The sequence below is a fragment of the Salvelinus alpinus genome, chromosome 9 (genome assembly GCF_045679555.1).
Source record: "Salvelinus alpinus chromosome 9, SLU_Salpinus.1, whole genome shotgun sequence".
In the NCBI taxonomy this organism is placed as follows: Eukaryota; Metazoa; Chordata; class Actinopteri; order Salmoniformes; family Salmonidae; genus Salvelinus; species Salvelinus alpinus.
This window is the reverse complement of record NC_092094.1, coordinates 57,920,238-57,992,326: the sequence shown is the minus strand read 5'-3', so window position 1 is coordinate 57,992,326 and position 72,089 is coordinate 57,920,238. Positions and strand designations below refer to the sequence as shown.

Here is a 72,089-nt window from a genome sequence, read left to right as displayed (position 1 = left end):
AGGGGCAGGATTTGGCAGCACACTGCACAACGCTGTCTCTGATGTTGCGACCCCTCCTAAAGCATACCAGGGGAGCGAAGACTTTATAATTTGTTGCCCTTTCTACCACGATACGGTTGTCCATATTTCAGAAAGCCCACCAGATATACCCTAGCATTCTGTGGCTGAGGAGAGGAGAAACTGAACGTTTTTTTTGTCCATTGTGGATTTCCATTAGCAGAATTTTTTGATAAAGAATAAAAGAAAATGGGCGAGGTCTAACTAAATTAAACAAATATTTAGCTTCGGATATATAGCAAAGGACACATAGTGTCTTCTGAAAGTATTCAGACCCCTTGACTTTTCCTACATTTTGTTACGTTACAGCCTTATTCTGAAATTGATTATTGTTTTTTCCCTTCGTCGATCCACACACTAACCCATAATGACAAAGCAAAAACAGGGTTTTCGATTTTTTAGCAAAAAAAGCTAAGTATTCAGACCCTTTACTCAGTATTTTGTTATTAAGTGACTTGCCTAGTGAAATAACATTTCAAATTAAAAATACATCCCAACAGCATAATGCTGCCACAACCATGCTTCACCGTAGGGAGAGTGCCAGGGTTCCTCCAGATGTGATGTTTGGCATTCAGGACAAAGAGTTCAATCTCGGCTTCATCAGACCAGAAAATCTTGTTTTTCATGATCTGAGAGTCCTTTGGGTGCCTTTTGGCAAACTCCAAGCTGGCTGTTGTGCTTTTTACTGAGTGTTTTCCATCTGGCCACTCTACCATAAAGGCCTGATTGGTGGAGCGTTGCATAGATGGTTGTCCTTCTGGAAGGTTCTCCCATCTCAACAGAGGAACTCTAGAGCTCTGTACGAGTGACCATCGGTTTCTTGGTCACCTCCCTGATCAAGGCCCTTAATTCCCCGATTTGTTCAGGTTGGCCGGGCGGCCAGCTCTAGGAAGAGTCTTAGTGGTTCCAAACTTCTTCCATTTAAGAATAATAGAGGCCGCTGTGTTCTTGGGGACATTCAATGCTGCAGACATTTTTGGTACCCTTCCCCAAAGCTGTGCCTCGACACAATCCTGTCTCGGAGCTTCTCGGAAAATTCCTTCGACCTCATGGCTTGTTTTTTTCTCTGACATGCACTGTCAACTGTGGGACCTTATATAGACAGGTGTGTGCCTTTCCAAATCATGTCCAATCAATTAAATTGACCACAAGTGAACTCCAATCATGTTGTAGAAACATCAAGGATAATCAATGGAAACAGGATGCACCTGAGCTCAATTTCGAGTTTCATAGCAAAGGGTCTGAATGCTTATGTAAATAAGGCATTGCTGTTTATTTTTAATACATTCATAAACATTTCTAAAAACCTGTTTTCACTTTGTCATTATGGGGTATTGTGTGTAGATTGCTGAGAATAAATACATATTTAATCAATTTTAGAATAAGGCTGTAACATAAAAAAGGTCAAGGGGTCTGAATACTTTCCGTATGCACTGCATGTACATTATATAGATTCTGTGTAGGCCTGTCTCACACTTGAATCTTCTCTTTGTGCCAGACTGGTTTGAAAAAAAAATAATTAACCTTTATTAAACCACAAGTTCTCATGTACAACTGTGACCTGGCCAAGATAAAGCAAAGCAGTGCGACACAAATAACAACAAAGAGTTACACATGGAATAAACAAACGTACAGTCAATAACACAATATAAATAATCTATATACTGTGTGTGCAAATGAGGTAAGGCAATAAATAGGCTGTTGGCGAAGTAATTACAATGGAGCATTTTCAACACCTTCCATAAACATTTTCTGTATGTATTTATTTGTATTGTTGTTACTGCTCTAGGGTTATTATTATTGCTTGGATAACCTTATTTACTATTATATATGGATTTACTTTAAAAAATGAATTAAGAATTATCACTGAATTATCACATTTGTTTTTGGTGTCAATTAATCCTGTAAGGGATGGGTTGCAAACTGGCGATTTGCCAAGAAATAAAAAAATGACATTCATTCACAGGAAACCCTGACACCGTTCATATCGTCCACCGCACATCACACTAATTGAGGCCCTGATGAAGTAGCGCATGCCCAGCATATCTCAAGATGAGAGAAGTCAAAAGGGTGGCTGTGGATATCGCTTGTAACCTACAAACCACGACAGAAGAAAGTTATCTCCATACATGAATAAGCCCCACAGATACAGTCTCGCTACATCCCCCATTCCACACCTCCAAAGGAGCCTCTGCCACTCCACCCACATATTGTCTTCAGGCACCTATACGGACAACACGAAGGGGGCCTAATTAAGGGTCCTCTCTGTAGGGACCGAGGTAGACTGGCTGCATGGACTGCATAGTCCATATTTCTCATATTTTTATATGCCTGAAGCATACTCTAGCCCCAATTCCGTTTCTCTGGCTTAAGTGGGGTGGACAGAGGGCAGTATAAACATCCAGGAAACCTTTCAAACCATCTGATGGCTGGAGGTGGAGCTTTTAGGCTTGTAGTCTAAGTGTAGTAGTCATTTACCTTTGTAGTCATTTATCTTCACACTGAATGATATATTTAGTTTAAACACTTGATCGATGTATATATCATAGAAGAGTGTAATTGTTTTTAGGCCAGCTGTTTTTAGTCAAGATGTTTGTTTTTTATGTAATTGTTGTACTGTATGTGTGTTTAATAGGTTTGTTTAATGTTGTGTTAGTGTATCTAAGTTGTTTTGTCTGAAACATTGTTCCCCCTGCTGCTATTGGACCAGGTCTCTCTTGGAAAATACATATTATCTCAATGAGAAAAAACCTGTATAAATAAAGGTTAAAATAAATATATATATAAAAAATCCTAAGTAAGAGAAAATAACAGCACAAAGATAATTTTAGTGGCTCCAACGGGGCTGCATCGCTTTTATCTTTTTCCTTCTATACTGTGTGGGCCCGATTTATGAACAATACCCTCTTGTTATTTACAAAGGGGAACAGCACCTAAAATTCAAAAGAATGAAAAGATAAATAAGGGTTAAGAATAAGAAATTCAGCGTAAGTAGACCTATAAATAACTATTTAATTTGTGCTCCCATCTAGAAATAACAATACATTTGGGGCCAATGTGGGACCACTACTTGTTGAGATGAATACAAAACCTACCTTTTGGAGCTTAATCTTCTCAGTTGGTAAAGTGAGAAGGTAAAGAGTAAATTCAGCCACTCTTGGAGGACAGTGGAAGTTGATAGTTGAACGAGTTTTTGCCCTTGGCCTTCATCTTGTTTTTACTTTTAACAATAAAGAAGCTATTTTATCAACTTCCACTGTCCTCCAAGAGTCGTTGAATTTCTTCTTCACTTCTTTCCCCAATTCATTCACCTTTGTTGGAGAGTGAGGGAGTGGCAGTGTTCCCTTCCTTTTACAAGGTACCCAGCTTTAGGCCTTATGAAGAACTAGCTTTGACAATTAACATTACGATGCAACCTCTTCGTTACTACCCATCACAGGAGGTTGGTGGCATCTTAATTGGGGAGGAAGGAATCGTGGTAACGGCTGGAGCGGAATTAATGGAATGGTATCAAACACATGGTTTCCATGTGTTTGATGCCATTCCATTTTCTCCGTTCCAGCCATTATTATGAGGCAGCCTCCACTGCTACCCACACTGCACCAGAGATTAACCTGACTCAACACATCCTCAAATGAACAAATGTAAAAAAATTAATGTACACCGTCTGGAGGGAAAAAAATCCATTATCTTTTAAGTGTGGCATCAACTGTTGAGGAAATAAGAGGCAAACAGAATTTCCAGCCTTGCATTCTCCCCATACTCCATTTTATAAACACAAAGCTAATATGGATCAGGGTTGACAGAGGGCTAGTGCATGAGAATGCATTTACATAAGCCAGTGTATGGGCATTGTGATGATAATAGGCGTTTGATCTCCAGTGTCAAACAGCGTACTAACGAAACATTCCATCCATTAAAATAGGCATGTCACCCGGCGTATTAGCTTAATCTGTAATTGGCCACAGAGTTCACCTCCCAAAGACAAGAGGCGTCATTTACTCTGGCACTAGAATTTGTTGTGCTCGGTCATTCCCCACTGACAGACAAAAACGCCTGTTGAAATGTGGCACTTTGTCCACTCTGTGCCAGCCATGGCTGCCCAGTCTGGAGTCATTTTCTTACATAAAATCCCTTTAATCGGTTCTGTTAAAATTTCTTATGGCTGCGATCCCATTAACGGGATCGATATGACAACAGCCAGTGAATGTGCAGGGCGCCAAATTCAAACAACAGAAATCTCATAATTATAATACCTCAAACATACAAGTATCTTATACCATTTTAAAGGTAATCTTGTTGTTAATCCCACCACAGTGTCCGATTTCAAAAAGGCTTTACACCGAAAGCACCACAAACGATTATGTTAGGTCACCGCCAAATCACAGAAAAACACAGCCATTTTTCCAGCCAAAGACAGGAGTCACAAAAAGCAGATAGAGAAAAAATGAATCACTAACCGTTGATGATCTTCATCAGATGACACTCATAGGACTTCATGTTACACAGTAAAGTTCATATTTATATAGAAAAATCTCAGTATACATTGACGCGTTATGTTCAGCAGTTCCAAAAACAGCCGGTGATTTTGCGGAGAGCCACATCAATTTCCAGAAATGCTCATAATAAACGTTGATCAAAGATACAAGTGTTATACATGGAATTTTAGATCCACTTCTCCTTAATGCAACCGCTGTGTCAGATTTCGAAAAAGCAAACCATGCAATAATCTGAGGTCGGCGATCAGAGCCCAATCAAGAAAAAATGATATCCGCCATATTGTGCAGTCAACAAAAGTCAGAAATACCATTATAAATTGTTCTTACCTTTGATGATCTTCATCAGAATGCACTCCCAGGAATCCCAGTTCCACAATAAATGTTTGATTTGTTCGATAATGTCCATCATTTATGTCCAAATAGCTACTTTTGTTAGCGCGTTTGGTAAACAAATCAAAACTCACGAAGCGCATTCACTAGTTGCAGAAGTAATGTCAAAAAATTCCGTTACAGTCCGTAGAAACATGTCAAACGATGTATAGAATCAATCTTTAGGATGTTTTTAACATAAATCTTCAATGATGTTCCAACCAGAGAATTCCTTTGTCTTCAGAAAAAGCAAATGGAATGGGAGCTACCTCTCATGTGAATGCGCATGACCAGCTCCTGGCACTCTGCCAGACCTCTGACTCAATCCCCTCTCATTCAGCACCCCTTTACAGTAGAAGCCTCAAACAAGTTTCTAAAGTCGGTTGACATCTAATGGAAGCCTTAGGAAGTGCAACATGACCAATATCCCACTGTATCTTCAATAGGGGCTGAGTTGAAAATCGACCAACCTCAAATTTCCCACTTCCTGGTTGGATTTTTTTCTCAGGTTTTTGCCTGCCATATGAGTTCTGTTATACTCACAGACATCATTCAAACTGTTTTAGAAACTTCAGAGTGTTTTCTATCCAAATATACTAATAATATTCATATATTAGCAACTGGGACTGAGGAGCAGGCAGTTTACTCTGGGCACCTTATTCATCCAAGCTACTCAATACTTCCCCCAGCCATAAGAAGTTAATAACTCTCTGTTCCCTTCTCTTAATTAATGGGTTTACTGTTCCCTTATTTGTGTGCTCCTTGAAAAATCATCACCTCAAAGTTCTTAGAACACAACAACTTAACATTGTAGTTCTCAGAATGCTTAGGTCAATGTAACAAGCTGTCTTCCATCCTAGTCCTTAATTGGTGTGGTGTCTACTACTTTATTTATTAATCAAAGCCATTGATTGGCCAGAGTCCATGCACCTGTTGACAATGTATGTAAGTCCCAGTCCTAGATGTGAGGACCTAAGCCAAGTAGAGCAGGGTTCTCCAACTTCTGGAGTTGTACAGCCTATTTAGGATTTTGTTCCAGCACAGCCCTCACACACTTGATTTATGACTAATCAAGGTTAACTTCTCTAGGATAGGGGGCAGCATTTTCACATTTGGATGAAAAGCATACCCAAATTCAACTGCCAGCTACCCATCCCCAGAAGATAAGATATGCATATTGTTAGTAGATTTGGATAGAAAACACTCAGACATGATTCAAACAGTTTTAGGAACTTCAGTGTGTATAACATAACTTATTTAACAGGCGAAACCCAGAGGACAAACAATTCAGATATTTTTTTTTTTTGCGGTCACTCGCTTTTCAATTGATTTTCATTGGGAATCCAGATTTCTAATTGACCTTCTTGCAGTTCCTACCGCTTCCACTGGATGTCAACAGTCTTTAGAAATTGGTTGAGGGTTTTTCCTTTGTGTAATGAAGAAGTACGGCCATTTTGAATCAGGGTCACTTGTTGTGTCCTGTTTGTTAGAGGCGCATGACCAAAAGGCAGTTTGTTTTAATCCTCGATTGAACACAGATCATCCCGTCTTCAATTTTATCGATTATTTACGTTCAAAAATACCTAACGTTGTATTACAAAAGTAGTTTGAAATGTTTTGGCAAAGTTTACAGGTATCTTTTGAGATATTTTGTAGTCACGTTTCACAATTTGGAACCGGTGTTTTTCTGGATCAAACGCGCCAAATAAAGTGACATTTTGGATATATATCGACGGAATTAATCGAACAAAAGGACCATTTGTGATGTTTATGGGACATATTGGAGTGCCAACAACAGAAGCTCGTCAAAGGTAAGGCATGAATTATATTTTTATTTCTGCGTTTTGTGCCGTGCCTGCAGGGTTGAAATATGCTTCTCTCTCTTTGTTTACTATGGTGCTACCCTCAGATAGCAGCATCGTTTGCTTTCGCCGAAAAGCCTATTTGAATTCTGACATGTTGGCTGGATTCACAACCAGTGTAGCTTTAATTTGGTATCTTTCATGTGTGATTTAATGAAAGTTTGATTTTATAGTAATTTATTTGAATATGGTGCTCTGCATTTTCTCTGGCTTTTGGCCAAGTGAGGCAGCCTAAACTCAGATTTTTGGATATAAATATGAACTTTACCGAACAAAACATACATGTATTGTGTAACATGAAGTCCTATGAGTGTCATCTGATGAAGATCATCAAAGGTTAGTGATTAATTTTATCTCTATTTCTGCTTTTTGTTACTCCTCTCTTTGGCTGGAAAAATGGCTGTGTTTTTCTGTGGCTATGTACTGACCTAACATAATCGTTTGGTGTGCTTTCGCTGTAAATCCTTTTTGAAATCAGACATGTTGGCTGGATTCACAACAAGTGTAGATTTAATTTGGTGTCTTTCATGTGTGCTTTCATGAAAGTTTGATTTTTATAGTAATTTATTTGAATTTGGTGCTCTGCATTTTTACTGGTTTTGGCCAAGTGGGACGTTAACTTCCCACATATCCCAGAGAAGTTAAAGAAGTTTTTTGTCTTCAGGAGAACCCGTTGGAGGTAGCATATGAGGTTTCCTTCTATACGGAGGAAAAACACGAGGAGATAATGCAGAAGGCGAGAGAGGTGGAGAAGGAAAGGCCTATGAGTCACTATTTGGTGACAAGTTTGGCGAAGAGGAACTTTAGAGTTGTGACAGTTAACATGTACAACCCACATGTAAAGGACGAGGATGTGAGGGCCTTCTTGGGGAGATTTATGGATAACATCTCCTCAGCAAGGCTCCTCAGGGACTCTCTCGGGTTTTGGACGGGGAGAAGAAGCTACCAGGCGCTCCTTAGGGAAGACCCAAAGGGCGTGGGAGGTTACCTCCATCCTCCAGCGATGTTCTCCCTGGGGGCTGACAGGGGGACGTTGTATTATGCACGTCAGCCCCCGTATTGCAGGCATTGTATGGCCTATGGCCATATCCAAGCCTCGTGCAAAGCTCAGAAATGCAGATACTGTGGATCTGGTGAGCACGAGGCGAGGAGCTGTGTGGGTGTGGCTCAGTAGCACACCTGTGGCGGGACTGCCCCGCTAGGCAGAGGTCATACGCGTCTGCAGCTGGGGGGGGAGCGAGAGCAGGGGATGGGGGTAGAAGAGGAGAGGAGCAGGAAGAAGGTGGTGGCAGAGGGGAAGGAACTGCACCAAAGGAGCCAGAGAGAGAAGAGGGCCGGGACAGAAGGAGAGGTGGCCGGGACAGAAGGACTGCTGGTCGAGATGGAAGGGGAGGTGGTCGGGACAGAGGGAGAGAAGGGGAAGGAAGTAGAAGTGGAGGAATTGGACATGGGACAGAAAAAGGAACTCCTTGGAATGTTGAGGAAGAGGATAGAGGTGAAGGGGCCGGTGGAGGGGGGGGAGAAGTGGCAGGACCTTCGTGGGCTCCCTCTCCTTCTTCTTCTTTCACACCTCTGGAGGAGCTGGAACGCCAGGTGATGGCACTGGGTAGGGCATTAGAGGGAGGTACAGGCTATTTGTTGGGGGACGTGGGGTCCCCGGTCAGTAGTCTGGGTGAGGAGATGGACATGAGTGTGGGGCAGGCGCCGGGAGATGGACTTGTGTGATTTTTTGGGGGAATGGGGTGGTTATGTGTAGTTTGTAGGTGAGATGGGGAGGGAAGATACTCCCCGGATTATTGTTTTTGGTTTTGGATATTGTTTAGTAGGTTGAGGAATTTTTTGTTGATGGTTAGAGAAGATATATAATTTAAAATTATGTAAGATTGGAATTTTTGTTTGGTTTTGAAGGTAATAAATATATTTTATAAAAAAAAGACTGTGGTTTCCTTGTTCCCCTTGTCCCTATCCACCTTATATCTTTAGTTTATCCCCCAAATTGCCTTTTGTCTCATTTCCTTGTTGTTTTGTGTTGTCAACTGGGGGACCTTTGCTGGCCGGCCTGCTAGCTAGTTAGCTTAGCCTGGTCTGCTGGTGAGGCCTGCTGGCTTCTTCGTCCCTCAAGTTTGGCAGGTGTTGTTAGTCAGTGTGTGTTTTCATTTTTCCTTTCCACCCTCATTCCCTTTTACCTTAAGTATTTTGTTTGTTTTTTAGTCTTACCCCCTAGCCTGTCTTCCCTTTTTGGTTTGTGTGCTTTGTTTGTCTTGTGGTAAGGCTTCTTGGCTCGTGGGCCCGCTAGCTGGTAAGCTTAGTCTGGCCTGCTGGCGTAGCCTTCTAGCCTTTGTTTAGTTTGTGTGGTTTACTTTGTCTTTCCCCTCCTTGTGCCCTTCCCTTTGTGAAAAAATAAAAATAAAAATAAGTTTGGTGCTGTGCTAGATAGGTTGTTGTGTGTCCCGTGGTGCTGGTAGGCCCTGGTTAGCATAGCCTAGTAGAGCCTGCTAGTCTCCTTGGTTGTCTCACACCCCTCCCCCCTTCCTCCCAACCCCCTCTCCCTTCCCTCGCCCCCTCTTCCTTCCCCCTCCCCTTTTTCCCCTTCCCCTCCCCCTCTTTTCACTGGTGTTGGGTTTTAAAGGGAGTGGGCCTCCATGTCAGCAGCACAGGCTGGCATGAGGAGGCACCATGCAGTGCGCCTCCTTTTAAAGGAGAAGGGAGGGAAAATAATGGAGTTATCCCGATTGGATTTCTCCAGAAAATTCCTCCAAAAGGAACTCGGTTTCCATCCCGCGCAGGTAAACTGCATCCTAGCCCTCCCTTATGGGAAAGGCTTTGATGTCAGTTTTGCCAGCGGAAGCTTCCTGAGGGAGTTCTGGGGGAAACTCCAGAACGCCCTGAACACCCAGGGGTCCCTCACAGCAATGTTTGAGGTGACCAAGCTGACGGATAATAGCATTAAAACCGTTATTATCCGTATGTACAATGAAACCGTACAGCCGGAGGACGTTGCAGTATGGCTGGGCAGGTACTGCAACGTGAAGGGGCCCCTGGTCCAGGTGAAGGATCCCGATGGGATCTGGAGGGTCACTGTCCAGCAGTGGGAGGACCCTGGGGGCTATGGTGGGTTGAAAGCCATCCCATCCACCATAGTCCTCGGAGAGAACAGGGGCCATGTTCACTACCAGGACCAGCCCAAGCTGTGCCGTAAGTGTGGTGAACATGGTCACCTTGCAGACGCCTGTAAAAAGGTCGTCTGCATGAAGTGCCGGGAGGTGGGCCACCGCTACGAGGAATGCACGAACGGAAGGTCGTGCAACCTCTGTGGCGAGCGGTCCCACCTCATCCGCGGCTGCCCCTTCTCCTGGGCCAACAAGGTCAGGGCCGAAAGGAGGGAGGTGGCGGCCGCGGACCGGGCTTCCGAGCGTCAGGTGGTGGTCACCGAGGCAGTTGCCGAGGAGGTGGTTGCTGAGCAGGTGGTGGTGGTAGAGGAGACAGTGGTGGAGGCGGTGGCCGTAGTAGAGGGCGCGGGAGGTGCAGTGGTGGAAGAAGTGGGAGGAGAGGACAAAACCCTCCCCACCCCAATCCCCCTGCCCCAGACTAATGTGACCCCTGAAGGAGAAAGGGCCGAGAGAGACGGCTCTGGAGAGATTTTTAGTAAAAGCTCCCCAAGCGGGTCAGACATTATAGGGACGGTGTCAGAAAGCACCATGGAGACGGTGTCAGGAGACATGGGAGAAGGGGGGGAGATTCTGGAGGAACACCTCCCCCCACGTAAAAGAAACGCTGAGGAGCTCTCCGATCCCGAACAGGGGGATGAGAAAAAGGGAAAGGTGGAGTGGGAGAGCTCCCAGGGGGAGGAAGAACCCAGAACCTTCCCCTCCAACTCCCCCAATCAAGTCTCCTTTTTAAGTCCTGTTTTAACCTCCTCTCCCTTCCAACCCCCTTTACCCCGGAGGGAGAGAGAGAAATCACAAGAAAAGTAACCCTCTTTTAACTGTTCAATGCCTTTTCTTTTAGCACTGTTTTTACTCACCCCTTTTATGGCTTTTAAAATCACCACTATAAACGTTAGGAGTGTAAAAACAGCAACAAGAGCACAGTTGGTTTAATCCTTTTTAGAAAGGTTTAACTCTGATGTGTTTTTATTACAGGAGTGTGGTCTACCCTTTTTATCTTCTTACAGGAAATGGGAGGAAAAGTGGCAGCACGGACCCTCCATTTGGAGTGGTTCCAATTTTAACAAGAATGACGGTGTTGCCATTTTAATCAAGACCCCACAGGTGGTGGTGAGGGGGAGCACGGTGGTGGTAGGCGGGCGTGCTCTTTTAGCCAATTGTACTTTTATGGGGAGGGATTTTAATGTGCTAAATGTGTATGGTTTTAATGATAAACATGACCGGTGCGCACTTTTAGAAGACCTGCAGTCCCACATGCTAGGGAGGGATCCTCTAGTGGTGGGTGGGGATTTTAATTGTGTTTTAAGTAGAGCAGACAGGAGAGGGGCAGGAGAGGATTTTAAGGTAGACAGGTCAAGTGTTTTATTGCAAGGGCTGTGCAGGGATTTTAAATTGACTGACTGTTTTAAAACCCTGCATCCAAGAGAGGAGGGCTTCACCTGGACCAGTGGTGACGGCACCAGAGCCTCTCGCATTGATTATCTGTTTACCCGGGACTGTCCCCCAACTGATGCTAGAATAACCCCTGCTTTCTTCTCAGATCACGTAATGCTGACGTGCACCCTTTCACTAACTTCGGGTGTGACTGTGGGAAGAGGGCCCTGGAAATTGAACACCTTTTAGAAGATGATAGAGTAGTTAGTCAGTACCGGGAGCAGTTCAGCCAGTGGCAGACGCTACAGGACTTCTTTGACACACGAGCACAGTGGTGGGAAATGGTGAAGGGAAAGACAAAGACCTTCTTTAGAGAGATAGGAAAGAAAAAAATTAGAAAAAGATCGACGCATGGTGGGACTGCAAAAGCGACTGGAAATGTATTTTAATTTATGCCAACAGGGCCTTGATTTTAACCAAGAAATAAAAGAAGTAAAGAAGGAAATGGTATTTTTAGCAGAACAGAAAAGCAAGGGGGTTATTTTAAGAAGTAAAGAAAGGGAATTAGAAGAGGGGGAGAAGTGCACTAGGTACTTTTTTAAGAAAATAGTTAGTAAGGGTAGGATAATGACGGGTTTAAAAGATAAAGATGGGGTTTTAAAAACAGATAGAGGGAATAAAATAAGTAGTCGGATTTTTATGGGGAACTGTTTGGGGTAAAAGAGGTATGCGAAGAGACGATGGGGGACATTTTAACCTACATCGACAAGACCCTACCCAACACAGACGACCTGACAAAAGACCTGACGAGAACAGAAATCGACAAAGGACTGAATCATTTTAAGAGGGGTAAATCACCGGGGGAGGACGGCCTCCCTTTGGAGTTTTATCTGACCTTTTGGGATGTTTTAGCCGACGAACTTCTGACTGTTTTTACGGACTTTGAACACCTTGACAGACTACCTGACAGTTTTAGAGTGGGGATTGTGACTCTTTTATATAAGAAAAACGACAGGACGGACCTGAAGAATTGGAGACCGATTACCCTTTTAAACTTTGATTGTAAACTTTTTACCAAGGTTTTAACACTCAGAATGTCTTCTGTTTTAGGGGAGGTGATCCACCCGGACCAAACCTGTGCCGTTCCCGGAAGGAAGATCACGGACAGCCTGATACTGATCCGAGATGCCATCTGTTATGCGAGAGACAGAAACATGCGGCTTGTAGTCCTAAATTTAGATTTTGAAAAAGCCTTTGATCGGGTCTCGCACCAGTAACTCTTTAAGGTACTGCAAAAAATGGGTTTCCCGGACAGGTTTTTAGCTTGGGTGGGACTGCTGTACGGGGACATCACCAGCAAAATCCTCGTAAATGGACATCTGTCAAAAGCAGTGGGAGTACACTGCGGCGTCCGTCAGGGCTGTCCATTATCTCCCCTTCTGTTCGTGGCCTGCATTGAACCACTGGCACAGGTCTTGAGAAGGGACCAACGGATCAGTGGGGTGGGTATCCCGGGGAGTGGGGGGATGACCGCCAAGTCCGTTTTTTACATGGACGACGTCAACATTTTATGTACCGACCTTTTATCCGTCGACAGGACCCTGGACAGGACCGACTGGTACGGACGAGCCTCTGGGGCGAGACTGAACAGAGACAAGACCGAGGCCCAATTTCTCGGACCGTGGTTAGACCCAGACTTGACCAGACTACCTCTGACAGTCAAAACGACGGACATAAGGGTACTGGGGGTAAAGTTTGACAGGGAGGGAGGAGGGAGCGTTAACTGGAGCGGGATCCTGGGGACAGTAAGAAAGAGAATGGGTTTTTGGGGACTACGACAGCTGACTTTTGAGGGCAAGGTTTTAATCATTAAAGCTGTGATTTTACCTGTGCTTTTATTAATCAGTTCTGTTTTTATCCCCCCACGGAGGAGTATTTTAGCCCTGGAGCGAATGCTCTTTTACTTCCTGTGGGGTAGCAAGTGGGAGAGGCTGAGGAGGGAGGTGGTCAAGAGGCCCAGGTCCAAGGGGGGGGAAAGGCTTGCCTGACCTCTACTTGTTCCTGGGCAGCCGCTATACAGCGTTACATCTCACTCTTGCCACCTCCCCGGTCAACAACAAGACTCAGGCCCTCGCAAGGTTCTGGCTGGGATCTTACCTCAGGACCCTGAGGTTGATCCCAGTAGACCTGCGAGCCCCAGTCTCTTTCCTGCTACCCACGCACTACGTCCAGCTCCAGAAGTTTTTAAGACATTTTAAACTGGAAAAAGATGGTCTCGCTGTTTTCCTCAGCCCCTAATAATTTTGGTGGAGGGTATTTCACAGGGTGAGGATCGGGGTTGTCTATCTGGGGGGGATCTCAACTCCTGTTTGGGGAGATGGGGTCCCCTATTCTCAGCCCAGAGGCCTACAGGGAGGGAGGGTTGGAGGGTGTTGGTGGGGAACCCAGGATGCAGGGCACTCCAATGCCTAACACCATGCCTGCATCCTGGATTGGAGTCATGGAGGACGGGGGGACGTCAGGAGAGGAGAGGACGTCCCTGCCGGATGAAATGGAGCAGGGGAGCATCGGGTGAGTCTCCTGTTTTTTGTTGGTTTGGGTTTATTTGTTGAGGGTTTGTTTTTTAATTATTAATGAATATTTCTGTTAAGTTGTTTAGTTTAAATGTAAGGGGTTTGAGGGATTATGTTAAGAGGGCGGTTTTTTGTTTTTTGGAGGGAGTGGGTTTTGATGTTTGTTTTTTACAGGAGGTTCACCTGAGGGATGGTGGGGATGTGTGTAGATTTAGGAGGGAGTGGGACAAGGGGGAGTCATTTGAGTATAGGGGGGGTGCAATCGACAGGGGTAGGGATTTTGTTTCGGAATAGGGAGGTGAAGGTAGAGAGCACTTTTGTTGTAATGCAGGGGAGGGTTTTGGGGGTAGACGTCACTTTGAGGGATATTAGATATACAGTGGGGAGAACAAGTATTTGATACACTGCCGATTTTGCAGGTTTTCCTACTTACAAAGCATGTAGAGGTCTGTAATTTTTATCATAGGTACACTTCAACTGTGAGAGACGGAATCTAAAACAAAAATCCAGAAAATCACATTGTATGATTTTTAAATAATTAATTTGCATTTTATTGCATGACATAAGTATTTGATCACCTACCAACCAGTAAGAATTCCGGCTCTCACAGACCTGTTAGTTTTTCTTTAAGAAGCCCTCCTGTTCTCCACTCATTACCTGTATTAACTGCACCTGTTTGAACTCGTTACCTGTATAAAAGACACCTGTCCACACACTCAATCAAACAGATTCCAACCTCTCCACAATGGCCAAGACCAGAGAGCTGTGTAAGGACATCAGGGATAAAATTGTAGACCTGCACAAGGCTGGGATGGGCTACAGGACAATAGGCAAGCAGCTTGGTGAGAAGGAAACAACTGTTGGCGCAATTATTAGAAAAAGGAAGAAGTTCAAGATGACGGTCAATCACCCTCGGTCTGGGGCTCCATGCAAGATTTCACCTCGTGGGGCATCAATGATCATGAGGAAGGTGAGGGATCAGCCCAGAACTACACGGCAGGACCTGGTCAATGACCTGAAGAGAGCTGGGACCACAGTCTCAAAGAAAACCATTAGTAACACACTACGCCGTCATGGATTAAAATCCTGCAGCGCACGCAAGGTCCCCCTGCTTAAGCCAGTGCATGTCCAGGCCTGTCTGAAGTTTGCCAATGACCATCTGGATGATCCAGAGGAGGAATGGGAGAAGGTCATGTGGTCTGATGAGACAAAAATAGAGCTTTTTGGTCTAACTCCACTCGCCGTGTTTGGAGGAAGAAGAAGTATGAGTACAACCCCAAGAACACCATCCCAACCGTGAAGCATGGAGGTGGAAACATCATTCTTTGGGGATGCTTTTCTGCAAAGGGGACAGGACGACTGCACCGTATTGAGGGGAGGATGGATGGGGCCATGTATCGCGAGATCTTGGCCAACAACCTCCTTCCCTCAGTAAGAGCATTGAAGATGGGTCGTGGCTGGGTCTTCCAGCATGACAACGACACGAAGCACACAGCCATGGCAACTAAGGAGTGGCTCCGTAAGAAGCATCTCAAGGTCCTGGAGTGGCCTAGCCAGTCTCCAGACCTGAACCCAATAGAAAATCTTTGGAGGGAGCTGAAAGTCCGTATTGCCCAGCGACAGCCCCGAAACCTGAAGGATCTGGAGAAGATCTGTAGGGAGGAGTGGGCCAAAATCCCTGCTGCAGTGTGTGCAAACCTAGTCAAGAACTACAGGAAACGTATGATCTCTGTAATTGCAAACAAAGGTTTCTGTACCAAATATTAAGTTCTGCTTTTCTTATGTATCAAATACTTATGTCATGCAATAAAATGCAAATTAATTACTTAAAAATCATACAATGTGATTTTCTGGATTTTTGTTTTAGATTCCGTCACTCATAGTTGAAGTGTACCTATGATAAAAATTACAGACCTCTACATGCTTTGTAAGTAGGAAAACCTGCAAAATCGGCAGTGTATCAAATACTTGTTCTCCCCACTGTAGGTTATTTGGGGTGTATGGGCCACAGATGGCGGCAGATGGTGGACTGTCTGGCGCCCGTGTGTGTTACAAATAGGCACTTGGTGATAGGTGATTTTAATATAGATTTAGGGGTAGGAGGGGATAGCAGTGCAGGGGCCATCACCGGGCTAATGGCTTGCCATGGTTGAAGATAGAGGTCTGCCTGTCTCTCGGACATTCGTTTTCCGTTTGATAAAATGTAAAAATGTTGGTAATTTTTCCGCTGTCCCGGTAAATTCCACCAGATGGCTAATGGGATCTTATTGCAAATATACAAAACATCAATCACAACATGGCCATTTCTCCTAAACGGAAAAGACTTCGAAGATGAAACTTGGTGAGCATAGGATTGGACTAATGGGCTGTTAGCCCAGAAACAAGATGGCGTCGAGAACTCATCGCGGTTTTGGGCGGCCAGTTTTCTGGGATCAAAGGTCAAAAATGAAAATAGAGCGCTAATTTGACCGCTTCACGTCAAAGTACATGAACCTACGGTGTCAGGAAAAAAAGAACCAGCCCTTTATTTATCGTAATTTAAGATAAATCGTACAATTGGTGATGCTCAAAGAAATGTGTTTTTTCCCCAAAAAAGTTAGATCCAATTGCGGCGTGTTCTGACGAATCCGTTAAGGTGGGTTTCAGAGCTCTGCGAGATTTCTGTGATTTTCTGAAATAACACACACTCATTCAACCCTCTGTAAATCAGTAATTTCGTCACAAAGACTTAACTCAATATTCTGTAAGAATCTACCCCAAGGAGGATATGTATTCACTTTCAGCTTCCTGTGTCAACCGGAAGTGCCTTACATTGAGGTCATAGGGGCTGTTTCGAAGGGTTAGTCTAAAATGTTTTTTTTTTTTGATAAGGTGTGTTTATCGGGGGATCAGGAAGACCTGTGAGGGCCCCAATTCAAATTATAAGCTGAGGGAAAATTGTGCCTCAAAGGTCAAGAGGGTGATGCAATTTTTGAACTCCATGGCGAAGAATGAGACCTACCAGTCCTCTCTCATTTTTCTGACAGACCATGACAAAATAAGGAAGTAAGCAGAGTTCTTTCTTTCTCTTTAGTCTCACGAGCATTAATTAACAATACAGTATTTGATTGTGTGTGTGTTTTAGATGGGTTCAATTCCATCACCACAGTCAACCACTACACCTTGACTATTGGCGCATTTCTTAAATATACCGAGGAGACCCCTCCACCTGCCTGCCGGCTGACCGTAAACCAATGGAAGGGGATCAACCGGTTTATGAAGGGCATTAAACAACCAGTTTCCCTTCACCAGGTAAAGGTGAAAGACAACAAGGAAGGCAAGGTGGTGTCCAAAAAGAGCCTGCTGGAGTGCCAGTCTCTTGCCAAGGCAAAAATACCTCAAGTGCTGAGTAAGTTTTTCTCAATCTGTGATGTCACTGTTTATACACACTTATAGATGTCAGAGATGTATAGAGTGCATTATGGAGTGGGATTATGAAGCTGCCTTTTTATATTTTCATGTTCCCACAGAAACATTGGAAAAAAACAAGGACACAGGAATCAGTAATGGTTTTATGGGTACCTGTGTGCCTACATATACGGCCACAGACTAGGCCTGTATAAAAACATGTTGGTGAAAGAGGCGGAGGAGGCAAAACGTGACCAGTCTGGGGTGTATCTGATCAATGTCAGTCTATAAAATACAGCTGGCTGTGTTTATTGGTTGGTTATTTTTGGAAACAATTGCAGTCGCCGGAGCGTAATGTGTATTTTTGTGTTTTTTTTTCTGTTCAATTTCTATTAGGTGGGGGAACACACAACTAATCGAGAGTATGGCATGGTCCAGATGTCGCTGACGAAGGAGGAGTACAGTTGGTTTTCAGACTTCCTGAAATTCAAGCACTGTCTCTCAGGGGGAAAGAAGGCCCAGCACTTGTTTTTCAATTCCACAAACACTCAGCTGAAGAACCTGCCTGCCTACCTGAGGGAGGTGTGGAAGGAGATGGGTCTGTCCGAAAGTCCTTCCTTCACTGACCTGCGGACCTCCATTGTCACTCATGTAGGTCAGATTAGATAGGAATCTAATTATTGTAAGGTCCTATTCTACTGTTGTCTGAAGTAATATCAATAAAATGATATGTGTGTGTGTGTGTGTGGGTCTTACAGGTAAAAAAACATGCTCCCGAAGATTGACAGGGAAAGGGTGGCCGACTTCATGTGCTACAACATCCAGACGGCAGACTAATTTTATGCCATCAATTTAAATCCATCCTAAGCCAATGAAACCAGGGCACTCTGAGGCTGCACTGAATGGGTAAGACACCACAGTCGCCGCAGAGAACCAGCCCTCCACCTCAGGAAAAAGAAAGCGGAAGGTGAGAGGACGCCTCCCTCTCCGAGGGGAGCACCACCCCTGAAGAGACCAAGGTGATGTACCAGGAGCCTGGCACGTCCGCCGGGGACTCGGAGGAGGAAGGTGAGGAACAGACGGCCAGACAACCTCCAGTAAGATCAGCTATTCTGACAGGACACATTCAATTATCAAAATGTACTTGTAAACTATGTAACAGTCAAGTGTGAATTTTGAGATATCTAATTTCTTGTTTGCTCTGTCAGAAGACACCCTCCAAGGTGACCAATCCTCAGGTGGAGATGGAACTTGCCCCAAAGAGGAAGCAGACGATCTTCAGGCACCGCATGGTGGTCGCCATCAGCCCCATGCTAGTCTCACCCCTCAAAGTGAAGATCAAGTCGCACCACCACTCCCCCATTGAAAGGTATGCACCAACTTAACTCAAATATAGTCAGACTAAAAAATGCCATTGCCTCAAGGAGGTTAAAGCTGCAGGAGAAGGTGCAAAAGCAAGGAGGGTAGCCCTGATGCAGCTCGAAGGAAGGGGAGCCGACCAACAACAGGACTTCCTCGTCTGAATTCTCACATTTACGCTGTTCTGATTTTTTAGATTTTTGTTAAATTTTCTATTTTGGTGTTCTTGTTCAGATTTTAGAAGAGTAACGTGTTCAATTTTCTATTTTGCTGTGATTCTTTATAATGTAAAGGTTTGTTCTGTTTTATTAAATAACTATTTGAGTAATTATTTGTGTTGTGCTTTTTTAAGGTTTGTATTTAGTTTGTCACTTAATTTGTAAGTGTTGAACTTTCACTGCCTTGTGTTATTGTCTGTGAAGGTTGGAAAAAATATTTTGGCTTTATTGGCATGGGAATCATATGTTAACATTGCCAAAGCAAATGAAGTAGATAATAAACAAAAGTGAAATAAACAATAAAGTCCTGCTGTAGACTGTACTACTGCTGTTCAGGAAGCACAATTTGTACTAGAAACTTAGACACACTGAAAAATAACTAATGGCATCACCGTAATCTCTAGGCCGTGCAGAGTTCAACAAGACGCCCCTCTTGACCGTAGCTTGCTCTGAGCGCAGCGACCGTGAAAAAAAGCAGGGCCAAAATGAAGCCTGTCCCTAATTTCAGGTGCTTTTGGGGGACAGCGGTGTAACCGTTAGAGTTAGAAGGACAATTCAACCACAGGAATGTTCCTAAGGTCCTCCCGATTTGCAAGCCTAACCTTGACCGTGTGGCATTAACCCTTAACAGTGAAAACAGGGTTTTTTCATCTCACAATGACATCTCTCCCCCTAAATTCAACCTGAAGCCTTTGTGGGTTATGAATGCCATATCAAACTGTCTTCGATGACAATCCATCCGGCCACCTGTGTTGATTCTAAGCTTCCGGGAGCAACCGGAAGTAGTTAAAATCACCCTAAAAGTGTTTTGCCATACTCAACCTGCAGTTTGTGAGAAAGAGTGCATTCAACCCTGTGTAAATAAGTCAGTTAAGGTAAAGACTTAAAACTCAGGATTCTGTAAAATCCTTCCCCAATGAGGATATGTGTTTACTTTCAACTTCCTGTGCCAACCGGAAGTGCCTTAAATTGGGGTCATAGGGGCTGTTTCGAAGGGTTAAAAAGGTCAGATCTTTCCAAAACTTCATGTGTGTGATTAGGAAACCCTCATGAACTGTAAATCAGTAATTTCTCCCCCAAAAATGTAAAAGAATAAAGTTACACAGTGCAGGGCTTAAAACCTTTTCTCAATATAGGGGGTGCTGTTTCAACATTAGCATTTATCGTCTCCAAATTAAACTGCCTCATACTCAATTCTTGCTCGTACAATATGCATATTATAGTTATTATTGGATAGAAAACACTCTCTAGTTTCTATAGCCGTTTGAATTATGTCTCTGAGTGAAACAGAACTGATTCTACAGCACTTTTCCTGATATGGAGTGAGATTTCAGACATTTTGGCCTCTGGTCCCAGGTCAGTTTTAAAGTCCCTGTAAATCCTATGAGGATACAAACACTGTCCATGCCTTCCTCTAGATGTCAGTAAGAGGTGACAATTTGAATGGAGTCGATTGCGCAATCAGGGCCAGTATAAAACAGAAAAGACCGGATGCACCGTTCTTTTCCTGCTGCGCCTCACGCAAGATGGACGTCGGACTCTCTCTCTTTCCAAGCGTTGGTTTAGCCACTTATATATCGCCGGTCATGTTTTTACTCGTTATAGGTGTTAAAAACATCATAAGGTAGTTAATTTTAACCGTTTTATAGCAATTTATATCCGTTTAGTGCGATTTTGAGGCATTGCTTTGTGATGCACATTGAAGCACCGGGCACGTTTCGGGGTCCCGGTCGAACGTTAGTGGGCATTTTGACGGACAAGAGGACAGCTTTCGACCAAAAGAAGATTAGACCCAAGAAAGGATACATTGCCCAAGATACTGATGGAAGAACAGCTCACAGTAAGAACTATTTATGATGATAAATCGTTGTTCTGTCGAAAAATGTTATACGCATATTCCGCCATTTTTTTTGGTATAGCTTCGCTTGGCGAACCCTGTATTGCACAGTAAGGATATTTTTAGAAATGTAATTCAGCGATTGCATTAAGAACTAATTTGTCTTTCGATTGCTGTCCACCCTATATTTTTTAGTCAAGTTTACGATTAGTTATTCATTACGCCAGATCACTGTCCAAAATGGAGCCCGACATTTTCAGGCTAGTTTTGCTAGTATTGTCATGTTATAACCACGTTTTTTTGTGGCTAAATATGCACATTTTCGAACAAACTATATATGTATGTTGTAATATGATGTTACAGGGGTGTCATCGGAAGAATTCTGAGAAGGTTAGTGAAAAAATTTATACATTTTGGCGATGATTACGTTATCTCTCTCTTTGGCTTGTATCAATGCTCGGGTAACGTTTGCACATGTGGTATGCTAATATAACGATTTATTGTGTTTTCGCTGTAAAACACTTAGAACATCTGAAATATTGTCTGAATTCACAAGATCTGTGTCTTTCCAATGCTATGCTTTGTCTATTTTTAAGAAATGTTTTATGATGAGTAAATTGGTAATACACGTTGCTCTCTGTATTTATTCTAGTCGAGTTGTGATGGTGGGTGCAATTGTAAACTATGATTTCTACCTGAAATATGCACATTTTTCTAACAAAAACTATCCTATACAATAAATATGTTATCAGACTGTCATCTGATGAGGTTTTTTCTTGGTTAGTGGCTATCAATATCTTTATTTGGCCGAATTGGTGATAGCTACTGGTGGAGAGAGAAAATGGTGTCTTTTGCTAACGTGGTTAGCTAATAGATTTACATATTGTGTCTTCCCTGTAAAACATTTTAAAAATCAGAAATGATTGCTGGATTCACAAGAAGTGGATCTTTCATCTGGTATCTTGGACTTGTGATTGAATGATATTTAGATGCTACTTTTACTTGTGACGCTATGCTAGCTATGCTATTCAGCTTTTTTACTGGTCCCCCTGCTCCCGGATCCGGGTTTCTGACTCGTTAGAAGTTAAAGACACACAGAGCCTGCAATGGAATTACCATCATCTCAAGGCCGTGCTGAGTTCAACGAGATGCCCCGTTTGACCGTAGCTCGCCCGTAAAAAAAGTAGGCCCAAAATTAAGCCTGGCCCTAAATTTCTGGTTCTTTTGGGTGACAGCGGGGGAACCATTAAGGTTAGAAGCACAATTCAACCTCAGGAACGTTCCTGAGGTCCTCCCGATCTGTGCAAGCCTAACCTTGACTGTGTGGCATTAACCCTTAACAGTTAAAATAAGGTGTTTACATCAAACAGTTTTCAATGACTTCTCTCCCCATAGGAATACATTGCCTTCTCCCCTAAATTCAACCTGAAGCCTATGTGGGTTATGAATGCCTTATGAACCTGTCTTCAATGACAATCCATCAGGCCACTATGGGGTCTACCTGTGTCGATTCTAAGCTTCTCGGAGCAACCGGAAGTGGTTAAATATAACCAACCTGCAGTTTGTGAAAATCACTGCATTCAACCATGTGTAAATCAGTAAGTTCTTAACGTAAAGACGTTAAGAACTGGATTCTGTAAAAGCCTACCCCAATGAGGATATGTGTTTACTTTAAGCTTCCTGTGCTAACCGGAAGTGCCTTTAAAATTGGGGTCACAGGGCCTGTTTTGAAGGGTAAAAAAGTCACATCTTTCCAAAACGGTGAGTTATGTAGCTCTAGAAGGTTCTCAGAACGAGAAACAGCCTCGTACATTTGCAATAACTAGAATTCATTTTGACCATAACGAAAATTATGACATTTAGAAAAGTCCCAGAGTCACAAGACTAGGTGCATTGAAACCGCCTCCGCCCATAGAGACGGACCCCAACTTTTGCCCCTGTTTTTTTTAGACGTTTAAAAACTTTTTTTAAATAAAAACAACCGTCCCACTTCTCCCTCATCATACATGACAAATAGACAATCTAGGTTGATTCATGGCTTAACATAGTGATATATTTAATTTGAGCAGTATAAATGCCATTTGGACATGGTTCACTGACTTTTGGGTTCGGAAACCAACTTCCTATGATCGTACATGGTAAATGGACATAACATCCTGAATTGGGCACTTTCAATACTTTCATATTGCATTTGGCAATGGTTCACTGACTTTTGACTTCCTTTGAAATCATATTGCAAATGGGCAAAACATATGCCTTATGGACAAGTTAAAAAAAATATGACAAAAGTATGTTCATACAGTTCTTATACATGTATAATTGACGAAATAATTTTGAAAAACGGTCCAGAAAGCACTTTAACTTCTTTGGGGTAGGGGGCAGTATTTTCTCGTCCGGATGAAAAGCATGCCCAGAGTAAACGTCCTGCTACAAACCCATAAAAGCTAGAAAATGCATATTATTAGTAGATTTGGATAGAAAACACTGAAGTTTCTAAAACTGTTTGAATGATATCTGAGTATAACAGAACTCATCAGGCAGACAAAAACCTGTGAAAAAAATCCAACCAGGAAGTGGGAAATCTGAGGTTGGTCGAATGTCAACTCAGCTCCTATTGAAGATACAGTGGGATATTGGTGATGTTGCACTTCCTAAGGCTTCCACTAGATGTCAACAGTCGTTAGAACCTTGTCTGATGCCTCGACTGTTTAGTGGGGCCGAAGGAGAGAGGAATGAGTAAGGTCTATCATGACCTGAACATGCCCTGACCATGCGCGTTCACGTGAGAGCGAGCTCTGTTCCATCGCACTTCTGAAGACACAGGAATACTCCGGTTGGAACATTATTGAAGAATTATGTTAAAAACATCCTAAAGATTGATTCAATACTTCGTTTGTCATGTTTTTACGGACTGTATATAACTTTTTAAACTTTTCGTCCGTACTTTCCGCTGGACCTGCCCGCGCGACGTGAGTTTGGAAAGTGTACTGAATGCTAGAACAACAAGGAGGAATTTGGACATAAATGATGGACATTATCGAACAAAACAAACATTTATTGTGGAACTGGGATTCCTGGGAGTGCATTCTGATGAAGATCATCAAAGGTAAGTGAATGTTTATAATGTTACTTCTGACTTCTGTTAACTGCATAATTTGGCGGCTATATTTGTGTCTTGATTGGGCTCTGAGCGCCGACCTCAAGATTATTGCACGGTTTGCTTTTTTGAATTCTTACACAGTGGTTGCAGTAAGGAGAAGTGCATCAAATTCCATGTATAACACTTGTATTTTTTAGCAATGTTTATTATGAGTATTTCTGGAAATTCATGTGGCTCTCTGCAAAATCACCGGATGTTTTGTAACTACTGAACATAACGCGCCAATGTAAACTCAGATTTTTGGATATATATATGAACTTTACCGAACAAAACATACATGTATTGTGTAACATGAAGTCCTATGAGTGTCATCTGATGGAGTTCATCAAAGGTTAGTGATTAACTTCTTATGGCTGCAGCCCGACACCGGTACAGTATCCGGTGAAATTTCATAATGACTAACTTATATACAACGTCGTAACATGAAACATTTTTCAAAATGCAAGTGTCTTACATGCTTCAAAAGATTAGAATCTTGGTAATCAAACTACGTTTTCCGATTTAAAATAGCTATTACAGAGAACAAATGCCATGCTTTTGTTTGAGAAGAGCGATCAACAACAACAACCATTTTCCGCCATGACACGTTTGACAAATTCACTTCTGAAGGTAAAATTATGACTTACATTCTGATATCTTGCTCTTCTTTTTCTTCCCGAGTGTCCCTGTGATCAAACAAAGTGCCGTTTTCTTTGATAAAATCAATTTTTGTAGCCTAAAACGAAACATTTAGGATAACGTTTGCGTAGCGATTTCCATCTCTATCAACTTTTTACGGCGCATTCGAAGCAATTACATACAGTAAACAATCATTTATCTACTCATGGTTGGTTTCATTGTAATCTTCTGGATGTTTGCGACACAGTCAGACGTAACTGTTTTTTTTGCGGTGAGTATTGACCGAAGTGAGCTGATTTGACGACAACAAGGAATGACATGTTTGCGCACCTATAATACTGGCGAAGCGTCGTTGATTGACTGTATTTCTGCCCAATGACCACAGATCTTCTTGAAATCTAGCTGGATCGATAGCCAATGAGTAGAGCTAAATGCCAGTATGTGATGTTATGGGTTGGACCACCATTCTTTGTTCGTGAAGGCATGCGCAACAGGCGTTCTTTCGCCATCGACCACCATCGTAGTAGCACCACATCTTATTACGCACGGAATTGTTTTGAAAGTAGTTTTTGTAGTGTTATTTGTAAGATTTCATTGTAGGCATCATGGCCAACAAATCTGGAAAAGTGAAGTCGAAGTCTCGATATACAGATTTGCACAACATTCTTGATGAGCTTGATAGAGAAAGTGACACGGAATATTTATTTGAAGAATCGATGAGTGAACACAGTTATGATTCCAACATCGAGGAGCTTTTTCTGCAAGGACAGGACGCAATTCTCGATCGGTGAGTGCTAATGCCGTTGTAAATGTTTTAAATATAAATATTATTAATTATTTCGTTATTTTTTGCAAAAAAAAAAAAATATATATTTTTTTTTTTGCAATTTGCAATGAAATGTGTGATGAAATGGGTAAAGTACACATTGGCTATACATAGTGTATGTATGTATGCATATATATATATATATATATATTTTCCATTTTTTATTCAACTGGAATAAAAGACACACACATGGGCACATAAGCCACGTGTGTTTGTTTGTTTGGGTGTGGGTGTGTGTGTATATGTATGTGTATCTGTATGTGATGTATGTATGTATGTATTTATGGATGTATATATATACACTGCTCAAAAAAATAAAGGGAACACTTAAACAACACAATGTAACTCCAAGTCAATCACACTTCTATGAAATCAAACTGTCCCCTTAGGAAGCAACACTGATTGACAATAAATTGCACATGCTGTTGTGCAAATGGAATAGACAAAAGGTGGAAATTATAGGCAATTAGCAAGACACCCCCAAAAAAGGAGTGATTCTGCAGGTGGTGACCACATACCACTTCTCAGTTCCTATGCTTCCTGGCTGATGTTTTGGTCACTTTTGAATGCTGGCGGTGCTCTCACTCTAGTGGTAGCATGAGACGGAGTCTACAACCCACACAAGTGGCTCAGGTAGTGCAGTTCATCCAGGATGGCACATCAATGCGAGCTGTGGCAAGAAGGTTTGCTGTGTCTGTCAGCGTAGTGTCCAGAGCATGGAGGCGCTACCAGGAGACAGGCCAGTACATCAGGAGACGTGGAGGAGGCCGTAGGAGGGCAACAACCCAGCAGCAGGACCGCTACCTCCGCCTTTGAGCAGGAGGAGCACTGCCAGAGCCCTGCAAAATGACCTCCAGCAGGCCACAAATGTGCATGTGTCTGCTCAAACGGTCAGAAACAGACTCCATGAGGGTGGTATGAGGGCCTAAGTGGACAGTTTGATTTCACAGAAGTGTGATTGACTTGGAGTTACATTGTGTTGTTTAAGTGTTCCCTTTATTTTTTTGAGCAGTGTATATATATATGCCATGTCAGATATATATATTTTCCATTTTTTATTCAACTGGAATAAAAGACACACACATGGGCACATAAGCCACGTGTGTTTGTTTGTTTGGGTGTGGGTGTGTGTGTATATGTATGTGTATCTGTATGTGATGTATGTATGTATGTATGTATGTATGTATGTATGTATGTATGTATGTATGTATGTATGTATGTATGTATGTATCTATGTATGTATGTATGTATATATGGATGTATATATATATATATATATATATATATATATATATATATATGCCATGTCAGATATATATATTTTCCATTTTTTATTCAACTGGAATAAAAGACACACACATGGGCACATAAGCCACGTGTGTGTGTTTGTTTGGGTGTGGGTGTGTGTGTGTGATGTATGTATGTATGTATGTATGTATGTATGTATGTATGTATGGATGTATATATATATATATGGTATGGAATACAACAGAAAACACATGGCTACTCCTCTCCATTTCCATATGAAATAGCAATTGGGTGCTGTTGGGAGGAGGGCAGGCCCAAAACAATGGCCGCAGTTGAATGGAACAGCACTTCACCATAGTGAAGTATTCTATACAATACATGTCTGTTTATTTCATGTGATGATAAAAGGCTCATACAATACAAATAATTGTTTTATGTTTTCTTTCACAGTGATAGCGACTCCGACTGCCTCCGGTGCCAAGGTGCCCATCCCCCACTGAAGCGGGTTCATCCAGCCGGACTCCTGCTGTCTCTGGCTCCACACCTACCCCCGCCCGGCCATCTAAAGGTGGGAAGAGGGTACCAAAGAAGCGGAGGAAGGGAAATATGGAACCTGCTGGAAGAGAGGTAGAGGGGCAATGGCACTCTGTGCTGGAGGAAGATGTGGAGCCCCGTGCTCCAGTTTTCCGACCTAAACGGCAACCGGGACCCCAACTGGATATGACTTCGAAGTATAGCCCGATGCAACTTTTCCAACTGTTTTTCACCCCGGCAGTTGTTGATTCCCTTGTTTGTAATACTAACAAGTATGGGGCTCGGAAGCAAGCAGGAAAGAAACAGGCATGGAAGCCCATTTCCATGTCTGACATTTTCTGCTACCTTTCACTGGTAATTTACATGGGGCTGGTGAAGTTCAAAACCCTAAAGGATTACTGGAAAACATCCGAACTCTATCAACTGCCTTTCCCCCCCACTGTCATGTCCTCTACCAGGTTTTTAAATATCTCACGGGCGCTGCACATCAGTGACCCAGAAGATGATGAGGAGAATGACAGGAGGAGAGGCACCGCACGGTTTGACAGGCTCTGCAAAGTCAAACCTCTCTACCAGAGCATGGTTGAGGCTTGTAAAGTCAATTTTCAGCCCGCACAGAACTTGTCCATAGATGAAAGGATGGTAGCCTCAAAGGCCAGAATTGGCCTAAAACAATACATGCGTAACAAGCCAACTAAGTGGGGTTACAAGCTGTTTGTTTTGGCTGATTCTGTGTGTGCATACACATGCAATTTTTTTGTCTATGAGGGGAAGAACACTTGTGCGACTGGTAAGGGACTTAGCTATGACTCTGTGATGGCATTATTGGATTTCCAACTGCTGGGAAAGGGCTACAAACTCTTTGTGGACAACTTTTACACAAGCCCTACCCTGTTTGCAGACCTGAGGAAGCGGGATGTGTGGGCTTGTGGCACTATTCGGACCAACAGAGTGGGATTTCCAAAGACAAAGGTAAATGACCGGGTTGAGCGGGGTACCATGCGATGGATCCGTGAAGATGGCCTGCTGTTTGTGAAGTGGATGGACACTCGGGAGGTGGTGATGTGTTCGACTATTCACAAGTCATTCAATGGCGACCATGTCAGTAGGCGTGTAAAAGATGCTTTGGGTGCATGGAACAACAAAAATGTCCCCATTCCTGCAGCCATCAAGGACTACAACAAGAGCATGGGAGGTGTAGACCTATCAGACGCACTGATAGGGTACTATAATGTTCTTCATAAAACCAAGAGGTGGTACAAAACATTGTTTTACCACTTCATTGACATTGCTGTGGTGAATTCCTTCATCCTGCAGAAGGAAATGGCGAAGAGCTGTGGACAGCCCCCCATCGCACAGCTAGCCTTCAGGGAGCTGCTCATCAAGGAGCTTGCTGCCTATCGCACAAAGCCCACTGCATCACGCTCTGCCCCCTCTACCTCTGCCCCCTCTACCTCTGCCCCCTCTACTCCTGCCTCCAGTGGTGTTCATATGCCACAGTTCATTACTGCAGGCATGACTGTGCCTCATGGACAAAAGGCCACAGCATGGAGGCGGCGTTGTGTTCTGTGTCACATGAAGTCCCCCATCATCTGCACCACGTGTTCAGTTTGTCTCTGCTTTACCTCAGAAAGAGACTGCTATGGGACATGGCACAGGCAGAAAAATATTGTGTAGAGGACTTCTAAAGGCTCTACCCCTGTTTTTATTTTTATTTCTAATATTTCTATTTTTTTTTGTGTGTGTTTAGAATTGCTTTTTGATATGTTGTATATAGTTATTTGCACTGTTATATATAGTTATAGGTCATTTCACCAATTCGGCCACTTGGGCACATTTGGGCAACTTGTGTGGGACACCTGGGTGACTTCATGCTAAATGTCATGTAGCTCACCCATTCCTGAAGTTATCAGTCTAAAACTTTGCACAACTACAGTTGCCCTCTTGTGTTGTCCATCTAAATTGTCCCCAGCATCCTATCTAACTGTTTGGCTATTCCAGTACATGTGAAAGATGATGCTACAACAATAAAAAACAAAAACGTATGTTTATTTCCTTGTATTTTCTTCTACCAGATCTATTGTGTTATATTCTCCTACATTCAATTAACATTTCCACAAACTTCAGAATGTTTCCTTTCAAATGATAACAAGAATATACATATCCTTGCTTCTGGAGCTGAGCTACAGGCAGTTATACCCTAATCTGTCTTCAGGCAGAAATTGAGAACAAAGGTTGCAGCCATAACAGGTTAATTTTATCTATATTTCTGCTTTTTGTGACTCCTCTCTTTGGCTGAAAAATGGCTTACTTTTTCTGTGACTTGGCTCTGACTTAACAATCGCTTGGTTTGATTTCGTCGTAAAGCCTTTTTGAAATCGGACACTGTGGCTGGATTTACAACAAGTGTATCTTTAAAATGGTGTAAAATACATGTATGTTTGAGGAATTTTAATTATGGGATTTCTGTTGTTTTGAATTTGGCGCCCTACAGTTTCACTGGCTGTTGACGAGGTGGGACGCTACCGCCCCACATACCCTAGTGAGGTTAAAGTGTGCCGAATTTGTATTCAGCCTGTGGGTGACGTGTCCTTGGATGAAGTCCAAAGGTCGAGAAAAGAAGCGAAGGAAAGGAGGCAGGTCAAGAAGAAGAAAAAGACTGGGTCTTGATGATGGAAATAATAAACATCATACTCCTACTCATGGTGAGTCATATGTCTGTCAATATTAATGGACTAAGACATATGGAAAAGTTAGACCAGACAGGAAGCCTACTTCAGGCTGATATTTTATGCCTTCAAGAGACACTGGACTGACAGTATGATGGATAGAATAAGAAAGCGGTGGATGGATTTGGTTTATTTTAATAATGGTAGTGAGAGAACATGTGGGGTTGCAATTTGAATTGAGCGGGATAGTGTACAGAATATTAGGGAAGTGCACAGTTGAGTGTAAGCTTTTAAGTGTTACATTTTTAGAACGTTTATGCACCCAATAATGAGATTGACCGAGCCGTGTTTGTTCAGTCACTTGAGCAAAATTGTGTGGCTAACTATATACGTTGGGGGTTTTTAACGTTCGTTTGACTAAACATGCATTGTTGCGCTCCGATCCGTCTAAGCTAGTCTTGCTGGGGGTAATGAGGGATCATTGAGTGATGTATGTCGGGGTATGCATCCAGGTGAGAGCTTTCTCGAGGAAGCAGGTTGTTTTAAACTGTCTCAGGCAAAGCCACATTGATTAATGGTTAGCGGCTTTAAATGTGGTGCAATATGTTCACAAGATTAGGTATGATTTAAATGTAAGTGATCATGCCTCTCTTGGGTTCCTGCTGGATCATGGTGTGCCTACTAGAGGGCGTGGTGTATGGTGTTTGAATGCTGAGCTACTAAAAGAAGAAAAATGTATTGATATGATTGCCGATTGTATTAAACAGAGAAATGTTGAGTGATTTTAAATGTGTTAATATTGGATTGCGGTGGGAGGGTCTAAAAGAGAAGATTAGAGGGTAGAGTGTTGACTATGCAAGACAGAGGATTTTTCTTTGAAAGAGGGAGCATATAGCTTTGAATAAACGACTTAACATTGAGCTGGAAAAAGTTGATGAGGATTAGGATGAGGCAGGCTTTATGGAAGCTCATGCTGCTGTACATAACTTTGAAAAGAGTGCATGTATGGGGCAATGGGGGGTGGCGATCAAGGCTGTAGTGAGGTGAGGTTTTATTGATGCTAAAATATCTGATGCTGAACGAAAAATGTATGACAGTTAAGGAGATACGGGAGGCTATCTTGGCCAGTAATAGGGAAAAAAGTCCGGGATCAGATGGGCTGAAAAGTGAGTTTTATCATCAATGTGGATATTTTACCACCTGCATTGTTGAAACAGGCACATGTAGTTCAAGAAAATATGGAGCAGGGAGAAGCTGGAACATTTTAGGCCTTTAAGTTTACGGAATACTGGTAAGATTTTGGCAAGGGTTTTAGCTAACAGTGTTAATAAAGTGATGGGGAGTATCATATCTGAGTCAGACGTACAGTGTTCCTGGGAGGGATATTATGGATTTTACTTGTACAATAAGGAATGTTGTTCGACATATGACTGTTGAGGGAGTCATAGTGCTTAGCCTAGATTTGAACAAGATAACTATCTTGTGAAGTGTGAAAGTAGGCACGTGAGGGATGTAATGGAGATGCATGGATGAAGGTAAAATGTGTGTAAGTGTTAAAGGTGCACCTAATCAAAAACAATCAACCAGATCATAAAACAAAATAGTGCTTGTGGAGAGAGAGAAAGAGGCAGGACTGGGCACCAGGACCTTTTATCACCTAGTTGATCCCAAACCCAGGTGCAACTTGTCACCTTAATGACCCAATCAGCTCCACCTGTCCCCAATCTGCAAATATAAACAGAGGCAGGGAAACCGAGGGAGTGTAACAACCCAATGAAAATCAGGAACTAACAAAGACCTGAAAACAAAACCCACAACCACACAAATACGCCAATACAACTGATCAAAAACCCTAACTAATAATGGTTCAGACACAAAATATTATACAAACCATAAAGGTAAGATGCCCGCCGGATGCCCATGATACCAACCCAACCAAATCACCAGACCCCATCCAACCTCAGCAACCGTGGTGCCTGGAAGCAATTTAAAACAATTTAACTTCTTTGGGGCACCCCCCCTTCTCAATTTCCACCTTAAAGACATACCCTAATCTAAATGCCTGTAGCTCTGGCTCAGAAGCAAGGATATGCATATTCTTGGTATCATTTGAAAGGAAACACTCTGAATTTTGTGGAAATGTGAATTGAATGTAGGAGAATATAACACAATAGATCTGGTAGAAGACAATACAAGGAATTAAGCATATGTTTTCTGTTTTTTATTGTTGCTGAATCATTCTTTCAAATGACCAAGAACAGCCAAACATACAGATAGGATGCTGTGGATGATTTGAATGAAGAACATAAGACGGCAACAATAGCTGAGCAAAGTTTTAGACAGATAACTTCAAAAATGAGTGAGCTACATGACATTGAACATGAAAAAGATCGACGCATGGTGGGATTGCAAAAGCGACTGGAAAGGTATTTTAATTTATGCCAACATGGCCTTGATTTTAACCAAGAAATCAAAGTAAAGAAGGAAATGGCACTTTTAGCAGAACAGAAAAGGGGGTTATTTTAAGAAGTAAAGAAAGGGAATTAGAAGAGGGGGAGAAGTGCACCAGGTACTTTTTTAAGAAAATAGTTAGTAAGGGTAGGACAATAACAGGGTTAAAAAACAAGGATGGGGTTTTCAAAACAGACACAGAAGGAATAAAGGAAGTGGTCGAGGATTTTTACAGGGAACTGTTTGGGGTAAAAGAAGTATGTGAAGAAACGATGGGGGACCTTTTAACATACATTGACAAGACCTTACCCAACACAGACGACCTGACAAAAGACCTGACGAGGACAGAAATTGACCAAGGACTGAAACATTTTAAGAGGGGTAAATCACCGGGGGGAGGACGGCCTCCCTTTGGAGTTTTATCTGACCTTTTGGGATGTTTTAGCCGACGAACTTCTGACTGTTTTTACTGACTTTGAACATCTGGACAGACTACCTGACAGTTTTAGAGTGGGGATCGTGACTCTTTTATATAAGAAAAACGACAGGACTGACCTGAAGAACTGGAGACCGATTACTCTTTTAAACTTTGATTGTAAACTTTTTTAACACTCAGAATGTCTTCTGTCTTAGGGGAGGTGATCCACCCGGACCAAACCTGTGCCGTTCCCGGAAGGAAGATCACGGACAGCCTGATACTGATCCGAGATGCCATCTGTTATGCGAGAGACAGAAACATGCGGCTTGTAGTCCTAAATTTAGATTTTGAAAAAGCCTTTGATCGGGTCTCGCACCAGTACCTCTTTAAGGTACTGCAAAAAATGGGTTTCCCGGACAGGGTTTTAGCTTGGGTGGGACTGCTGTACGGGGACATCACCAGCAAAATCCTCGTAAATGGGCATCTGTCAAAAGCAGTGGGAGTACACTGCGGCGTCCGTCAGGGCTGTCCATTATCTCCTCTTCTGTTCGTGGCCTGCATTGAACCACTGGCACAGGTCTTGAGAAGGGACCAACGGATCAGTGGGGTGGGTATCCCGGGGAGTGGGGGGATGACCGCCAAGTGCGTTTTTTACATGGACGACGTCAACATTTTATGTACCGACCTTTTATCCGTCGACAGGACCCTGGACAGGACCGACTGGTACGGACGAGCCTCTGGGGCGAAACTGAACAGAGACAAGACAGAGGCCCAATTTTTCGGACCGTGGTTAGACCCAGACTTGACCAGACTACCTCTGACAGTCAAAACGACGGACATAAGGGTACTGGGGTAAAGTTTGACCGGGAGGGAGGAGGGAGCGGTAACTGGAGCGGGATCCTGGGGACAGTAAGACAGAGACTGGGTTTTTGGGGACTACGACAGCTGACTTTTGAGGGCAAGGTTTTAATCATTAAAGCTGTGATTTTACCTGTGCTTTTATTAATCAGTTCTGTTTTTATCCCCCCACGAAGGAGTCTTTTAGCCCTGGAGCGGATGCTTTTTTACTTCCTGTGGGGAAGCAAGTGGGAGAGGCTGAGGAGGGAGGTGGTCAAGAGGCCCAAGTCCAAGGGGGGGAAAGGCTTGCCTGACCTCTACTTGTTCCTGGGCAGCCGCTATACAGCGTTACATCTCACTCTTGCCACCTCCCCGGTCAACAACAAGACCCAGGCCCTCGCACGGTTCTGGCTGGGATCTTACCTCAGGACCCTGAGGCTGATCCCAGTCGACCTGCGAGCCCCAGTCTCTTTCCTGCTCCCAGCTCCAGAAATGTTTAAGACATTTTAAACTGGAAAAAGAAGCAGTCACGGTTTTAACTAAACTCTTCTCTCTCTTGTGCAGGATCGGGAACCAGTGTGTCCAGTACGCAGGCTTGCTATAGGCGAGCCCACAACGGTTTGGCATAACGTGGCCCATCCTGCTCTCCTGAATCGGCACCGGGACCTGTCCTGGATGGTCGCCCACGAGATCCTCCCGGTCAGGGCCGTTATGCACTCACGGGGCATGGCGAGGACATCCGCGTGCCCCCGACCAGGCTGCGGCCAAGAGGAGTCGGTGAGGCACCTGCTCTGGGAGTGCAGAGCCGCCAGGGACCTGTGGAAGGAAGCAGGCCCCCTGATCACCCCGTGTCTGCCAGCAGGGGAGGACCTAACGCCTCAGCTCGTGCTGTATGGGGTGGGCCGAAGGCCTATTCCATCGAAGGCCTTCACCAAGCTCTGGCCCACCCTCACGTGCCTGAAGGACGCCCTGTGGTCCTCCCGTAACCTGCTGGTAGCGAAAAGCGTAGAGACCACCCCCCAGGCAGTGGCCATGGTAGCCACGGAAGCCCTGGGGTGGTACGGAAGGAAGGGGGCCTCGACCCCAGACGAAGGGTCCCCCACAACCCCATTTGTGGGTTATCGCTTCTCTGCCTTTTGGCTCAGATCAAGCTTGGTACCGAGGTGCCCCAAAGCCCGCTGAGTCAGAAGGTCGAAGGAAGCCCGGAGGGAGGAAAATTTTGTTTTTGGTGGGAATCGGATTTTGCGTTTCCGTGTTTTTTTGAGAAGCGTGTCATTGTCCAGGGCGGAAATGGCACGCAACTCTTCCAGCAAGATGGTACCAGGAATTGGGATGGCCAACACAGTGCGATTCGCTTGGAGGGATAAAGAGATGGAGCAGTTTGGAAGAGAGACTTTCGGAGAACCATTCTTATGGGGATCCTGAAGCTGGAAGTAAAGGACGTGCTATGCCTCCAAGCGAATCCAATGGAGGGAGCATTCGACGTGACGCTGCACAAGGAGGAGAAGCACGACGAGATATTGAGGAAGGCGAGAGAAGCTGGAAAAGAGAGACCCCTGTGCCATTACGAGGTGACCAGCCTGGCAAAGAACAATTTCAGGGTGGTCAACGTCAATATGTATAATCCGCAATCCTCAGCGAGGCACCTCAGGGACTCCCTGGGATTCTGGAACGGGAGGAGAGGGTTCCAGGTGCTTCTCAGGGAGGACCCGAAGGGATTGGGTGGCTACCTCCATCCTCCGGCGATGTTCTCCTTGGGGGCTGACAGGGGGACATTGTTTTATGACCGTCAGCCTCCGTTCTGCAGGCGGTGTATGGCCTACGGCCATGTAATGGCCTCGTGCGACATAAGAAAGTGCAGGTTTTGTGGGTCAGGAGAGCACGAGGCTGGTGAGTGTGACGAGCCCAAGGCTTGCCACGGGTGTGGCTCTAAAGAGCACCTGTGGCGTGATTGCCCGGCTCGTCAAAGGTCGTACGCGTCTGCAGCTGGAGATGGGGGGAGAAGAGAAAGGAAGGATGCGGATGACAGTAATGGCACAGAAAAAGACAGCACGGGAAGAGGATGGAAGGAAGAAGGCAAAGAAAGGAGAGAGGAGAAGAGAAGAGAAGGCGAAGGAGGTGGAAGGTGAGGAGGAGGAAGGAGGTGACGGAGCAAAGAAGAAGGTGGAGGACGGAACGCTGAAGGAGTGGGGGAGCACCCGGGCGGAAGAGATGATGGAAGAGAGGAGGGAGAGGACAGAGGGGATGGTGGGGATGAGGGAAGAAGTCACCCTTTTGCCGTCATCTCTGAAGAGGGCAGAGAAGAAGAGAGCGAGCTTGAAGGATGATGAGGGGAGGGAGAGGGAGGCTAAGCGAGGGATGGGGGCGAGAAGAAGACATTCTATAGGCACGCTGTTTGCCTCAGCCCCAAATACATGGGGGGAGGGTTTGGGTTGTCGAGCTGGGGGGGGGACCTCAACTCCTGTCTGGGGAGATGGAGTCCACTAGTCTCAGCCCAGAGGCCTACAGGGAGGGAGTTTTGGAGGGTGTTGGGGGGGAACCCAGGAGGCAGGGCACTCCAATGGCTAACACCAGGCATGCATCCTGGAGTGGAGGGATGGAGGGCGGGGGGGCGTCAGGAGAGGAGAGGACGTCCCTGCCGGATGAAATGGAGCAGGGGAGCATCGGGTGAGTCTCCTGTTTTTTTTTGTTGTTTTTTTTATGTGGGGGGTTGAGATGTTGTTTTATTTACGAATATGTCTGTTAATTTGTTTAGTTTAAATGTAAGGGGTTTGAGGGACTTTGTTAAGAGGAGGGCGGTTTTTAGTTTTTTGGAAGGGGTGGGTTTTGATGTTTGTTTTTTACAGGAGGTTCACCTGAGGGATGGAGGGGATGTTGATAGGTTTAGGAGGGAGTGGGATAAGGGGGAGTCAGTTTGGGGTATAGGTGGGGTTCATTCAACGGGGGTGGGGATTTTGTTTGGGAATAGGGAAGTAAAATTAGAGGGCACTTTTGTTGTGATGCAGGGGAGGGTTTTGGGGGTGGATATCACTTTTAGGAATAGTAGGTATAGGTTAGTGGTGGTGTATGGGCCACAGGTGGCGGCAGACAGGAGGGAGATGGTGGACTGTCTGACTCCCCTGTGTGTTACAAATAGGCACTTGGTGATAGGGGGAGATTTTAATATAGATTTAGGGGTAGGAGGGGATAGTAGTGCAGGGGCCATCACCGGGCTAATGGCTTGCCATGGCCTGGTTGATGGTGGCCTGCACTCGACTCCGACAATGGCCGGTCCTACATGGCGCAACTCCAGGGGGGTTGCGCGGAGGCTCGACTATATTTTTGTATCCAGGTCTTTGGGTCAGTTGTCTGGGCGGCTGGTGCCTGTTTTCTTTTCGGATCACGACGGGGTGCTCCTGCAGGTGGGGTCGCCAGTCTGCCTCTTCGGTAGGGGGTACTGGAAGTTAGATCGGGATGTGCTGGAAGAGAAAGCTTTCGTTGACGCCTTTTTTGGTTTATTTCGGGGGCTTGAAGGCCTCCGGTCCATGTGCGAGGGGGTGTTGGAGTGGTGGGATTTAGTCAAGGTGAGGATTAGGATTTTTATAATAGGATATTGTAAGAGGAAAAAAAGGGAGGAATGGAGGGAGGTAGATGGTATCCAAAGGTTGCTCGAACTCGAGTACGAGGCAGGCAACCTCGGCGGGTCGATTGACTGGGAGAGATTCACAGCCCTGAAGGCGCAGCTCAGGGAGCTGCAGGAGCGGAAAGCTCGAGTTTTCCTCGAGCGGGCGCATAATGGCTTTTTAGAACATAATGAGACTTGTTCCGCTATGTTCTTTAAGTCGGTTAGGGCCAGACAGAGTAGGAAGGTAATGCAATGTACTAAATGGTTAGTACTGTACTGTACTGACCATTTCCGAGGGTTTTTTAAGGAGAGGGTAATAGATGTAGAGCAGGGAAAGGTGTTTTTAGAACACTTGTCCCGGCGAGGGCCGGAGGGCATTAGAGACGTGATGGAGGCTCAGATCTCCCTAGAAGAGGTTGAGAGCGCCCTTAGGAGGATGGGAAAAGGGAAGGTGCCTGGGATGGATGGGCTGCCGGCTGAGTTTTACCTCAAGTTTTGGGGTATTCTTGGACCGGTGGTCCTCGAAGTCTTGAAGGCCATCCTTGAGACGGGGGTCCCGTGGGGATCAATGGCGGTTGGTGTGCTGTCACTTCTTTATAAGAAGGGGGAAGCAACTGACCTCGGCAACTGGCGGCCGTTGACCATGCTGTGTGTGGATTATAAACTGCTAGCAAAGGTCTTAGCGGATCGTTTGCGCACAGCCCTTCCCTACGTCGTCCATGAGGATCAGACGTGCGGGGTAGAGGGACGCTCTATTAGATGGAACCTACAGTTGATTAGGGACTCCATCGCTTGGGTAGAAGATAGAGGTCTGCCTTTAATGGTAGCAGCGCTTGATCAGGCGAAAGCCTTTGATCGCGTGAATAGATCTTTTCTTTTCAGAGTGTTAGGTAGATTAGGTTTTGGGGAGAAGTTTATAGGATGGATCCGTACATTATATATCGGATCGGGGTGCCGGGTAAGCGTAAACAGTCACATGGGTGATGTTTTTGACCTCTCTTCAGGGGGTCAGGCAGGGGTGCCCGCTCTCGGCTCTCCTTTTTGTTCTGTACATGGAGCCTCTGGGGGCTGCCATTAGGGCAGACACAGGGGTGGAGGGCTTGTTGATCCCTGGAAGTGGCGGGCTGCGTGTTAAGATGACGCAGTACGCCGACGACACTTCCTTGCTGCTTTGCAAGGACTCGTGCCTGACAAGGTCCCTTGCCATTATTGGGGATTTCACCCGAGCGTCGGGAGTGGTTCTTAACCATGCAAAGTCTTCCGTTAAGTATTTCGGAAGATGGCGCGTTAGGACGGATGTGCCTGGGGGGGTTGTCTCTCTAACGGGGCCCTGAAGATTCTCGGGGTCCATTTTGAGACCTCCGGCTCAGCGACGCTGAACTGGAACAGGGGTATCGCAGTGGTACAGAGGAAGCTAGCGATGTGGAGGGCTAGGTCTTTGTCTTTTATAGGCAAGGTCCTGGTTCTCAAGGTGGATGTATTGCCGTCTCTCTTGTATTTGGCGTACATCTACCCATTGCCGGCTTGTCTGAGGAGGCCTCTAGTGAGGCTTGTGTTTCAGTTCATGTGGGGTGGCAGGTACGAGTTGGTCGCCAGGGCACGCATGCTCTGTCCCAACGGGGAGGGAGGTACCACATCTCCCCCTCAAGCTGGACGCAATTTTTGTTTATTTTCTGTTGACGGAGCTTGCTCAGCCGGTAATACACCCGTCCGGTTACCTCCTGCGGGTGTTCTTCTAGTACCAGGCGAGAAGCGTAATGGTGTGGTCTAACACGGGTCCTCGGGCGGAACAGCTGCCGTGGCATTTTGGTCATGCGGCCGCGTGCGCACCCCGAGGTTGAAGTTGCCCGAGTAGGTTTAGACCACAGGCACCTGTACGAGGAGGTCAGACAGGCAGGGAGTCCGGCTCCTGTAGTGGGTATCTCGGCAGTGGTCTGGGAGGGAGTACAGGCGCGGGGCCTGGACAACGGGCTCAAGGACCTGAATTGGTTGAGCCTCCACAAGTGCTTGCCGGTACGTTCCATCATGTACCGGCATAGTTTGGCGCGATCCCCCACCTGTCCAAGATCCTCTTGTGGCAGGGAGGAGACTGTGCGTCATGCCTTTTGGGACTGTGCCTTTGCCGGAGCAGTATGGGCTAGGGCAAGGGTTGTGTTAGGCATTGTTAGAGGTGATTTTGTATTGACGTGGGCGAGATTAGAGAGAGGTGTAGGGAGAGCAAGGGGGACTGATGGGGATAGGTTTCTGCTCTGGCTTCTCATGAGTCTCTTTAAATGGGGGCTGTGGGAAGCCAGGCAGAATTTGGTCAAGACAGGGAGAGATTGGGGGGTGGAAGGGATAGTAAGGAGGGTGGAAGAAGATTTGAGGGGGAGGATGAAGAGGGAGGAGTTGAAGTGGGGGCAGCATGCTGCTCGGGAGAGGTGGAAAGGGGGTTTATGGCTGGGATTAATTTAGAGATGTAAGGGTATAGATTAGGGACAAGGAGATAGGGAAAGGTACTGGTTAGGTATGACGGGGAGGGATGATGCTCCCCTGAGGGTTTTTGTTTTTTGATTCATTTTGTAAATAGATTTAAAATAATGCCATTATTTGATTTTGATTGCTAAAATATGATTTTGTAAAAATGAAATGGTATTGAACGTAATAAATTATTTTTTTCAAAAAAACAACAACAATCTTTTCTTATCAGTTTAATATCTGACACGTCCCCCATCGGGGGACTACATATTAAATGGATTTTTCGAACAGGGAGTCGGAAATGGGGCTTGCATCGACCCGGTATTGCAGTACCTCCGGGAACGGCGCAACACATTTCTCCCGTTGTCAAGGACAAAAAAAGACACAAACTATCTAAACAGCTAGCAGCAGAAGAAAAAGAAGAAACACCCAAAGTGAAAGTAGGGCGAAGCTCTCTTCGTGGGTTCCCCCGTTTCCCGTCATTTTACTTAAATAAAAAGTTGGTCAGGATAGTGAGTGAGTGAAGTGAGTGAGTCTGTCTGTGACTTTTTACTCACACACAGCCCTGGAAAAGTTGGCAGAGTGGGTTGGGTGACCACCCACCCGCGAGCTCCCGGCCTAGAGTGTGTCTCGGGCCCCGACCTCTGAATTCCATACGACTCTGGTTCCTCTTCATTACGCACAAGCATTTCGCCTTTTACTAAAGACTTCCGTGGAGAGGAACACTTATGAGTTCCAAGTATTTTTGGAAGGGCTTTGCTTCTGGCAGAGCCCGCTATATGTTGTTTCAAGAGAAAGTGACAGAGATGATGACGCCGCCGCCGCAGAGACTTTTTGCTCATGCGTTTGACTTAGAATCGGACCGGTGTATTTTTCCACTCAAAGTAGTCGCTAAGGGCAATTGAGTTGCCGGGCTTTGAACAAATAGTCGTCGCACTAGGCGTAAAGAGCTAGTGACTTAATGACGCATTGGCGACTTAAAAAAAAAAAACACCCGCCTGCCTGCCTGCGTCTGTCGCCAGGGAAAGGTTGGGTGGGTGGGGAGGAGGAGCCACCTTTTGCCAAACCGCCAAAGTCTGCCGAGACCCTCGGGTGCCCGGCGGGTGCTGGAGTCCATTTGTGGGTTATCGCTTCTCGGCCTTTTGGCTCAGATCAAGTGTAGTTACTTTGTCAGTGCTGCACTTGATCAGAGAAGCGATCGGAGGGCGCCCGGGAAATTGTGCTATTTATTTTTGTTTAAAATCATTATTATTGTTGTATTGTTTCACCATTGTTTTTCTTTGTCCTGGGTTAGGTGGTGGTTTTGGTGGTGGACTACTGCACCAGCACCTGTAGGGCGAGTTTAAAGGCCCTCTGGTCCTTTTCTTTCTTATTTCATTTTCCCCCTTGTTTGTCCTGTTTTGCATCTCTCCTCCCCCTTGTATCCTACCCTCCCCCACCTTTAGCTCTTCCCACTGTTTTGAGTTTTGTGTTGTCTGCTAGCTGGGGTGGCTTTCTGGCTTGTGGGCCTGCTAGTCTTAGCTTGGCCTGCTAGCCTCCTGGCCCTTTTAGGCGTGGCAGGCTTTGTTTGTTGTTTGTTTGACTGCAGTTTCTTTGTTCCCCTTGTCCCTATCCACCTTGTACCCTTTAGTTTATCCCCTACATTGTCCTTTGTCTTATTTTCTTGCTGTTTTGTGTTGTCAACTGGGGGACCTTTTTTGCTGGCTAGCCTGCTAGCTGGTTAGCTTAGTCTGGCCTGCTGGTGAGGCTTGCTAGCTTCCTCGTCCCTCAAATTTGGCAGGTGTTGTTTAGTCAGTGTGTTTTCATTTCCCTTTTACACCCTCATTCCCGTTTACCTTAAGTATTTTGTTTGTTCTTTAGTCTTACCTCCTAGTTTGTCTCCCCTTTTTGGTTTGTGTGCCTTGTTTGTTTTGTTGTAAGGCTTCTTGGCTTGTGGGCTTGCTAGCAGGTAAGCTTAGCCTGGCCTGCTGTCGTGGCCTGCTAGCCTTTGTATAGTTTGTGTGGTTTATTTTTGTCTCTCCCTTTTGTGCCCTTCCCTTTGTGAAAATTTAAAAAAATAATAATAAATCCCCTCGTGTCTCCTCCTTCCTTTCCCATTGTTGATAAGATTAGTTTGGTGCTGTGCTAGATAGGTTGTTGTGTGTCCCGTGGTACTGGTAGGCCCTGGTTAGCATTGCCTAGCAGAGCCTGCTAGTCTCCTCGGGTCACTGTTCAGCAAAGGGAGGACCCTGGGGACTATGGTGGGTTGAAAGCCATCCCATCCACCATAGTCCTCGGAGAGAACAGGGGCCATGTTCACTACCAGGACCAACCCAAGCCGTGCCGTAAGTTTGGTGAACATGGCCACCTTGCAGACGCCTGTCAAAAGGTTGTCTGCATGAAGTGCCGGGAGGTGGGCCACCGCTACGAGGAGAGCACGAACGAAAGGTCGTGCAACCTCTGTGGCGAGCGGTCCCACCTCATCCGCGACTGCCTCTCCTCCTGGGCCAACAGGGTCAAGGCTGGAAGGAGGGAGGGGGCGTCTGCGTACCGGGCTTCCGAGTGCCAGAGGGCTGGAACGGCAGTTGCCGAGGTAGTGGTGGAGGAGCCTGTAGTGGGCTGAGTCACTGGCTTGCTGGTGCTCTTTCATGCCGTCCCTAGGAGGGGTGCGTCACTTGAGTGGGTTGAGTTACTGACGTGATCTTCCTGTCTGGGTTGGCGCCCCCCCTTGGTTTGTGCTGTGGTGGAGACCTTTGTGGGCTATACTCGGCCTTGTCTCAGGATTGTAAGTTGGTGGTTGAGGATTTCCCTCTAGTGGTGCGGGGGCTGTGCTTTGGCAAAGTGGGTGGGGTTATATCCTTCCTATTTGGCCCTGTCCGGGGGTTTCTTCGGATGGGGCCACAGTGTCTCCTGACCGCTCCTGTCTCAGCCTCCAGTATTTATGCTGCAGTAGTTTGTGTCGGGGGGCTAGGGTCAGTTGGTTACCTGGAGTACTTCTCCTGTCTTATCCAGTGTCCTGTGTGAAGTTAAGTATGCTCTCTCTAATTCTCTCGTTCTCTCTTTCTCTCTGGGAACCTGAGCCCTAGGACCATACGTCAGGACTACCGGGCATGATGACACCTTGCTGTCCCCAGTCCGCCTGGCCTTGCTGCTATTCCAGTTTCAACTGTTCTGCCTGCGGTTACGGAACCCCTACCTGTCCCAGACCTGCTGTTTTCAACTCTTAATGACAGGCTATGAAAAGCCAACTGAATTATTCATGATTATTATTTGACCATGCTTGTCACTTATGAACATTTTTGAACATCTTGGCATAGTTCTGTTATAATCTCCACCCGGCACAGCCAGAAGAGGACTGGCCACCCCTCATAGCCTGGTTCCTCTCTAGGTTTCTTCCTAGGTTTTGGCCTTTCTAGGGAGTTTTTCCTAGCCACCGTGCTTCTACACCTGCATTACTAGCTGTTTGGGGTTTTAGGCTGGGTGTCTGTACAGCACTTCGAGATATTAGCTGATGTACGAAGGGCTATATAAAATAAAATTGATTGATTGATTGATTGTAGTGGTGGAGGAGGCAGTAGTGGAGCCGGCAGGGGTGGTGGAGGAGGCAGTTGTGCAGCCAGTGGTAGTGGAGGTGGTGGCTGTAGTGGAGGGCGCGGAAGGTACAGTGGTGGAAGAAGTGGGAGGAGAGGACAAAACCCTCCCCACCCCAATCCCCCTGCCCCAGACTAATTTGACCCCTGAAGGAGAAAGGGCCGAGAAAGACGGCTCTGGAGAGATTTTTAGCCAAAACTCCCCAAGTGGGTCAGACATTATAGGGACGGTGTCGGAAAGCACCATGGAGACGGTGTCAGGCGATACGGGAGAAGGGGGGGAGACTCTGGAGGAACACCTCCCTCCACGTAAAAGAAATGCTGAGGAGCTCTCTGAAACCGAACAGGGTGATGAAAAAAAGGGAAAGGTGGAACGGGAGAGCTCCCAGGGGGAGGAAGAACCCAGAACCTTCCCCTCCAACTCCCCCAATCAAGTCTCCTTTTTAAGTCCTGTTTTAACCTCCTCTCCCTTCCAACCCCCTTTACCCCGGAGAGAGAAATCACCAGAAAAGTAACCCCCTTTTAACTTCTTGCAACTATAGGGGGTGCTGTTCCGCATTAGCATTTTTTGGTCTCCAAATTAAACTGCCTCGTGCTCAATTCTTGATCGTACAATATGCATATTATTGTTATTATTGGATAGAAAACACTTTCTAGTTTCTATAGCCGTTGGAATTTTGTCTCTGAGTGGTACAGAACTACTTCTACATCACTTTTCCTGACAGGGAGTCAGATTTCAGAAATTTTTACCCCTGATCTGGGATCGGTTTTAAGGTGCCAGTAGATGCTATAGAGAAACCGACACTGCCTACGTCTTCCTCTGGGTGTCAGTACGTCATCACGTTTTGAATGGATTCGATTGCGCAATCAGAGCCACTATAAAACACGAAAACATAGAAGTACCGCTCTCTTCCTGCATGCGTCATGCGCAAAATGGACATCAGACCTGCCTCCTTCCAAATCGTTGTTTAGAGAGTGATATTTCTCCGGTCATGTTTTCAGTCGTTATAGTTGTTAAAAACATCATAATGTAGTTAATTTGAACCGTTTTATAGCAATTTATATCCGTTTAGTGCGATTTTGAGGAATTTCTTTGTTGTGCACTCTGAAACTTTGGACACGTTTCGGGGTCCCGTTCGATCGTTAGTGGATATTTCGAAGGACAGAGGACATCTATCGACCAAAAGAAGATTCGACCCAAGAAAGGATTCTTTGCCCAAGATTCTGATGGAAGAACAGCTCACAGTAAGAACAATTTATGATGATAAATCGTGTTTCTGTCGATAAATGTTAAACGTTTATGTCGCCATCTTGTTTGCTATAGCTTCGCTTGGCGCAACCTGTATTGAAAAGTAAGGATAATTTAAAAAATGTAAATCAGCGATTGCATTAAGAACTAATTTGTCTTTCGATTCCTGTCAACCCTGTATTTTTTAGTCAAGTATATGATTAGCTTTCAATTAAACTAGATCACTCAAAGATGAAGTCAGACATTTTGAGGCTTGATTTCCTAGTATTTTCATTGTGTAACCACGGTTTTGTATGGCTAAATATGCACATTTTCGAACAAACTGTATATGTATGTTGTAAAATGATGTTACAGGAGTGTCATCGGAAGAATTCTGAGAAGGTTAGTGAAAAAATTAATATATTTTGGCGGTGATTACGTTATAGCGCTCTTTGGCTGGAATCGATGCTCTGGTAACGTTTTCACATGTGGTATGCTAACTTATCGATTTATTGTGTTTTCGCTGTAAAACGCTTAGAAAATCTGAAATATTGTCTGGAATCACAAGATCTGGGTCTTTCCATTGCTATGCTTTGTCTATTCTTATGAAATGTTTTATTAAGAGTAAATTGGTCATACACGTTGCTCTCTATAGTAATTCTAGTCGTCTTGTGATGGTAGGTGCAATTGTAAACTGTGATTTCTACCTGAAATATGCACTTTTTTCTAACAAAACCTATCCTATACCATAAATATGTTATCAGACTGTCATCTGAAGAGGTTTTTTCTTGGTTAGTGGCTATCAATATCTTAGTTTAGCCGAATTGGTGATAGCACCTGAAGTAGTAAGAAACTGATGGAGTTAGAAAAGTGGTGTATTTTGCTAACGTGTTTAGCTAATAGATTTACATATTTTGTCTTCCCTGTAAAACATTTTAAAAATCTGAAATGGTGGCTTTATTCACAAGATCTGTATCTTTCATCTGGTGTCTTGGACTTGTGATTTAATGATATTTAGATGCTACTATCTACTTGTGAAGCTATGCTAGCTATGCTAATCAGTGTGTGGGGGGGTGAGGGGTGATCCCGGACCCGGGGTAGAGGCTCGTTAGAGGTTAACTGTTCAATGCCTTTTCTTTTAGCACTGTTTTTACTCACCCCTTTTATGGCTTTTAAAATCACCACTATAAATGTGAGGAGTGTAAAAACAGCAACAAGAGCACAGTCGGTTTTATCCTTTTTAGAAAGGTTTAACTCAGATGTGTTTTTATTACAGGAGTGTGGTCTACCCTTTTTATCTTCTTACAGGAAATGGGAGGATAAGTGGCAGCACAGGCCCTCCATTTGGAGTGGTTCCAATTTTAACAAGAACGACGGTGTTGCCATTTTAATCAAGACCCCACAGGTGGTGGTGAGGGGGAGCACGGTTGTGGTATGCGGGCGTGCTCTTTTAGGCAATTGATTTTAATGTGCTAAATGTGTATGGTTTTAATGACAAACATGACCGGTGCGCACTTTTAGAAAACCTGCAGTCCCACATGCTAGGGAGGGATCCTCTAGTGGTGGGTGGGGATTTGAATTGTGTTTTAAGTAGAGCAGACAGGAGAGGGGCAGGAGAGGATTTTAAGGTAGACAGGTCAAGTGTTTTATTGCAAGGGCTGTGCAGGGATTATAACTTCTTATGGCTGCAGGGTCAGTATTGAGTAACTTGGAAAAATGTGCCCATTTCAAACGGCCTCGTACTCAATTCTTGCTCGTACAATATGCATATTATTATTACTATTGGATAGAAAACACTCTCTAGTTTCTAAAACCGTTTGAATTTTTTCTCTGAGTGAAACAGAACTCCTTCTGCAGCCCACTTCCTGACAGGAAGTGAGATTTCTGAAATCGAGGTCTCTGTTCAAACGCTTGCCTATAAATGGGCATGATACGTATTGGTATACATACACGTCATACACCTTCCCCTAGATGTCAAGAGGAAGTGAGAGAAGAATTGAATGGATTATCTTGGTCTGAAGTGGAATAAATCCTCTTGGAGTGACTTGTCCGCCATTTCTTGTTTTTTCGAAAGCGCGAAGTTGGACCTGGAATCGCCTTCTGGAAAGCCGTCGTTATAGGCGAATACTATCTCCGGCTTTGATTTTATTTGATACATGTTACAATATCATCGTAAAGTATGTTTTTTCAATATAGTTTTATTAGATTATTGAAATTTATTCGGGACGTTAGGCGTGTTGCGTTGTCTGCTTTTGTTCAGGATGGAGAGCTTAGCACCACTTGGCCAGTGTGCTTTCTAATTCAAGAGGGAAAGAGGTCCTTCTAAACCCAAACAAAGACGGTTCTGGACAAAGGACTCCTTGTACAACATTCTGATGGAAGATCAGCAAAAGTAGGACCCATTTTGGGATGATATTTCATATATCTGTCGAACTGTGCTATCGCTACCGATTACCTGGAATCAATGCTGTTGTGTGTTAGCTATTGTAGTAAGCTAATATAAAGCTATATTGTGTTTTCGCTGTAAAACACTTAAAAAATCGGAAATATTGGCTGTATTCACAAGATCTTTGTCTTTCATTTGCTATACACCATATATTTTTCAGAATGTTTTTGATGAGTATTTAGGTATTTGACGTTGGTGTCTAATTACTCTGGTTGCTTCGGTGCTATATCTGACGGTAGCTGTGATGGTAGCATCAATGTAAAACTGATTTATACCTCAAATATGCACATTTTTCGAACAAAACATAGATTTATTGTGTAACATGTTATAGGACTGTCATCTGATGAAGTTGTTTCTAGGTTAGTTTGGTTGGATCTTGGTTAGTTAGGTTGGCTTTGTGCATGCTACCTGTGCTGTGAAAAATGTCTGTCCTTTTTTCTATTTGGTGGTGAGCTAACATAAATATACGTGGTGTTTTCGCTGTAAAACATTTAAAAAATCGGACATGTTGGCTGGATTCACAAGATGTTTATCTTTCAAATGCTGTATTGGACTTGTTAATGTGTGAAAGTTAAATATTTCTAAAAAAATACATTTTGAATTTCGCGCCCTGCACTTGAGCTGGATGTTGTCATAAGTGTACCGGCACCGCCCTGCAGCCTGAAGAAGTTAAACTGGCTGACTGTTTTAAAACCCCGCATCCAAGAGAGGAGGGCTTCACCTGGACCAGTGGTGACGGCACCAGAGCCTCTCGCATTGATTATCTGTTTACCCGGGACTGTCCCCCAACTGATGCTAGAATAACCCCTGCTTTCTTCTCAGATCACGTAATGCTGACGTGCACCCTTTCACTAACTTCGGGTGTGACTGTGGGAAGAGGGCCCTGGAAATTGAACTGCTCCCTTTTAGAAGATGATAGAGTAGTTAGTCAGTACCGGGAGCAGTTCAGCCAGTGGCAGACGCTACAGGACTTCTTTGACACACGAGCACAGTGGTGGGAAATGGTGAAGGGAACGACGAGGACCTTCTTTAGAGAGATAGGAAAGAAAAAAAGCAGAGAAAAAGATTGACGCATGGTGGGACTGCAAAAGCGACTGGAAAGGTATTTTAATTTATGCCAACAGGGCCTTGATTTTAACCAAGAAATCCAAGAAGTAAAGAAGGAAATGGCACTTTTAGCAGAACAGAAAAGTAAGGGGGTTAGAAGAGGGGAAGAAGTGCACCAGGTACTTTTTTAAGAAAATAGTTAGTAAGGGTAGGACAATAACAGGGTTAAAAAACAAGGATGGGGTTTTAAAAACAGACACAGAAGGAATAAAGGAAGTGGTCGAGGATTTTTATGGGGAACTGTTTGGGGTAAAAGATGTATGTGAAGAGACTATGGGGGACATTTTAACCTACATCGACAAGACTCTACCCAACACAGACGACCTGACAAAAGACCTGACGAGGACAGAAATCGACAAAGGACTGAAGCATTTTAAGAGGGGTAAATCACCGGGGGAGGTGATTTATTACCAAGGTTTTAACACTCAGAATGTCTTCTGTTTTAGGGGAGGTGATCCACCCGGACCAAACCTGTGCCGTTCCCGGAAGGAAGATCACGGACAGCCTGATACTGATCCGAGATGCCATCTGTTATGCGAGAGACAGAAACATGCGGCTTGTAGTCCTAAATTTAGATTTTGAAATAGCCTTTGATCGGGTCTCGCACCAGTACCTCTTTAAGGTACTGCAAAAAATGGGTTTCCCGGACAGGTTTTTAGCTTGGGTGGGACTGCTGTACGGGGACATCACCAGCAAAATCCTCGTAAATGGGCATCTGTCAAAAGCAGTGGGAGTACACTGCGGCGTCCGTCAGGGCTGTCCATTATCTCCTCTTCTGTTCGTGGCCTGCATTGAACCACTGGCACAGGTCTTGAGAAGGGACCAACAGATCAGTGGGGTGGGTATCCCGGGGAGTGGGGGATGACCGCCAAGTGCGTTTTTTACATGGACGACGTCAATATTTTATGTACCGACCTTTTATCCGTCGACAGGACCCTGGATAGGACTGACTGGTACGGACGAGCCTCTGGGACAAGACAGAGGCCCAATTTTTCGGACCGTGGTTAGACCCAGACTTGACCAGACTACCTCTGACAGTCAAAACGACGGACATAAGGGTACTGGGGGTAAAGTTTGACAGGGAGGGAGGAGGGAGCGGTAACTGGAGCGGGATCCTGGGGACAGTAAGACAGAGAATGGGTTTTTGGGGACTACGACAGCTGACTTTTGAGGGCAAGGTTTTAATCATTAAAGCTGTGATTTTACCTGTGCTTTTATTAATCAGTTCTGTTTTTATCCCCTCACGGAGGAGTATTTTAGCCCTGGAGCGAATGCTCTTTTACTTCCTGTGGGGTAGCAAGTGGGAGAGGCTGAGGAGGGAGGTGGTCAAGAGGCCCAGGTCCAAGGGGGGGGAAAGGCTTGCCTGACCTCTACTTGTTCCTGGGCAGCCGCTATACAGCGTTACATCTCACTCTTGCCACCTCCCCGGTCAACAACAAGACTCAGGCCCTCGCAAGGTTCTGGCTGGGATCTTACCTCAGGACCCTGAGGTTGATCCCAGTAGACCTGCGAGCTCCAGTCTCTTTCCTGCTACCCACGCACTACGTCCAGCTCCAGAAGTTTTTAAGACATTTTAAACTGGAAAAAGAAGCAGTCACGGTTTTAACTAAACACCGCTCACTTCTCTCTCTTGTGCTGGATCGGGAACCAGTGTGTCCAGTACGCGGGCTCGCTATAGGCGAGCCCACAACGGTCTGGCGCAACGTGTCCCATCCTGCTCTCCTGAATCGGCATCGGGACCTGTCCTGGATGGTCGCCCACGAGATCCTCCCGGTCAGGGCCGTTATGCACTCACGGGGCATGGCGAGGACATCCGCGTGCCCCCGACCAGGCTGCGGCCAAGAGGAGTCGGTGAGGCACCTGCTCTGAGAGTGCAGAGCTGCCAGGGACCTGTGGAAGGAAGCAGGCCCCCTGATCACTCCGTGCCAGCAGGGGAGGACCTAACACCTCAGCTCGTGCTGTACGGGGTGGGCCGAAGGCCTATTCCATCAAAGGCCTTCACCAAGTTCTGGCCCACCCTCACGTGCTTGAAGGAAGCACTGTGGTCCTCCCGTAACCTGCTAGTAGCGAAAAGTGTAGAGACCACCCCCCAGGCAGTGGCCATGGTAGCCACGGAAGCCCTGGGGTGGTACGGAAGGAAGGGGGCCTCGACCCCAGGCGAAGGGTCCCCCACAACACCCTAGGTCCCGGCGGCCACGGCCTGACAGCGCTGCGGCGCCTAGGGTAGGGATCTCCTCTGGGCCCCGAAGGATGGTACGATGGTTTATTCAGAGGAGCAGGATGAGGCGAGTTTGATAAGGACTCACCCCGCTCCTGTACAGACAGCCTTTTAGCAAAGTGACTTTTTAACATGTTTTTTCATGTCTTAAAAAACATTTTACCTTTGTTAGATCATTAGTACACATTTTAAATGGCTTTTACAGATTTGAGGTTTTTACAAGAAAAGTACTTTTATTCACGGTTGTTTTCATTGGTTTTAACAACTTGTAAATGTAACTTTCAAATGCTGTGTTTTATGCTTTATTGCCGTTTTTATGTGTATGAAATGTGTAAATAAAACTTTCCCCCAAAAAATCTGTTCTTATCAGTTTAATATCTGATACGTCCCCCATCGGGGGACTACATATTAAATGGATTTTTCGAACAGGGAGTCGGAAATGGGGCTTGCTCCGTCCGCTCCACGCATCGACCCGGTATTGCAGTACCTCCGGGAACGGTGCAACACATTTCTCCCGTTGTCAAGGAAAGAAAATACACAAAGCTATATAAACAGCTGGCTGAAGTAGAAGAAGAAAAGGAAAGAAAAAACATCCAAAGTGAAAGTAGGGCGAAGCGCTCTTCATGGGTTCCCCCGTTTCCCGCCAAAAAACGTTGGTCAGGATAGAGTGAGTGAGTGAGTCTGACTTTTTACCCACAGCCCTGGAAAAGTTGGCAGAGTGGGTTCGGTGACCACCCACCCGCGAGATCCCGGCCTAGAGTGCGTCTCGGGCCCCAACCTCTGACTTCCATACGACTCTGGTTTCTCTTCATTACACACAAGCCTTTCGCCTTTTACTAAAGACTTCCGTGGACAGGAACACTTACGAGTTCAAAGTATTTTTGGAAGGGCTTTGCTTATGGCAGAGCCCGGTATATCTTGTTTCAAGAGAAATGGACAGAGTTGACACCCACCGCCGACACTTTTTGCTCAGGCGTTTGACTTCAATCGGGCCGACCGATCGATCGACCGGTGTATTTTTCCACTCAAAGTAGTCGCTCGGGCAATTGAGTTCAAGCCCGACGACGACGACTGGCGTATTTGCAGGGCTTTGAACAAATAATCGCACCAGGCGTAAAGAGCTAGTGACTTAAAGCCGCATTGGCGACTTTTTAAACAAAACACCTTCCTGCCTGTCACCAGGGAAACGTTGGGTGGGAAGGAGCCAACTTTTGCCAAACCATTGAGGTCTGCCGAGACCCCCGGGTGCCCGGCGGGCGCAGGGGTCAATTTGTGGGTTATTGCTTCTCTGCCTTTTGGCTCAGTTCAAGCTTGCTACCGAGGTGCCCCAAAGCCCACTGAGTCAGGAGGTCGAAGCAAGACAGGAGGGAAGAGAACATTTATTACGAGGATTTGAAATAATTTTTTGTTTTTTCTTTTTTGCTGTTCTTTGGCTTCTTGGGAAGAGAGCTTTTTTTGGTTTAAAAAAATGGAGCAGCAAAGAACGAGCAGGACGGTACCAGGGATTGGATTGGCAAACACGGTGAGGTTTTCATGGATTGACAAGGAGATGGAGCCGTGGGGAAGAGAGACATTTGGGAGGACCGTACTGATGGGATACCTGAAACTGCAGGTAAAAGATGTTTTGTGCCTTCAGGGCAACCCGATGGAGAAGGCGTACGATGTGACGTTTCACTCAGAAGAGAAGCACGATGGGATTATGAAGACGGTGAGGGAAGGGAAAGGAGAGAGACCCCTGTGCCATTACGCGGTGACCAGCCTGGCAAGGAACAATTTCAGGGTGGTCACCGTAAACATGTACAATCCGCATGTGAAGGATGAGGAGGTGAGGGCCTTTCTGGGGAGATATGTAGACAACGTATCCTCAGTGAGGCACCTCAGGGACTCCCTGGGTTTCTCTACCTCCATCCTCCAGCGATGTTCTCCCTGGGGGCTGACAGGGGGACATTATTTTATGCCCGTCAGCCTCCGTTCTGTAGGCGTTGTATGGCCTACGGACATATACTGGCCTCGTGCAATACCCGAAAGTGCAGGTTCTGTGGGTCGGGAGAGCACGAGGCCAAGGATTGTGACGAGCCCAAGGCTTGCCACGGGTGTGGATTGTCAACACACCTGTGGCGTGATTGCCCGGCTCGTCAAAGGTCGTACGCGTCTGCAGCTGGAGGGGGAACGGGGGATGGGGGGAGAAGAGAAGAGAAAGGAAGGATGCGGATGACAGTAATGGCACAGGGGAAAAGACGGCACGGGAAGAGGATGGAAGGAAGAAGGCTACGAAAGGAGAGAGGAGAAGAGAAGAGAAGGCGAAGGAGGTGGAAGGTGAGGAGGCGGAAGAAGGTGACGGAGCGAAGAAGAAGAAGGCGGGGACAGTGGAGAAAGAGGAGGTGGAGGACGGAACGATGAAGGAGTGGGGGAGCACCCTGGTGGAAGAGATGGTGGATGGGCTGGTGGGGATGGGGGACGAAGTCACCCCTTTGCCGTCATCTCCGAAGAGGACAGGGAAGAGGAGAGTGAGCTTGGAGGACGGAGAGGGTGAGGTGGGGGGGGGGGAAGGCTAAGCGAGGGACGGGGGAGGGAAGAAGATTTTCGATGGTCTCGCTGTTTTCCTCAGCCCCTAATAATTTTGGTGGAGGGTATTTCACAGGGTGAGGATCGGGGTTGTCTATCTGGGGGGGATCTCAACTCCTGTTTGGGGAGATGGGGTCCCCTATTCTCAGCCCAGAGGCCTACAGGGAGGGAGGGTTGGAGGGTGTTGGTGGGGAACCCAGGATGCAGGGCACTCCAATGCCTAACACCATGCCTGCATCCTGGATTGGAGTCATGGAGGACGGGGGGACGTCAGGAGAGGAGAGGACGTCCCTGCCGGATGAAATGGAGCAGGGGAGCATCGGGTGAGTCTCCTGTTTTTTGTTGGTTTGGGTTTATTTGTTGAGGGTTTGTTTTTTAATTATTAATGAATATTTCTGTTAAGTTGTTTAGTTTAAATGTAAGGGGTTTGAGGGATTATGTTAAGAGGGCGGTTTTTTGTTTTTTGGAGGGAGTGGGTTTTGATGTTTGTTTTTTACAGGAGGTTCACCTGAGGGATGGTGGGGATGTGTGTAGATTTAGGAGGGAGTGGGACAAGGGGGAGTCATTTGAGTATAGGGGGGGTGCAATCGACAGGGGTAGGGATTTTGTTTCGGAATAGGGAGGTGAAGGTAGAGAGCACTTTTGTTGTAATGCAGGGGAGGGTTTTGGGGGTAGACGTCACTTTGAGGGGTATTAGATATAGGTTATTTGGGGTGTATGGGCCACAGGTGGCGGCAGATGGTGGACTGTCTGGCGCCCGTGTGTGTTACAAATAGGCACTTGGTGATAGGTGATTTTAATATAGATTTAGGGGTAGGAGGGGATAGCAGTGCAGGGGCCATCACCGGGCTAATGGCTTGCCATGGTTGAAGATAGAGGTCTGCCTGTCTCTCGGACATTCGTTTTCCGTTTGATAAAATGTAAAAATGTTGGTAATTTTTCCGCTGTCCCGGTAAATTCCACCAGATGGCTAATGGGATCTTATTGCAAATATACAAAACATCAATCACAACATGGCCATTTCTCCTAAACGGAAAAGACTTTGAAGATGAAACTTGGTGAGCATAGGATTGGACTAATGGGCTGTTAGCCCAGAAACAAGATGGCGTCGAGAACTCATCGCTTTTTGAGTTTTGGACGGCCAGTTTTCTGGGATCAAAGGTCAAAAATGAAAATAGAGCGCTAATTTGACCGCTTCACGTCAAAGTACATGAACCTACGGTGTCAGGAAAAAAAGAACCAGCCCTTTATTTATCGTAATTTAAGATAAATCGTACAATTGGTGATGCTCAAAGAAATGTGTTTTTTCCCCAAAAAAGTTAGATCCAATTGCGGCGTGTTCTGACAAATCCGTTAAGGTGGGTTTCAGAGCTCTGCGAGATTTCTGTGATTTTCTGAAATAACACACACTCATTCAACCCTCTGTAAATCAGTAATTTCGTCACAAAGACTTAACTCAATATTCTGTAAGAATCTACCCCAAGGAGGATATGTATTCACTTTCAGCTTCCTGTGTCAACCGGAAGTGCCTTAAATTGAGGTCATAGGGGCTGTTTCGAAGGGTTAGTCTAAAATGTTTTTTTTTTTTGATAAGGTGTGTTTATCGGGGGATCAGGAAGACCTGTGAGGGCCCCAATTCAAATTATAAGCTGAGGGAAAATTGTGCCTCAAAGGTCAAGAGGGTGATGCAATTTTTTAACTCCATGGCGAAGAATGAGACCTACCAGTCCTCTCTCATTTTTCTGACAGACCATGACAAAATAAGGAAGTAAGCAGAGTTCTTTCTTTCTCTTTAGTCTCACGAGCATTAATTAACAATACAGTATTTGATTGTGTGTGTGTTTTAGATGGGTTCAATTCCATCACCACAGTCAACCACTACACCTTGACTATTGGCGCATTTCTTAAATATACCGAGGAGACCCCTCCACCTGCCTGCCGGCTGACCGTAAACCAATGGAAGGGGATCAACCGGTTTATGAAGGGCATTAAACAACCAGTTTCCCTTCACCAGGTAAAGGTGAAAGACAACAAGGAAGGCAAGGTGGTGTCCAAAAAGAGCCTGCTGGAGTGCCAGTCTCTTGCCAAGGCAAAAATACCTCAAGTGCTGAGTAAGTTTTTCTCAATCTGTGATGTCACTGTTTATACACACTTATAGATGTCAGAGATGTATAGAGTGCATTATGGAGTGGGATTATGAAGCTGCCTTTTTATATTTTCATGTTCCCACAGAAACATTGGAAAAAAACAAGGACACAGGAATCAGTAATGGTTTTATGGGTACCTGTGTGCCTACATATACGGCCACAGACTAGGCCTGTATAAAAACATGTTGGTGAAAGAGGCGGAGGAGGCAAAACGTGACCAGTCTGGGGTGTATCTGATCAATGTCAGTCTATAAAATACAGCTGGCTGTGTTTATTGGTTGGTTATTTTTGGAAACAATTGCAGTCGCCGGAGCGTAATGTGTATTTTTGTGTTTTTTTTTCTGTTCAATTTCTATTAGGTGGGGGAACACACAACTAATCGAGAGTATGGCATGGTCCAGATGTCGCTGACGAAGGAGGAGTACAGTTGGTTTTCAGACTTCCTGAAATTCAAGCACTGTCTCTCAGGGGGAAAGAAGGCCCAGCACTTGTTTTTCAATTCCACAAACACTCAGCTGAAGAACCTGCCTGCCTACCTGAGGGAGGTGTGGAAGGAGATGGGTCTGTCCGAAAGTCCTTCCTTCACTGACCTGCGGACCTCCATTGTCACTCATGTAGGTCAGATTAGATAGGAATCTAATTATTGTAAGGTCCTATTCTACTGTTGTCTGAAGTAATATCAATAAAATGATATGTGTGTGTGTGTGTGTGTGGGTCTTACAGGTAAAAAAACATGCTCCCGAAGATTGACAGGGAAAGGGTGGCCGACTTCATGTGCTACAACATCCAGACGGCAGACTAATTTTATGCCATCAATTTAAATCCATCCTAAGCCAATGAAACCAGGGCACTCTGAGGCTGCACTGAATGGGTAAGACACCACAGTCGCCGCAGAGAACCAGCCCTCCACCTCAGGAAAAAGAAAGCGGAAGGTGAGAGGACGCCTCCCTCTCCGAGGGGAGCACCACCCCTGAAGAGACCAAGGTGATGTACCAGGAGCCTGGCACGTCCGCCGGGGACTCGGAGGAGGAAGGTGAGGAACAGACGGCCAGACAACCTCCAGTAAGATCAGCTATTCTGACAGGACACATTCAATTATCAAAATGTACTTGTAAACTATGTAACAGTCAAGTGTGAATTTTGAGATATCTCATTTCTTGTTTGCTCTGTCAGAAGACACCCTCCAAGGTGACCAATCCTCAGGTGGAGATGGAACTTGCCCCAAAGAGGAAGCAGACGATCTTCAGGCACCGCATGGTGGTCGCCATCAGCCCCATGCTAGTCTCACCCCTCAAAGTGAAGATCAAGTCGCACCACCACTCCCCCATTGAAAGGTATGCACCAACTTAACTCAAATATAGTCAGACTAAAAAATGCCATTGCCTCAAGGAGGTTAAAGCTGCAGGAGAAGGTGCAAAAGGAAGGAGGGTAGCCCTGATGCAGCTCGAAGGAAGGGGAGCCGACCAACAACAGGACTTCCTCGTCTGAATACTCACATTTACGCTGTTCTGATTTTGTTTGGTGTGCTTGTTTAGATTTTTGTTCAATTTTCTATTTTGGTGTGATTCTTTATAATGTAAAGGTTTGTTCTGTTTTATTAAATAACTATTTGAGTAATTATTTGTGTTGTGCTCTTTTAAGGTTTGTATTTAGTTTGTCACTTAATTTGTAAGTGTTGAACTTTCACTGCCTTGTGTTATTGTCTGTGAAGGTTGGAAAAAATATTTTGGCTTTATTGGCATGGGAATCATATGTTAACATTGCCAAAGCAAATGAAGTAGATAATAAACAAAAGTGAAATAAACAATAAAGTTCTGCTGTAGACTGTACTACTGCTGTTCAGGAAGCACAATTTGTACTAGAAACTTAGACACACTGAAAAATAACTAATGGCATCACCGTAATCTCTAGGCCGTGCAGAGTTCAACAAGACGCCCCTCTTGACCGTAGCTTGCTCTGAGCGCAGCGACCGTGAAAAAAAGCAGGCCCAAAATGAAGCCTGTCCCTAATTTCAGGTGCTTTTGGGGGACAGCGGTGTAACCGTTAGAGTTAGAAGGACAATTCAACCACAGGAATGTTCCTAAGGTCCTCCCGATTTGCAAACCTTGACCGTGTGGCATTAACCCTTAACAGTGAAAACAGGTTTTTTCATCTCACAATGACATCTCTCCCCCTAAATTCAACCTGAAGCCTTTGTGGGTTATGAATGCCATATCAAACTGTCTTCGATGACAACCCATCCGGCCACCTGTGTTGATTCTAAGCTTCCGGGAGCAACCGGAAGTGGTTAAAATCACCCTAAAAGTGTTTTGCCATACTCAACCTGCAGTTTGTGAGAAAGAGTGCATTCAACCCTGTGTAAATAAGTCAGTTAAGGTAAAGACTTAAAACTCAGGATTCTGTAAAATCCTTCCCCAATGAGGATATGTGTTTACTTTCAACTTCCTGTGCCAACCGGAAGTGCCTTAAATTGGGGTCATAGGGGCTGTTTCAAAGGGTTAAAAAGGTCAGTGCTTTCCAAAACTTCATGTGTGTGATTAGGAAACCCTCATGAACTGTAAATCAGTAATTTCTCCCCCAAAAATGTAAAAGAATAAAGTTACACAGTGCAGGGCTTAACCTCTCTAGGATGAGAGTGGCGCTAGCGGCACCCCCCCCCCCCCACCCCCACTGAAAAACCAGTGCCGCGAAATTCAAAAACAATATTTTTTTTAAATATTTAACTTTCACACATTAAAGTCCAATACAGCTAATGAAAGACACAGATCTTGTGAATCCAGTCAACATGTCCGATTTTTAAAATGTTTTACAGGGAAGACACAATATGTAAAGATGTACATCTATTACCTAAAAATACATTAGCATAATCCACCATCTTTTATTTGTCCACCAACACCAGTAGCTATCACCAATTCGGCTAAACTAAGATATTTATAGCCCCTAACCAATAAAAAAACTCATCAGATGACAGTCTGATAACATATTTATGGTATGGGATAGGTTTTGTTAGAAAAAAGTGCATATTTCAGGTAGATGGCATAGGTTACAATTGCACCCACCGTCACAAATGGAATAGAAAAACTACTTAGAGCAACGTGTTTACCTACTTACTAATCATCAAACATTTCGTAAAAATACACAGCATACACGAATCGAAAGACACAGATCCTGTGAATACAGACAATATTTCAGATTTTCTAAGTGTCTTACAGCGAAAACACAATAAATCGTTATATTAGCATAGCACATAGCACATAGCAGCCCAGCATTGATTCTAGCCAAAGTGAGCGATAAAAGTAAACATTGCCAAAATATATTAATTTTTTCACTAACCTTCTCAGAATTCTTCAGATGACACTCCTGTAACATCATATTACACAATCCATATAGAGTTTGATCGAAAATGTTTATATTTAGCCACCAAAATCATGGTTAGACAATGTGAAATGTAGCTCAGCTGGTCAGAAAAAGTCTGTGCGCCACTTAGACAGTGATCTACTCTTATACATAAATACTCATAAACGTGACTAAAAAATATAGGGTGGACAGGGATTGATAGACAATTTAATTCTTAATACAATCGCGGAATTACATTTTTTAAATTATCCTTACTTTTCAATACAGCTTGCGCCAAGCGAAGCTACGTCAAAAAACATGGCGTCCGAAGCCAGTAACATTTTTCGACAGAAACACGATTTATCATAATAAAAATGTCCTACTTTGAGCTGTTCTTCCATCGGTATCTTGGGCAAAGGATCCTTTCTTGGGTCCAATCGTCTTTTGGTGGAAAGCTGTCCTCTTGCCATGTGGAAATGCCAACTGCGTTCGGGATGAACTGGAAGCGTGCCCAGCAACTCACAGCGTTTCAGAAATAAATGTCCCAAAATCGCACTAAACGGATATAAATTGCTATAAAACGCTTTAAATTAACTACCTTATGATGTTTTTAACTCCCATAACGAGTAGAAACATGACCAGAGTAATATTACTCCCTCCACTAATGCTTGGAACAGGTGCGGGTCGGTGTCCTCTAGGCGCATGACGCAGCTCCAAAAGAGTGACTAGCCTCAGGGTTTTTTAATTTATAGTGCCTGTGAACGCGCAATCGACCCCATTCAAATCGTCATCACGTAAAGACATCCAGGGGAAGACGTAAGCAGTGTCCGTATAGTCATAGCAATAACAGTGCCCTTTTAACTGACTCCAGAACAGTGGCCAAAATTTCTGAATTCTGACTCCATGTCAGGGAAATTGCTGTAGAATGGGCTCTGTTCCACTTAGAGACAAAATTTCAACTCCTATAGAAACTATAGACTGTTTTCTATCCAATAATAATAATAATATGCATATTGTACGATCAAGAACTTTGTGGGAAGCCGTTTCAAAAAATTACACGATTAGCATAAATAGCCACAACAGCGCCCCCATCCTCAACAGGTTAACCTGTTATGGCTGCAAGCCCGACGCCGGTACACCTATGACAACATCCAGCTCAAGTGCAGGGCGCGAAATTCAAAATCTATTTTTTTTAAATATTTAACTTTCACACATTAACAAGTCCAATACAGCATTTGAAAGATAAACATCTTGTGAATCCAGCCGATTTTTTAAATGTTTTACAGAGAAAACACCACATATATTTATGTTAGTTCACCACCAAATAAAAAAGAGGACAGACATTTTTCACAGCACAAGTAGGATGCAGGTAGCATGCACAAGCCAACCTAACTAACCTAGAACCAACCTAAATAACCTAGAAAAAACTCCCTCAGATGACAGTCCTATAACATGTTACACAATAAATCTATGTTTTGTTCGAAAAATGTGCATATTTTAGCTATAAATCAGTTTTACATTACTGCTACCATCATAGCCACAGTCAGAAATCGCACGGGAGTAGCCAGAGAAAATACAGACACCAACGTCAACTACCTAATTACTCATCATAAAACATTTCAGAAAAATATATGGTGGATAGCTAATGAAAGACAAAGATCTTGTGAATACAGCCAATATTTCCGATTTTTGAAGTGTTTTACAGCGAAAACACAATATATCGTTATATTAGCTTACTACAATAGCTAACACACAGCAGCATTAATTCTAGTCAAACGGTAGCGATAGCACAGTTCGACAGATATATGAAATAGTATCCCAAATTGGGTCCTTATCTTTGTTGATCTTCCATCAGAATGTTCTCCAAGGGGTCCTTTGTTCAGAACCGTCTTTATTTGGATCCAGAACAAACTATTTCCCTCTTGAATTAGCAAGCACACTGGCCGTGCGGTGCTAACCGCTCCTTCTTGAACAAATTCTTGCGACGCATCACGTCTAAAGTCCAGAATAAATTTCAATAATATAATTAAACTATATTGAAAAAACATACTTTAGGATGATATTGTGACATGTATCAAATAAAATCGAAGCCGGAGATCATATTCACCTATAACGACGGTTTTCCAGGAGGCGAATCCAGGTCCAACTTCGCGCCTCCCCAAAAAAATGTATGGCGCACTTCTCACTCCAAGAAGTTGTATTCAATCCCAGAACGAGATAATCAAGTCATTTCTGCTCTCACTAACGCATGACACCCAGGGGAAGGTGTATGACGTGTTTCTACAGTCCTAAGTGACATGCCCTTTTATAGACAAGCTCTTGAAGAGAGACATCGCTTTTGGAAATCTCACTTCCGGATAGGAAATGGTCTGTAAAAAGAGTTCTGTTTCACTTAGAGAAATAATTCAAACGGTTTTAGAAACTAGAGAGTGTTTTCTATCCAATAGTAATAATAATATGCATATTGTACGAGCAAGAATTGAGTACGAGGCCGTTTGAAAATGGGCACCTCTTTCCAGTTATTCAATACGCCCCCTGCAGCCATAACAAGTTAAAGTGCTTTCTGGACCGTTTTTCAAAATTATTTCATCAATTATACATGTATAAGAACTGTATGAACATACTTTTGTCATATTTTTTTTAACTTGTCCATAAGACATATGTTTTGTCCATTTGCAATATGATTTCAAAGGAAGTCAAAAGTCAGTGAACCATTGCCAAATGCAATATGAAAGTATTGAAAGTGCCCAATTCAGGATGGTACGTCCATTTACCATGTACGATCATAGGAAGTTGGTTTCCGAACCCAAAAGTCAGTGAACCATGTCCAAATGGCATTTATACTGCTCAAATTAAATATATCACTATGTTAAGCCATGAATCAACCTAGATTGTCTATTTGTCATGTATGATGAGGGAGAAGTGGGACGGTTGTTTTTATTACATTTTTTTTTTTAAACGTCTAAAAAAAACAGGGGCAAAAGTTGGGGTCCGTCTCTATGGGCGGAGGCGGTTTCAATGGGACTTTTCTAAATGTCATAATTTTCGTGATGGTCAAAATGAATTCTAGTTATTGCAAATGTACGAGGCTGTTTCTCGTTCTGAGAACCTTCTAGAGCTACATAACTCACCGTTTTGGAAAGATGTGACTTTTTTACCCTTCAAAACAGGCCCTGTGACCCCAATTTTAAAGGCACTTCCGGTTAGCACAGGAAGCTTAAAGTAAACACATATCCTCATTGGGGTAGGCTTTTACAGAATCCAGTTCTTAACGTCTTTACGTTAAGAACTTACTGATTTACACATGGTTGAATGCAGTGATTTTCACAAACTGCAGGTAGGTTATATTTAACCACTTCCGGTTGCTCCGAGAAGCTTAGAATCGACACAGGTAGACCCCATAGTGGCCTGATGGATTGTCATTGAAGACAGGTTCATAAGGCATTCATAACCCACATAGGCTTCAGGTTGAATTTAGGGGAGAAGGCAATGTATTCCTATGGGGAGAGAAGTCATTGAAAACTGTTTGATGTAAACACCTTATTTTAACTGTTAAGGGTTAATGCCACACAGTCAAGGTTAGGCTTGCATAGATCGGGAGGACCTCAGGAACGTTCCTGAGGTTGAATTGTGCTTCTAACCTTAATGGTTCCCCCGCTGTCACCCAAAAGCACCTGAAATTTAGGGCCAGGCTTAATTTTGGGCCTACTTTTTCTACGGGCGAGCTACGGTCAAACGGGGCATCTCGTTGAACTCAGCACGGCCTTGAGATTATGGTAATTCCATTGCAGGCTCTGTGTGTCTTTAACTTCTTTGGGGTAGGGGGCAGTATTTTCTCGTCCGGATGAAAAGCATGCCCAGAGTATGCTACAAACCCATAAAAGCTAGAAAATGCATATTATTAGTAGATTTGGATAGAAAACACTGAAGTTTCTAAAACTGTTTGAATGATATCTGAGTATAACAGAACTCATCAGGCAGACAAAAACCTGAGAAAAAAATCCAACCAGGAAGTGGGAAATCTGAGGTTGGTCGAATGTCAACTCAGCTCCTATTGAAGATACAGTGGGATATTGGTGATGTTGCACTTCCTAAGGCTTCCACTAGATGTCAACAGTCGTTAGAACCTTGTCTGATGCCTCGACTGTTTAGTGGGGCCGAAGGAGAGAGGAATGAGTAAGGTCTATCATGACCTGAACATGCCCTGACCATGCGCGTTCACGTGAGAGCGAGCTCTGTTCCATCGCACTTCTGAAGACACAGGAATACTCCGGTTGGAACATTATTGAAGAATTATGTTAAAAACATCCTAAAGATTGATTCAATACTTCGTTTGTCATGTTTTTACGGACTGTAATATAACTTTTTAAACTTTTCGTCCGTACTTTCCGCTGGACCTGCCCGCGCGACGTGAGTTTGGAAAGTGTACTGAATGCTAGAACAACAAGGAGGAATTTGGACATAAATGATGGACATTATCGAACTAAACAAACATTTATTGTGGAACTGGGATTCCTGGGAGTGCATTCTGATGAAGATCATCAAAGGTAAGTGAATGTTTATAATGTTACTTCTGACTTAACTGCATAATTTGGCGGCTATATTTGTGTCTTGATTGGGCTCTGAGCGCCGACCTCAAGATTATTGCACGGTTTGCTTTTTTGAATTCTTACACAGTGGTTGCAGTAAGGAGAAGTGCATCAAATTCCATGTATAACACTTGTATTTTTTAGCAATGTTTATTATGAGTATTTCTGGAAATTCATGTGGCTCTCTGCAAAATCACCGGATGTTTTGTAACTACTGAACATAACGCGCCAATGTAAACTCAGATTTTTGGATATATATATGAACTTTACCGAACAAAACATACATGTATTGTGTAACATGAAGTCCTATGAATGTCATCTGATGGAGTTCATCAAAGGTTAGTGATTAATTTTATCTATATTTCTGCTTTTTGTGACTCCTCTCTTTGGCTGAAAAATGGCTTACTTTTTCTGTGACTTGGCTCTGACCTAACAATCGCTTGGTTTGCTTTCGTCGTAAAGCCTTTTTGAAATCGGACACTGTGGCTGGATTTACAACAAGTGTATCTTTAAAATGGTGTAAAATACATGTATGTTTGAGGAATTTTAATTATGGGATTTCTGTTGTTTTGAATTTGGCGCCCTGCAGTTTCACTGGCTGTTGACGAGGTGGGACGCTACCGCCCCACATACCCTAGTGAGGTTAAAGTGTGCCGAATTTGTATTCAGCCTGGCCACGTAGTCCGGGACTGCCATGATTTTTTTATGTTGGCGATGCAGAATACAAGGGCATTATGCGGGAGTGCGTCGCGAAAGCAGGAAGATCTTGCAATGGCTGTGGTGAGAGTGGCATCCACTGCACGTGTACTGGGCCGACAAATTGTGATGACATGGAACAACAGGAGGAGGTGGTAGAAGAGAGTGTGACGGAGAGGACGGGATGGAGAAAAAGGAGGCCAGGATGGTAAAGGAAAAGAGGGTGATGATTCTACTGTGGCAGATGGGGATGGAATCGTGTCTAGCATGGACAGAGAGTTCTTGGACGGCGTCATCAAAGATGGAAAGGAGCCTGAGGGTGGAGGAGGAGTATCGACCACGGATCGTCTGAAGGTGCAGGGGGTGCTGATCATGAAGGTTTTATATCTGACACTTATCCGGAAAATATGGAGGTGAAGGGTGTATCCTCGAAGAAGGACTCTGTGGGTGACGTGTCCTTGGATGAAGTCCAAAGGTCGAGAAAAGAAGCGAAGGAAAGGAGGCAGGTCAAGAAGAAGAAAAAGACTGGGTCTTGATGATGGAAATAATAAACATCATACTCCTACTCATGGTGAGTCATATGTCTGTCAATATTAATGGACTAAGACATATGGAAAAGTTAGACCAGACAGGAAGCCTACTTCAGGCTGATATTTTATGCCTTCAAGAGACACTGGACTGACAGTATGATGGATAGAATAAGAAAGCGGTGGATGGATTTGCTTTATTTTAATAATGTAAGGGAACTCCCCCCTCAATTGTACAAAATAACATGGCAACTTATTGGCAGAGAGCGAACCATACACACGATGGAATTGTGTGGGATTTCACATTACATCCGGCGGTGTTTCGTCCAAAGTTGATGGCAAATGCCATATTGTAAATGAGCTGTGTAACACCCCAAAAATCCTATAGTGGGCGAGTGAGTTCCATCTTAATTTTTCATAGGCTTACTGTAACACAAGTCAAGACCCAAGAGTCAAATTTTTAATGTTTTGGCAAAAACTTATCACCCCCTTAAAAAAGTGCTTTCTGGACCGTTTTTCGAAATTCTTTCGATTTTTATGTCAATTACACATGTGTAAGAACTGTATGAAAATACTTTTGTCAAATTTTATTAACATAATTTTTTTGACATTTTTATTTGGACTTAAGGAATATGTTTTGTGCATTTGGAATGTGATTTCTTAGGAAGTCAAAAGTAAAAAATGTCAAATTTGGAGAAAACGTATCACCCCCTTTAAAAAGTGCTTTCTGGACCATTTTCGAAATTCTTTCGATTTTTATGTCAATTACACATGTATAAGAACTGTATGAAAATACTTTAGTCACATTTTACTATCATAATTTTTTATAAATGTTTACTTGTACTTAAGGAATATGTTTTGTGCATTTGGAATGTGATTTCATAGGAAGTCAAAAGTCAAAAGTTAAAAGTCAAAAATGTTAAAAATGTGGAAAAAACATATATTCCATTTAAAAAAGTGCTTTCTGGACCGTTTTTTGAAATTCTTTCGATTTTTACGTCAATTACACATGTATAAGAACTGTATGAAAATACTTTAGTCACATTTTACTATCATCATTTTTTATAAATGTTTACTTGTACTTATCACCCCCCAAACCTCCATAAATCACTCAGGCCAGCACCCATTGATTTGGGGCCGTAGTATAGTGCTCCCATGGACGTCTGGATGACACCTAAAAGCATTTAAAACCGTTTTGAAAAATGACATGAAAACATGAAAAATATATTTTTTTTACTTTTTTTGGAAACCTCCTTAAATCACTCAGGCCAGACCCCATTGACTCGAGAAGAAAACACATAGAATATTTTCTGACTTTTTTGGAAAACCTCCATAAATCCCTCAGGCCAACACCCATTGATTTTTGTCCTTAGAATAGTGCTCCCAGAGCGGGTATGGAAGTCGGGATGCCCCCTAACAGCAATTTCAACCGCCTTGAAACAGGGCACCTGGTAACCTAAAAAAAATACCAGGTGCACGAAAAGTTTGGACTTGTGTGTGTGTGTGAGAGCTTTTCTTTGACATCTGTTTAGAGAAATGACTGATTTACAGTTCATGAAGGTTGCCTAATCACACACTTAAAGTTTTGGAAAGATCTGACTTTTTTAACCCTTCGAAACAGCACCTATGAGCCCATTTTAAGGCACTTCCGGTTGGCACAGGAAGCTATAAGTAAAGACATATCCTTATCGGGGTATGCTTTTACAGAATCCTGAGTTTTAAGTCTATACGTTAAGAACTGACTGATTTACACAGGGTTGAATGCACTATATATCACAAACTGCTGGTTGGGTATGGCAAAACACTTTTAGGGTGATTTAACCACTTCCGGTTGCTCCAGGAAGCTTAGAATCAACACAGGTAGACCTCATAGTGGCTTGATGGATTGTTATCAAAGACAGGTTCATAAGACATTCATAACCCCCACATAGGGTTTATTTAAAGAATGCACGTTAAATTTGCAATATGATTCAACACATCATATTGCAAAAGTAACACAAACTGTTACGTTTGCAATATGATTCAACACATCATATTGCAAAAGTAACACACACTGTTACGTTTGCAATATGATGTGTTGAATCATATTGCAAATTTAACGTGCATTCTTTAAATACTTTAGAAATACAAAATCGAACAGGCTTGTTGGGGTCTGTCTCTATGGGCCGAGCCGGTTTCAATGCACCTAGTCTTGAGACTCTGGGACTTTTCTAAATGTCGCCAGTTTCGTTGAGGTCAAAATGAATTGAAAACATGGCAAATACACAAGGCTTTTTATCGATCCGAGAACCTTCTAGAGCCACATAATTCACCGTGCACAATCGACCTGAGGTCTAGAACAGGTTTGTACATTTTCAGAACTCTAGGTCTGACGGTTCTTTAAAAGTTGGAACAAAAGTAACTAACACAGGCACTGTCTGTCTCTTAGCCCCTCAGTGTGTCCCTCCATTTCTGTTTGGGTGTGTAAATTTTTCTTTGAAATCTGATGGGACTAATGACTGATTTACAGTTCAGGAAGGTTGCCTAATCACAAATATGAAGTTTTGGAAAGATGTAACTTTTTTAACCCTTCGAAACAGCTCTTTTGACACCAATTATGGCACTTCCGGTTTGCACAGGAAGCTGAACGTTAACACATATCCTCATTGGAGTAGGCTTTTACAGAATCCTGAGTTAAGTCTATACGTTAAGAACTCAGTGATTTACATAGGGCTGAATGCACAATTTCTCTCAAACTGCAGGTTGGGTATTGCAAACACTTTTAGGGTGATTTTAACCACTTCCGGTTGCTCCAGGAAGCTTAGAATCGACACAGGTAGACCTTATGATGGCCTGATGGACTGACATCAAAGACAGGTTCATAAGACCTTCATAACCCACATAGGCTTCAGGTTGAATTTGGAGGTGCAGTCAATGTATTCCTATGGAGAGAGATGTCAATGTAAACTGTGAGATGTAAAAACCTGTTTTCACTGTTAAGGGTTAATGCCACAAGGTCAAGGTTATGCTTGCACAGATCGGGAGGACCTTAAGAACATTCCTGAGGTGAAATTGTGTTTCTAACGTTAACGGTTCTCTCTCTGTCTCCCAAAAGCAAATAAAATTGACATTGAGGTCAAAAGGTCATTTTGCTCCGTCTTCTTGTCGCTGTGGCCAGACCGAGTGAGCTACGGTCAAGCGGGGCATCTCGTTGAACTCGGCACGGCCTAGAGATAATGGTCATGCCATTGTCGGCTTTGTGTGTCTTTAAGCACCGTACTTTTTCACTCCATCCCTGCTGTGTGTGTGTGTGAGAGCTTTTCTTTGACATCTGTTTCGAGAAATGACTGATTTACACTTCATGAAGGTTGCCTAATCACACAAATGAAGTTTTGAAAAGTTCTGACCTTTTATCCCTTCGAAACAGCACCCATGACACCATTTTAAGGCACTTCCGGTTGGCACAGGAAGCTATAGGTAAACACATATCTTGATTGGGGTATCCTGTTACAGAATCCTGAGTTTTAAGTCTATAGGTTAAGAATTGACTGATCTACATAGGGTTGAATGCAGTGATTTTCAAAATTGCAAGTCATGTATATCAGGACACCTTTTAGGGTGATTTTAACCACTTCCGGTTGGTCCAGGTAGCCTACAATCAACACAGGTAGACCTCATAGTGGCTTGATGGATTGTTATCAAAGACAGGTTCATAAGACCTTCATAACCCACATAGGCTTCAGGTTGAATTTAGAGGAGCAGTCAATGTATTCCTATGGGGCGAAATGTCATTGTAAACTGTTTGATGTAAACACCTTCTTTTAACTGTTAAGGGTTAATGCCACAAGGTCACGGTTAGGCTTGCACAGATCGGGAGGACCTTAAGAACATTCCTGAGGTCAAATTGTGTTTCTAACCTTAACGGTTCTCTCTCTGTCTCCCAAAAGCAAATCAAATTGACATTGAGGTCAAAGGGTCATTTTGCTTTGTCACTGTCGCTGCGCTCAGACCGAGTGAGCTACGGTCAAGCGGGGCATCTCGTTGAACTCGGCACGGCCTGGAGATAATAGTAATGCCATTGCAGGCTTTGTGTGTCTTTAAGCACCGTACTTTTTCACTCCATCCTTCCTTTTTGTGTGTGTGTGTTTGTGTGAGAGAGCTTTTCTTTGACATCTGTTGGGAAAAATGACTGATTACAGTTCATGAGGGTTGTCTAATCACACAAGTGAAGTTTTGAAAAGATCTGACCTTTATTACCCTTCAAACCTGACCCTGTGCACCATTTTAAGGTACTTCCAGTTGACATAGGAAGCTGAACGTGAACACATACCCTCCTTGGGGTAGGCTCTTATTTAAAATTGAGTTTTAAGTCTTTATGTTAAGAACTGACTTATTAACAGAGGGTTAAATGAGTGTGTGTTACTTCATAAAATCACAGAACTCTCGCAGAGCTTCGAGACCCACTTTAAAAATGTACGTCTGAACACACTGCAACTGGATCTGTGATTTTTTGGAGAAAAAAAATTCCTCTTCGTGAACATCACCAAATGGACAATGTACTATTTCTCTTAAATTACGATAGATAAACGGCAGTTTTTTTTTCTTCCTGACACCATATGCTTATGTACTTTGACGTGAAGCGGTCAAATTGCACCCTATTTTTTGTTTTTGACCTTTGATCCCAGCAAAATGGCCATAACTCAAAAAGCGCCGAGGCCTCGACGCCATCCCGTTCGGGGCCAACTGCCCTTTACTCCAAACCTACGCTCGCCGAGTTTCGTCTTCGAAATATTTTCAGTTTAGGAGAAAAGGCCGCGCTCGTATGCCCCGTGTTCGTGCGCCTGTAATATGATTTATTTTCCCCCTTGTGGGAATTTTCGAGAATGCGGAGTCCAAGTCAAAAATGTGTTATTTTTATAAAACGGCGACCGAACGTCCGAAACGATTTCTCAGATGACTTCCCGAAAGACCTCCCCCCCGCCCTCGGCCCGACGCCGTCCGCGATTTTCCGAGACGACGTCGGACGTCTAGTAAGGGACCGTACATTCCCAATGGGAGAATCTTCACCGATCATACGGCTCCCGTACTAGATGTCCCTTAAGGTATGGTAGTGAGAGAACATGTGGGGTTGCAATTTGAATTGAGCGGGATAGTGTACAGAATATTAGGGAAGTGCACAGTTGAGTGTAAGCTTTTAAGTGTTACATTTTTAGAACGTTTATGCACCCAATAATGAGATTGACCGAGCCGTGTTTGTTCAGTCACTTGAGCAAAATTGTGTGGCTAACTATATACGTTGGGGGTTTTTAACGTTCGTTTGACTAAACATGCATTGTTGCAGTGCATTGTTGCGCTCTGATCCGTCTAAGCTAGTCTTGCTGGGGGTAATGAGGGATCATTGAGTGATGTATGTCGGGGTATGCATCCAGGTGAGAGCTTTCTCGAGGAGGCAGGTTGTTTTAAACTGTCTCAGGCAAAGCCACATTGATTAATGTTTAGCGGCTATAAATGTGGTGCAATATGTTCACAAGATTAGGTATGATTTAAATGTAAGTGATCATGCCTCTTGGGTTCCTGCTGGATCATGGTGTGCCTACTAGAGGGCGTGGTGTATGGTGTTTGAATGCTGAGCTACTAAAAGAAGAAAAATGTATTGATATGATTGCCGATTGTATTAAACAGAGAAATGTTGAGTGATTTTAAATGTGTTAATATTGGATTGCGGTGGGAGGGTCTAAAAGAGAAGATTAGAGGGTTGAGTGTTGACTATGCAAGACAGAGGATTTTTCTTTGAAAGAGGGAGCATATAGCTTTGAATAAACGACTTAACATTGAGCTGGAAAAAGTTGATGAGGGTTAGGATGAGGCAGGCTTTATGGAAGCTCATGCTGCTGTACATAACTTTGAAAAGAGTGCATGTATGGGGCAATGGGGGGTGGCGATCAAGGCTGTAGTGAGGTGAGGTTTTATTGATGCTAAAATATCTGATGCTGAACGAAAAATGTATGACATAGATATGACAGTTAAGGAGATACGGGAGGCTATCTTGGCCAGTAATAGGGAAAAAAGTCCGGGATCAGATGGGCTGAAAAGTGAGTTTTATCATCAATGTGGATATTTTACCACCTGCATTGTTGAAACAGGCACATGTAGTTCAAGAAAATATGGAGCAGGGAGAAGCTGGAACATTTTAGGCCTTTACGTTTACGGAATACTGGTAAGATTTTGGCAAGGGTTTTAGCTAACCGTGTTAATAAAGTGATAGGGAGTATCATATCTGAGTCAGACGTACAGTGTTCCTGGGAGGGATATTATGGATTTTACTTGTACAATAAGGAATGTTGTTCGACATATGACTGTTGAGGGAGGCATAGTGCTTAGCCTAGATTTGAACAAGATAACTATCTTGTGAAGTGTGAAAGTAGGCACGTGAGGGATGTAATGGAGATGCATGGATGAAGGTAAAATGTGTGTAAGTGTTAAAGGTGCACCTAATCAAAAACAATCAACCAGATCATAAAACAAAATAGTGCTTGTGGAGAGAGAAAGAGGCAGGACTGGGCACCAGGACCTTTTATCACCTAGTTGATCCCAAACCCGGTGCAACTTGTCACCTTAACGACCCAATCAGCTCCACCTGTCCCCAATCTGCAAATATAAACAGAGGCAGGGAAACCGAGGGAGTGTAACAACCCAATGAAAATCAGGAACTAACAAAGACCTGAAAACAAAACCCACAACCACACAAATACGCCAATACAACTGATCAAAAACCCTAACTAATAATGGTTCAGACACAAAATATTATACAAACCATAAAGGTAAGATGCCCGCCGGATGCCCATGATACCAACCCAACCAAATCACCAGACCCCATCCAACCTCAGCAACCGTGGTGCCTGGAAGCAATTTAAAACAATTTAACCTCTTTGGGGCACCCCCCCCTTCTCAATTTCCACCTTAAAGACATACCCTAATCGAAATGCCTGTAGCTCTGGCTCAGAAGCAAGGATATGCATATTCTTGGTATCATTTGAAAGGAAACACTCTGAATTTTGTGGAAATGTGAATTGAATGTAGGAGAATATAACACAATAGATCTGGTAGAAGAAAATACAAGGAATTAAACATATGTTTTCTGTTTTTTATTGTTGCTGAATCATTCTTTCAAATGACCAAGAACAGCCAAACATACAGATAGGATGCTGTGGATGATTTGAATGAAGAACATAAGATGGCAACAATAGCTGAGCAAAGTTTTAGACAGATAACTTCAAAAATGAGCGAGCTACATGACATTGAACATGAAGTCACCCAGGTGTCCCACATAAATGTACCGAAATGTACCCAAGTGGCCGAATTGGTACAGTGATACATTTTGAAGGTAAGAACTATAAACAAAATACATAAATGCTATTCTAACACACACCCAAAAAATAAATATATATGAAAAAACTAATAAAAAAATAAATAAACAACAAGGGTAACTATTTACACATTTTCTATTTTCAATATTGTGAAGACCCTCAGTCCTCTACACAATATTGTGCTGCTGGTGCCATGGCCCATAGCAGTCTCTTTCTGCTGTAAAGCAGAGGCTTACTTAACAGGTGGTGCAGGTGATGGGGCATTTCCTGTGACAAAGCGCACAACGACGTCTCCCTACTGTGTCCTTTTTGCCCTGAGGCACGTTCATGCCTGCAGAGATGAATCTGGGCAGGTGAACACCACTGGTTGTGGTGTTCACAGACTCTAGACTTTGTTTTAGCTTTTCCTCATTTATTCGCCATAATTTAAATATATAAACTTGTTGAAAATGCTATTGAATATGTACTGCTATGCGTTACACTCGTGGCTCCGTCAAGTAGGATTTGCAATGGCGAATGAACCTCTTTTACGCCAGAGTTTACGACAAAGGCTGGTCTTCAAACGTATAACCATTACATATTTCCGTTTACCTCAGCTCATTGGCTATCTTCCAAGCTAGATTTCAAGATGATCAGTGGTCATTGAGCCAAAATAGTCAATCAACGATAGACCGGTCCTACCATTGGTGCGCAATGAGGTCATTGATTGGTGTCTTCCAATCGGTTTGTTTCGGTCAATACGTCCCGGGAGAAGAGCCATCATGTATGGTTGTGTTAGTAACAACCAGAGG

At 44.1% G+C, this 72,089-nt stretch overlaps 2 non-coding genes and 3 pseudogenes across 2 annotated transcripts; all 5 read left to right on the top strand.

The window, feature by feature from the left end:
- The first annotated feature begins 39,710 nt into the window (after window positions 1-39,710).
- LOC139531079 (U2 spliceosomal RNA) lies at window positions 39,711-39,879 on the top strand (annotated as a pseudogene).
- Window positions 39,880-40,180: 301 nt separating this feature from the next.
- LOC139531154 (U5 spliceosomal RNA) lies at window positions 40,181-40,297 on the top strand. Its single transcript, XR_011666261.1, has one exon. It is a non-coding gene; the product is annotated as a U5 spliceosomal RNA (small nuclear RNA).
- A 353-nt stretch (window positions 40,298-40,650) lies between these two features.
- LOC139531087 (U2 spliceosomal RNA) lies at window positions 40,651-40,857 on the top strand (annotated as a pseudogene).
- Window positions 40,858-50,429: 9,572 nt separating this feature from the next.
- On the top strand, window positions 50,430-50,601 carry LOC139531069 (U2 spliceosomal RNA; annotated as a pseudogene).
- Window positions 50,602-50,884: 283 nt separating this feature from the next.
- Window positions 50,885-51,001, top strand: LOC139531155 (U5 spliceosomal RNA). The gene has a single exon (XR_011666262.1). It is a non-coding gene; the product is annotated as a U5 spliceosomal RNA (small nuclear RNA).
- Window positions 51,002-72,089: the final 21,088 nt, after the last annotated feature.